We start from the raw sequence: 72,089 nt of genomic DNA on the forward strand, positions 1-72,089 counted from the left end.
ATGAAGCCGAAAACTATTCTTGCGCAATTTGTGCGAAGTTTCCACGACGTATGTGCGAATGTCGTGTGTATCATTGCTAAAGTACAGCATGTTACGTACACGAAGAACACGCGACGGAAATGCGAACAACGAAAAATTTTCAATAATCATGGGAGAAAGTGTACCCAAGGATAGGTGGAAGCTGTCTTGAGTTGAATTTTTTTATTTCCTCTATTTCTTCTTTCTTTTTCTCTCATTTTTCTATTGTGTGCTTGCCTACATTTTTTTCCAGGACGTATCTCCCTAGTAAAGCATATGATCTTTTTTTTTTTCTGCAGTTCCTCCAACACATAATCTCTATACTTCAAATAAAATTGTACATACTTTAGATTAATTTTAACTGTATTCTGCGATTTTTTTTTGTATATCAAATATTTCTTTCTCTTTGCTAGTCTTTAATTTCTTTTGTTACTATAGTTGTTAATAATTGTTTGATGTTTAGGTGTATGCTACGATTTTTATTTGTAGAAAACGTATAGGTCATACATCCCCCAAACGTGCGCTAAACGTTCGCGAGAATGTCTCAAAAGGTACGCGAACAGTTTGCGATTACGTCGTAAAATGATCGGAAAAACTTCGCAGATTTCGCGTAACATACGCGAGACATTCTCCAAAGTTTCGGTGTCTGTTTGGGGTTTCACGAACATTTTGCGAACATCGCGCGTGTCTTGCGAAGGTCTTGCGCATATGACGAGGCTTTAAAGACACTTTCGAGAACAATCCATGAGCAAATCACGACCAAGTATGCGGAAAAGGTTCGCAGAAAATTTCAAACTTTTTTGAAATTCTCGCCGAAGTAAAAACGACATTCGCGAACAATTGACGACGCTTCCGAACCCTCACGTTCGTTTGGCGATCTTTTGCAGACCAAAATGCGAATGCTGGATTTTGCCATTCGCGTCCTTCGCAAATCCTTCGCAAAATGTTCGTGAAACCCCAAACAGACTCCGAAACTTTGGAGAATGTCTCGCGTATGTTACGCGAAATATGCGAAGTTTTTCCGATCATTTTACGACGTAATCGCAAACTGCTCGCGTTCCTTTTGAGACATTCTCGCGAACGTTTAGCGCACGTTTGGGGGATGTATGACTTATACGTTTTCTACAGATAAAAATCGTAGCATACATCTAAACATCAAAGAATTATTAACAACTATAGTAACAAAAGAAATCAAAGACTATAGCAAAGAGAAAGAAATGTTTGATATACAAAAAAAAAATCGCAGAATACACTTAAAACTAATCTTAAGTATGTAAAATTTCATTTGAACTATAGAGATTATGTGTTGGAGGAACTGAAAAAAAATCAAATGCTTTACTAGTGGAGATAGGTATCAGGAAAAAGAATGTAGGCAAGCACACGATAGAGAAATGAGAGAAAACGAAAGGAGAAATAGAGGAAAGAAAAAAAAATCAACTCAAGACAGCTTCCACCTCTCCTTGGGTACATTTTCTCCCATGATTATTGGAAATTTTTCGTTGTTCGCATTTCCGTCGCGTGTTCTTCGTGTACGTAACATGCTGTACTTTAGCAATGATACACACGACATTCGCACAAACGTCGTGGAAACTTCGCACAAATTACGCAACAATAGTTTTCGGCTTCATTGTCGGAACACATTCGGAGAAAACTTTTCCGAATGTTGGATTTTGTCATTCGCGTCCTTCGCAAATCGTTCGCGTGCTCCGTGAAATCCCACCCTTACGATCCAAAGGTTCGGTTCCCGAGTCCCACTGAGCAATGTTGTGCGTACTGAAATGAAAAAAAAACAAAAACAAAAAAAAAAAACAAAAAAAAAAAAACACGCAAGGCTAGTAAATTTTATTTGTATGTAAAAATGATTTTCCACTCTGGGCCACAGGTCGATATCTCTGTGCTACGTGAGTCATCACTTCTTCCAATGAACTGATGATTATTTTGTTTTGTTTTGTTTTGTTTGTTTGTTTGTTTGTTTGTTTGTTTGTTTGTTTCATTTTTCCATCTGATGAGATGGCTGGATAGCCCATCACTAGCTGGTCTTCCGAGGGGTCCAGGTACCTGTCGATGCGAGGCGGGACCACTTCACCGGGTTATACACCCTGCTCTTTGCGATGAATGAATGAAGCGGGATCTCACGTGCTTGAGTTGTCACTCTATCACACTCGGGACCTCCATTTTCATATGTCCTTTCCGAGGGACAGTTATAGAACTATTTTCATTATGTCAGCACTTCTCTTGTCTCGACTATTAATCTTGCTGATAGGTTCGCAGAATGAATAAGTTCGAGTGTACCATGTCAGTGCGTGTTAACTCTGCGCAGATAATTGACCTGATTGAATAGATTATGGGCAGCACACGATAAGATGTACAATACTTTCAGAATATTGTCGACGCAGGTACATTTTAAATCAATTGTACAGTATACACGGTGACTCTTTCTGATGTTTTCTGCTGCTTTCTGAACTATCTGGTATATATTTGATACAAAGAGATGTGAACGTGTTTCATACAAGCCTATTCTTTCTGGGCAATCGAGTGCAACCTTATTATCTACAGTGTATTATAGTTCCAAACAGAATGACGCATTCATCGTTCTTTTATCCGTGTATAGGCAGCACCCACACATTACTAAGTTGCACACATTATTCCCCCGTCGGATAGAGGATGCAGCCTTTTGTGCTACATGAGTATATAAATAAAATATTAAAACCATCCATTCAGTGGATACGTTAGCATCACTCCCATTAATCCCAGCCAGAGTCCTCTTTGGTCGCACTTTGCTCCAAAGCTTGTAAACACTATAATTGCTGGTTCTGACGTGAAAAATAAGCAAACAGGTCTTCGTTGGTGCATATAAATCGTCCTGTTACTTTTGTTGTTGTTTTTTTTTTCTGAACCATACACCGTATAGCTTTATTCTATTTGAACGAGAAGAAAAGCAATCATGCAGCTTTTGAAATCATTGCGTGGTATCTTCAGTGCCATAATTGCGCGGTGATAATCTTTGGTTCTTTCAGATATTTTAATTTGAAGAACGGGTCATAGGTCAAGCGCACTTGTCAGTATCTGCTGGATAGCCGTGAATTTTCATTATCCTAGATAGATAAAGACAGTTACACCTGTTCTTTGCCCTCATAAAAGCCACCATTATGAGGAAAGAGAAGTGTGGGTATCATCACTTTTAACTTTTATCAGTCGAGTCCGGTGCAATCGATAAGGTTGCCCATTCTTATCTGCAGTATCATCCCAATTATCATGCTGTGTCAATTGTACGAACGACACCCACTTATTGACAAAATGAATGAAACAACATCTGTAGTAATAGAGTCGACAAACTATTTAAAATAACGATATTGTAAGTTACATACGGAATGGTATAACGGGTGTTCCTTGGGTTTAGTAACCAACAGCGATAGCATAGCACAGTGGTTTCATTTGCTTCAGTGACAATTGCTCCCATGAAATACGAGCAACACATAAAACCTATAATCACAAACATAACCCTAACCCTTATCCTATCCTCACATCAAACCTAAAATCCTATTACAACCCTAATCCTAAGTCATGGCTAAGTCCTAGGAGAAGGTAAGACCGGAGCATTTGTCGCAGGAGCAAATGTCGTGTCACCAGCATAGTAATAAATAATGTGCATTTACCCAAAGATAGATACGAGATGAGAACAACTTATTGGCATGACATTGGAGAGTATGAGTTCTGCAGACCTGCATGCTCACAGCAACTGGTCATCTAAATACGGAAGAGCTACTATTGAGATGAGAATGATTTCTTGCCTTGTCAACATTTTTTCAGTCCGAGAAGATGAGAGGGCTGAATAGAATTGAGATCTCGTCCCTTTAAGTCTTTGGATCCGAAATGACCGAAATGAAGAAATCGAGATAGGAATTCTCTCCGTCTGGCTTTTTTTGATCCTATCTCGTCTTCTTGATAGCTTGGGTCCAGAAACTCGAGTTGTATGACTCGTATATAGGCTGTATAATTCGTGGGTTGTATGACTCGTGTAGGCTGTATTACTCGTGGGTTGAATGACTCGTAGGCTGTGTAACTCGTGGGCTGTATGACTCGTGGGCTGTGTGACTCGTGGCTGTATGACTCGTAGGCTGTAACTCGTGGGCTGTATGACTCGTAGGCTGTGTAACTCGTGGGCTGTATGACTCGTTGGCTGTGTAACTCGTGGGCTTTATGACTCGTAGGCTGTAACTCGTGGGCTGTATGACTCGTAGGCTGTGTAACTCGTGGGCTGTATGACTCGTGGGTGTCGAGATCGTGACGCGCACCCGCGTAATCTCGACTTCTTGAGGTCTGATAAGGCGAGAACGCGAGAAACGAGATCTTGTCTTGTTTGACTTCCTTGATCTAAGAAGTCGAGGAGATAGATCTAGATCTCATATCTAATCGTTTCTCCTATAGGAGCCAAGATCTCTGATCCTGTGTTCTCGATGAACCCTGTCGTCTTCCATAAACAAGTCTGCGCGAACAGGTCCGATTCAACTCGGAGCTTTAAGGGGACATACACCTCTTTGTAAAAACTTGTTTGAGTGAATATGAGAGAGAAAGGAAATCAATTAAGCATTTGTCTTGAATAGCATCGCATTCGATACGCTTGATACACTCTGAAGAGGATTGTAGCGATACACAGAGCAAAATTATGATCTGATATCCTGCCTATTAATAGGGTAGTGCTCCTGTCTTCATCTTGAATATTTGCCTGAGTTAATCATGTGGCGATTTGAAGAGTTCATGGAGATATACATGTACATACACTTCGATGCGTGTTTTTTTTCTTTTCATCTCGTTTTGTGTATGTTCAGGAGTTTCCGAACGACGAGACATAAAGCAACCAAGTTGACCAATTACCCGTACAGACTTGGCAGACTCATGCGGCCTCGTCGTAGCTTCATCGCAGCCTCATCGCGGACTAGTCACAAAACACATCACAGCTTATCTTATTCATTATACGACATCATCGCAACCTCATCACAGCTTCATCACAGAGTTAGCGCAGTCTTATCGGCATCTGTATACAGCCACATCGCAACAACAACGCACTTAGGACCACTATCTTATAGTGTATTGCCTCTGAAAATGTACCACCTCAGCCGTTTGGGGGTTTCGTTTTGGTATTTAGATACATTGTTTCACGGAAATGGTTCAGCAACAATATGTTATTTGGTTTCTTTTCTTATTGCACATCTTCAATACATTACACGTCTCCTGGTGGTTTGGCTAGACCGTCCTGTAGCTCGTTGTCGAAACGTGTATAGTACATACAGCATGATATATTTTAGATGTGCGCATTTTTACAGAGATAAGAAAAATTCATCCGATCCACATTTATTACACACCTTTTTACACAGTACACAGTGTGGAAAGGTGGATTTTATCATGTACATTAAAGGTAGGGAATCCCATTTGCATGCCTTAAACGAAGAGTTGTATAAATACAGTGGTATGTTGAAAGAGTATCATTTTAGAAACTCCCATAAAGTATTGAAAGTGGAAGGTAACATTTAGTACATTTTTATTAACCGTTAGATTTTAAATTGAATTTTTTTCGGGGCTCACCGTAAATTCCAGTACATTACTAGGCTACCTTTGCAGACCCATGCACTGCATGTGTGTCCATCATGTATATTTTGTGAAGAAAGTTCATCAAAACTTACAAACATTTCTATATACATTCTTGCCACACACTCTATATGTTATTACATCAGCTCTTATACTTTTAGATTTGTGTTTATAGATAAAAAAATACAGAAGACTGCAACAAAAAGGCTTAAGTGTGGCTGACACACAGAACTACTGAGTAGTTGAGTTTTGTGCATTATTCAAATTGTAGATAACTGTTAACTTCAAAATTTCTCAGCAGTGGCCTAAATAAGTCCCCTGAGGTTCATATTTAATGTTTTGCTGCATTTTGGGAGGTCTGTAAAAGGTATCCCCTACCTTTAATAGGCAGACTCAGAAGAGTCAAATAACACAGTTTAGACGACCTTCTATACTGCACTATTATTAACTCTGTGTACTCGAAAACTTATCGCATTAACCTGGATCGCGGTAAGTTTTTATCGTAGAGTTACATAATCTGCGATAAGCGTTACTTTTATTCTGGTTTAAGTTTGTTGAGCTATCTACGACGAACCAGTAAATTAGTACGTTATCATCCATACTTATCAAAATTCCGCAGTATTTTTTTTTAATGGGCATTATCTTTATCAAAATTTGACTGATCTCACTTGAGGTTCAAGAATGAATGTTTGTATCACCACATTTTGTGCCAAAAGACCAAATGAAGCAAAGAATGATTGAATAAGTTGTTATCTTTGTTTTTTTGCATTGCTCTTTTTTTCAGTCAAATTTTTCTGGGGTTATCATTAGGTTTATAATTATGCAATTTGAAGTTGTTCAAGTGGTACTCATTGCTCTCTGGATTTTAGGGGATGGGGTCCTATGGCAGTATCAGTGATTACTGTTCTCTTCTCTCTCTATATATATATATATGTATATATATCTGTCTCATTCTTTCTTGTGTGTGATTGTCTGTCTGTCTGTGTTTGTTTAAAATGCGCTGTGATTTTGTTGTTAGTGTGAATTTGATATGATATTGACAAGATTGAGAAATCACATTTTTTAAAACTTTCTTTTGTACTATGTAATATGCACGTCACATTATTAATGTGACCCTGCATCACAAAACCAACAAAAAGTCGCCAGACATGGAATTTTAGTTAAGGCAGATATTGAAAGAGCAGATTCTAAGCTTTAAAATGATGTATAACTCAATTCAAATGGACTCTCCTAACCTATCTAAATATTGGAAAGAAAGCACACACTCTGGAAAGGAGTGAACTGAGAAAAGAGGCTATCAGGAAGTAAAGGGTCTATTCAAGCGCTTAATCTTTAGAAACATTGCTGGCTGTGGGATGAATGGGACAAAAAAAAAATAGGATGTAAACCACCGTAGCAACAACAATGAAAGGATTATCAGTTTAGGTTGAAATTGAGCATGCTCAATTAACACATTCTGTCCAAAATAAATGCCAACTTTCAAGGTGGTAGCACTATCTATTCAAAAGTTATAAAGAGTTGAAACTGAAGGGTGTGGAAAGGATTTTAAAGAAATGAAAAGGGACCTCTGAAGACATACCTAATCGCACTACTCTACAAAAAAGGGGTTGCAGAAAAACTGTTGAAAACACACTTTACTGTTCGTTTTATGACCCCAAACTTATGAATAATGTAGACAAAGAATAGTTCTTCAGAAGGTATGAAAAACTCAGGATTGACTTGGTTGACCTGTTATAACCCTTCTGATGTCCTCACGCAAAATCAAGGGCTGCGACTTCGTGTTCGTTTTGTGATGCACGGTCACATTTGATTTTACCAAGCTCGCATACAATATGTACACGGTTGTATATTTATATTTTACAAAGTTCGTAATTGACATTCCTCGACCATGTCGACGTGTTATATATAAATGTCATGCTCAGGTTAATGCTATAGACCATCTTTAAATTTTGTGAGATTCATGGTGTTCTCGACCAACCAAACGGTGTCCTTCAGTCACGTGACATGATTATCTTACGTAACCTAACATACCAGGAATTGTATTGGAAGTAAAGAAAGCGACACGTTCATCGTACTGGCTCATGTTCTCTGAGCTCTAAAACTGCCAATTTGCGAATGATAAACGAAACTTGTGATAATATTGTATCATACATTATGTACTCTCTACAGTGGACAATCTCACCCATATCATATGATATTTAGCAGTAATTGGAGCTTGAAAAAAAATAATCATGTATACAATTGTACTGTATATACACCGCATACAACATGATCTGTTCATGTGTATACAGAACACCATAGTCTCTGCATACATCTCTCTCTCTCTCTCTCTAACTACTAATGACACTATGTTTATGTACCATGATGTAATGATACAGTGTGTGTATGTGTGTGAGCATGTGTCTTTGTGTGTTTAGAGAGAGAGAGAGAGAGAGAGAGTGAGGTAGACAGAGCTGGATGTAAGATAGGTAGTTAAAGATCGGTAGATAGACAAATCGTCAGATACAGTAATGTTACCGATAGCGATAGATAAGTGTACTTATAGGTATGTATCAACATGAGGATATTACTTGCTGTGTCATAGATTGTGTGTTATATTTACTGCGGTGGTCTTACCCATCGATGATGCGTATTAACATTCTCATACAACCGTATGCAATGCATCTTTCGACTCTTATTGTCTTTTCCTGAAGCTGTGCAATCGACGAGCCGCGCAATGTATGCTGGTCGTCATTAATCTTTACAGAGTGCCTACTGAATATGAACGATGCAAAAGATTAATGGACAGGAATATCACCTTGAACTGTACTTGTTACTTTGTCTGCTTTTTTTCTTACTCTCAAAAGTGATTCTCTCAACGACATATGGCCTGCAATGTGACTGCACTTTTGCTTAGTACCTACACTCTTAAAACATCCGAGTCAGAACTGACCCGGAACTGGGTCCGTTGGGGTCATACACCGTTCCGGGTCAGAAATGACAAGGAATGGGGTCAGATATGACCCATTCAGAGTCATGAATTGGGTCAGGGTGACTCCATTCGGGGTCTTCGTGACCAAATTCCAAGTCACTTTTGACCCGGAATGGTGTATGACCCCAACGGACCCAGTTCCGGGTCAGTTCTGACTCGGATGTTTTAAGAGTGTAACTGATGTATACCGAATGTATACTGGTACTTTCTGGCATATGTTACAAGTATATGTCACTATTTTGCAAGTCGGTTTTTGTTATTTCGTTGATACCGTGTGGGTTTCCTCCTTTTTTGTCAAATTTAATAGTGGTTTCTCTCTAGAACGGTTACAGTCTAAATGTAAATACACTTTTTCTTTGTGTCTGAACTGCCTTTTCGCGTGAAAGTACAAAATAAGAAGTTGAAGCCTGCAATGATCATGATCATGGCTAGCAAAGCTGTTTTATTAGTGATTATCATGGAACTGATTAGAATCAAGGAGGATCATACTTCAAGATCAAGGCTAAAGAACAAATAAACAAAGTTATGCTTGTGCGTTTATTACTTTTCATTATAAAACGGACCAGTTCGCGCAAAGATGTTACTATGATGCATGGTAAGATTTGGTCTATGTGTGAAATGCGATCGCGAAGTGAAAGTACAATACTGTATACGCACTATTATATGTACTTACCTTTACTATGTAAAGTTCATAGATATTAATAAGACGTTTCTTTTACGTCATCGACATTTGGGGAACTAAATCCATTCAGTATTTCGTGCATCACGAATGAATGTTTTTCGTACACCATCAGCTCCCTTTTTATGATAATGATGCTATAAGCCCTAATGTTGACAGTCTTGTTAAAGATTTTCATGGCCCGTTGCCAGCTATCAACAATTCCACTTGAATGAATATCGAAGAGGAACATCATGTTTGAAGCATCCTGTTGGAGGATGTTAAACATCGGACTGATTTCCAACTCGGGGCCTCTGACAGATCACCTACATAATATATACCACATATTACGTGTACTATATCCAGTGGAAGTAGGCATCACACTGAAGATTACACCGAACATTTCCACGGCGTTGAAGTTGTAAACTGAGATTCTCAGCATAATTATGTATCATGTAAAACGATGTAAACCTCGTTTGCACACCTTGCGAAATTCCGACACGGTAAACTGTGCGAGACTGGAACATTTTTGGTGTTCACCTTGATGACGTTGAATCACACCCTTTAAAACAATAAAACTTGTCCGAAAAACTGTGTGCACTTTCGAAACGTTTTTATTGTGTAACGTTTAAAAAAAAAAAGAAAAAAACCTCTGTGGTCATATGTTTTAACCATGTTGTTGGTTTTTTTGGTTGTACCATGCGCATGTAAAACAATCTTTTCTTTGTGTCAGCACAATGTAGGCCTATAAGAGAAATTCCGACGTAGTGAACTTTGCGTGACCTTGGAACATGTTCGTTGTTCACTCTGACTACATAGTATCAACGCACCGTGTGAAACAGACCACCACCACCAACAACAACAACAACAACATCAGCAATAACAACTAAAACAACAAATCGCGTCCACACACTGTGCGAAATCCCGACGCCGTAAACTTTGTATCAGGAAATGAAGATAAAGTTTGAATTGAATTGAATTGAATGAATTGAATTGAATTTGATTTAATTCAATTTAATTTAATTTAATTCAATTTAATTTAATTAATTTAATGTAATTTAATTTGATTTAATTTAATTAAATTGAATTGAATAGTTATGCAGAGTTTGGTCGCAAAACGGCATAAGTGCCGATTTTAAACAGAAAAAGTAAATCCATCATCAAATTCATCAGAGCAAAATAAAACCTTTCCAGTAATGATGTACCTCTTTTGATATCCACAATGAATATTCTTGAAGTTAGGATTAAGAATATCCATATGATATCTCTATTTTCATTTGTTTTTAGCACTTTGATAGCAAATTTCTCAAAATTCACAAGAGTTTAGATAGATGGACTTTTAGATAGATGTTTTAGACAGATGATATCAATGACTGACTAGACTTCCTTTCTTCCACTGCCTTTCTTTCTCTCATCTCTCATTCTGTGTGCATGTAGGATGGATGTGTGAGTGAGTGTGTGTGTGTGTGTGTGTCTACCAACAAATTTAGGTATATCTTCGTTTTTGGTATCTGATGAATTATGTTTCCATTTGGACTGGTCTTGTGTATGCTACAATCACGTAACTTTCTAATAGATTCTTTCATAAGCGATCTTTTGAAGTTTCAGTTGTTCTGTGGTTCTTTTTCTTCTGATTTATAGTGTTTTGTTTAAGTCAACTTGGACATGAAGAGGATTAGATAGCACTTAAATATTGTTGAGTGATATTTAGTCTTATGCTAAAATTCGAACTAATTATTCATATCTCCATCAAGCAAAGTGGTTGTAACAATTGTATTTTCTCTGGCTGAAGAAATATGAGCCAACCATGCACTAAATGAGTGGGTATAATGAACATCCGTCGGATGAAAAAGACTTGATGATCAGCAAGTTTCAAGTTTCAAGTTTCAAGTTTCAAGTTTATTCAAAGTTTCCACAATACAAAAATTACATAAGAACAATCATATGTAACAAGGAATACATTGTTGAATATATGCGATTAAAACAATTTTGCAGAATATTTGAATATAAATTGACAATGCATGTAGATGCATATAGATGTAAAGTGGAGGGGTCTTAGAAAAGCAAGCTTGTATAATAAGAACCCTGCTGCTGAAAAGGCAAGTTAAGACATGTAATATAACAACTCACTACTATATACAAACATATTAAAGCCATAGAATAATTCTAGTGGAATCCCTCAAGAAGCACAGCAACCACACCCCAGAGACCAAAGAAATTGACACCAAATTTATTGCCCCCCACCCCTCGAGTCAATTTAAAATTTATTTTATCGGCTAGTGATATGACCACAAGAGGGAACAGCAATTTTTTTTTTTCAACTTTGTGGTATGGTCTCAGAACCCTCACTTTAACTTTGTGGTATGGTCTCAGAACCCTCACTTCTCCACAGGTAAGGACCCTATCAAAAGGAGAGTTTCTAATTTTTACCATAAACCAGAATTACACAGTGGCTTTAACATTATACATGGATGGATTCTAAGTGCACACACACACACACACACACACACTACCTATGGAATTTCAAAGCAAAACATAATTGGCATTAGACTATGTTACTCAAATGGAAAGCGATGAGATGAAGTAATGTATCTAGTATTTAAAAGGAGCAGCATCAATGAGACTGAGAATATCGATGAAGCAAATACTTCCGAGCCAACACTTTAAATCTGGAAAAAAGTGGTACTATCTTTAACATCTGAGGGTAACATGTTCCATTCTTTTATGCAAGACACATAAAAAGAATTTAGGGCAATACTGGTAGCTACACGAGGTAGATGCAGAAGGTTTTTTCTGACGTGTATTATGGGAATGAACAACTGAGTTTTTGACAAACAAATCCAAAAATAAGGAGGGAGAACTGGACATGTGAAGCTTGTACATGAATGCCAATGAGTTAAAAGACACTAACTCGTTTAGAGGTAAACAACGCAGCAGTAAGAACTGGGGTCACTTGGCCTAGTAAAGTGTGAGCTTGTTATTAGCCTGATAGCTCTTTTTTTTACAATAAACAATTTATGAAGATGGCTGTTATAAGTATTACCCCAGGCTGTCAGCGTTTATTTTTTCTCGATGCCCATTTCAATATAAAGAAAACAGTAATTCTTTCACTTCTCGTTTGTTCAGGGTCACACTGTGTAAGATTTCTCCACCGCATACCCCCTCCTCCTCCATCTCTCTCATTTTTTCCATGTTACTTTTCAATTCAACTCAATTTCAGTTCATTTTCATATTTCCCAGTGAAAAACATATCAAATATAACAAAATGAAATTATACATGACGATGATATCCAGCTAGTAAGCACAGTGTAGAATATTGCAAAGGCATACAGTATAATAGAACACGGTGGTCAATCTATGAAAGTTTGAATCTGAGAATAAAACACTAAAGAAATATGATGGAACAAGCTTGTAGAGCATAGGTCCCAGATAGTGCTGTACAGTGTACTTGTTTCCCTACAACTATGTGGGTTGTGGGTTTAGAGAGAATTCAAAGTTAAATTGTGAGTTATGACTACAACTATGTCACAAACTGCATGTCCTTCTTGCCAAGTATAACGGATTCCCGGGATTGTTCCGGTGTTAAAAGGGAACATTCCATTCAGGACTTGGGGGTTATGTTTTGCTTTGTTTCTGTTTTTGTCTCACTGATAGGCCTACTGTAATGCGCAATTAGGGGATGTCTCTCTTGTCACTACGTGTGGTGTTTATACGAATGCCACTCTATCTAGGAATGTGCTAATAGTTTTCTGTGGAAACTTGAAAGTGATTTTTTTTTCCGCTATGGCAAGAAAAGTGTAGATATTTCATTGAAATCGGACATGATCTTAAATTTGTAACTGGGCTTTCATTATGACTTTTGATAAAAATTAGAATACAGGTTATGGCATATTGGTGTTTAAATCGATTATTTTTATCAGGGGGCATTTCTTGAAGCATTTTGTCCGACAAAGTTGTCGGACAAATTTGCTCTCAGCTATAGTCCGATGCAAAGATTTCAGTAGCTTGTAACAGCTTGTCAGAAATTATGTGTTCTATCTATATACGATACTCTCTGATTTGTCTGTTTCCAGCATTTTTTCTATCTTTCGGTTATGTGTTTTTCACAAAGAGAACTCTTGAATGGAATTTGCCTCTATTTACATCATCGGTTTACTTAGCAGGATGAGAGTACATGTATTCTGAAAGAATTAAAAAAAAAACATCAACACAGTCATGAGAGTGACAAGTTATGCAGAAGTTGTTGAATTTGTTAAGTTAACTTTACCAAGTCAGTTATACTAGCTTATTATTGATAACTGGATGTACATATCCCCCTTTATTTTCATCATCATCTTCATTCACATTCCGTGTACAAACAAAACAAACTAAAGGAGGAACTTTACTACTAAAGCGGTCTATACGGTCAGAATGAGAGATGATATAGGACGTGGTGTGAAACTATTTTAATGTCTGACACTTTTATTAATCATTATACATCCCCCCCCCCCAAAAAAAAAAAAACATGTGAAGGTAGAAATATTAAAGATTACAATGTAATCTTACCAGTATACCTATAAATACTACTTGTTGACATGAATTGGGTTTGCTGGTGTAAAATGATCAGGGCAGATCCAGCAGATCCAGGAATCCCTTAAAAAGTGGGGAGCAAAATACTTATTATAGTGCCACGTCAGGATTTAATCACTTGAAAAGCAAAAACAAAAATGAAACCAAAAAACAACAACAACAACAACAAAAACAGTAACTCCTCCCACGCCGTTTCCCGTGCCACTTCCGATTTACATTGGCTGACAAGCAAAGAACAAAACAAAACAAAACAAAACAAAACAAAACAAAACAAACAATCAAAGGCTTCAGCGCAAGTTTAGGATGCCATTACAATTTTGAAGTAAAGAGGGGGCAATTAAGCGCCTCTTTCATTTTCTTTTCTTTTTATTTCTTCTAAAAATAAGGGAGGGGGTGCGCCGATTGCGCCACTGGTGATATCCACAATAGACGAGTTTACGAACTCATCAACTTGTAATCGATACCTGTGAGTTATCAGGGGCGTCACCAGCTTTTTTTCAAGGGGGGTGCGTTTTGACACTAAAATGTAACGAGATTTTTTGGACAGACATTTGGAATATGACAGGAAGCTCTCAATCCCTAGACTTTTACTGTTTTTTGAGGGAAACCAAGCGGGGAAAGGGCACCGGCGTAGCTAGGATTTTATCTTTGGGGGGGGGGGGGGGGGGGGGGGGGGGGGGGGGAGGATGTAGAAGTACCTGTTGTCCCCCCCCCCTCCTCCCACTCTTAGAACTGAAATTGCATTTTGATGTTGTAAATGGTGCAATTTGATGCATGTTTTGCTAGTTTTATCGACTTGAAACAGTCCCACTTGTTTAAGGTAGCAGTAAATTTTGATGTAGATTATTAATGAACAATTTGCCCGTAAAATAGTATCATCCAAATAAACTTCATGTTTTAATATTTACACTGAATATCATGAACGCGGCCAAGCAAGAGCGATAAGAGTGAGCGAGTGGGAGGATGTGGGTGTCCCCCTCCCACGGTGAGCACTTTTTGCATTTTGATGTTGTAAATAGTAAATAATTTGATGCAAGTTTTTTGCATGTTTTATCGACTTGAAACAGTCATTTTTTTTTTTTTTTTTTTTTTGCTTTGGAAATTAAGGGGGGGGGGGCGCACCGGGTGCAACTGCTGGTAATTACTGGCAGCAACATCGGGTGAATGGCATAACAATTAAATGCGAGCGAGCGAAGAGAGCGAGCTTGAAAAGTTTGACATTTTACAGTCCCAAAACTGCCATTTGGAGACATGTTTTTTTTCGCTTTGGAAATAAAGGGGGGCGCACCGGGCGCAACTGCCGGCAATAACTGGCAGCAACATCAGGAGAATGGCATAACAATTAAATGCGAGCGAGCGTAGCGAGCGAGCTGGAAAATTTTGACACATCACAGTAAAAAAAAAACTGCCGTTTTTAGCTATATATTTTCGCTTTGGAATTTAAGGGGGGGGGGCGCATCGACCGCAACTGCTGGCAATTACTGGCAGCAATATCAGGAGAGCATAACGATTATTATGAATGCGAGCGAGCGAGCTTGAAAATCTTACATTTCACAGTCCAAAAACTGCCGTTCTTAGCCATATTTTTTTCGCTTTGGAAATCAAGGGGGGGGCGCACCGGGCGGAACTGCTGGCAATTACTGGCAGCAACATCAGGTGAATTGCATAACGATTAAATGCGAGCGAGCGAAGAGAGCGAGCTTGAAAATTTTGACATTTTACAGTAAAAAAAAAAAATGCCGTTTGTAGCTATATTTTTTCGCTTTGAAAATTAAGGGGGGGGGGGGTGCACCGGGCGCAACTGCTGACAATTACTGCCAGTAACATCAGAAGAATTGCATAAAGATTTTAAATGCGAGCGAGCTCGAAAATTTTGACATTTTACAGTCCAAAAACTGCCGTTTGAAGCTATGTGTTTTTTTGCTTTCGAAATTAAGGGGGGGCGCACCGGGCGCAACTGCTGGCAATTACTGGCAGCAATATCAGGAGAATTTAAATGCGAGAGCGGTAGCGAGCGAGCTTGAAAATTGTGTTATTTTACAGTCCCCAAACTGCCGTTTGTAGTTATATTTTTTTTTGCTTTGGAAATTGAGGGGGGGGGGGGGGGGCGCACCGGGCGCAACTGCCGGCAATTACTGGCAGCAACTTCAATGGCATTATACGACTAAATGCGAGCGAGCGGACAAAAACTGCCATTTGAAGCTATATTTTTTCGCTTTGGAAATTGTGAGGGGGGGGGGGGACGCCCGGTGCACCCCCCCCCCCCCCCCCCCTGGATCCGCCACTGGTAGTCAAGGGTGTCGGTTTATGTTCATGACTGGGGGAAGTATAACCAGCGAGGTGGCGTCGAAGTGACCAAGCGGGGGAAGGATGTCCAAAATCTGCACTTTAGAGCATCCCCTAATTGTGAGTGTTTGTTTGTGTGTGTGTATTATATACATGGAAAAGTTAGGAATTAGCCCATAAAGGTCAAGTCTTTTTATTGGCAATGCAAGACATTTTTATATAGACTATAGTATATATGTAAAGCAACACTGCAAAATCAATGATCTAGCTTTGATATAACGAAGCGTAAGGTACAAAGGTGTAAATTCTACATCACATTGTGCAACATTGTATAGCGACTCTTTTTGCCGTTCGGATATTCTGAGTACACACTGCGCACATACTGCTTTTATGCAGGATGCCAACCAGGGTCCCATTGCATAAAACTTTTTTAGCAACCTTAGAAAATTCAGGTTGGGATTTGCCCAACCTGAATTTTTTAAGGTTGCTAACCTAAGAATGTAAATCCGTTGCATAAAAACTCTGGTTGGGAGCTTCCAACCGGAATTTTGTGATTTCAACCGGAAAAAAAATCTGGTTGGAGTTTTATGCAACGGGCCCCAGGAATCACGCTGAATCACAATCTTTTGTCGGCTCCGGGCTTTTTGAACAATGTTTCACACTATACACCTATTTCATGGTTAAAAGAAATCATAGAAGATTTTCTTACCTTAGATGATTTTCTTACCCCAGAAGTAACCTACATAGACCCTACATACTTGTAAGTAGCACACGTACATGCAAACGTGTACGTGTTCCGTACCGTACGGATGTACAGTACGGTCGATACATAGTAAACACTGTATAGAATACTAGTAGATATGTATAAAATCAGTGCTGCCAGAACTAGGGGTGCGAATTGTTTTTGCCCACGATTTTTTTTTTTAAAATGTCCCTGGTGCAAAATTAAAAACAAATAGAAGAGAATAATTATTTAGCGTCCGGCGTTGAAGTCGCTTGCAGACTGAAGCTTTTTTTTTTTTTTTTTTTGAAGGATCTGAATGGGGGTGCGTTCGCACCCAACGCACCCCCCTGGTGACGCCCATGGTTATTAATGTAAAGATTCCCAACCAGCCTCTAATTACTACAATGCGTGTTTTCCCCAAGAAAAGGGGGGAAAGTGATGAAAACAACCAAGAAAACGATTTGAAGAATAAAGAGACAAAGAGGAGGACGAAGTTGAAGGAGCAAAGAGAAGGAGGAAGTTGAGGAGAAGATATCAAAGCTACTTGTACCTCAATCACGAGGAGAAGCAGCAGGAGCTGACAATCCAAGCACTGTTGACCTTGAGCTAGTGCATTCTGGAGGCCGATGAAAGCAGGGTTGTATGTATCCCAGCCGACTTGCAGACTGTCCGGAGTCTGAGAACATAGCGCGAGCGTTGACGTTTTAGTCCGCACACGCCACAAATTCTGCATCAGTACGCTTATCTTCTGCGCTACACAATCATCCCTTACCCGATTGCGTAATACTAGTACTGTAAAGCATGTGCAGAAGCTGCATGCAGTAAGAGCGCGGGTGCGAAAAAGGTACCGGTGGTTCAAAACAAGAGCGAAATTATGAATGTGCTGAAGAATTGCAGTTCATTTTTCTCCGGGTCAGGAGGCGGCTGTGTCCGACAGCTTTTACATAAAGATTCACCTCTCCAGGCGCTCTTCGTACGTCGTTACCAAGGTGAAGTAACTGTGTCTGATTTATGATTACACATAATCATACACACGCGAAGCAGCCTTCCTTCACATAGGAGCCGAGCGCCCGGGGCGCGGGGTTAACACAGCCCTAGCCTAGCGCCCTGTCGCTGTACACAAGTGAGTGTGGCCGTGCTTTGCTCTGCACGCACGGCGACAAGAGGCCATGCGAAACGACTTTGTACAGCGACAGGGCTGTGTAGCAGTGAGTTTGAAATTAAGCTACACTAGTCAGTAAACCACTTGAAGATGGGAAAATAGGAAACAGAGAGAGAGAGAGAGAGGGAGAGAGAGAGAGAGAGAGGTAAGGCTGTAATTTTGTAAGAAAGAAGAGAGTGAAAATCAGGAAAACTTAGGTAAAGTCTCTGGGCGGGAGGAGAAAGATAAAACTGGAGGGAGAAGTTGGACATTTGGAAAATCATTCATGGAGATCGAGAGAGAGAGAAGTGAAATGAATGTGAAATTCTGGCAGATACTTCACAAAACGAAGGGAGAGAAATTAAGTACGTGTAGGTTAACGATGCTGACAGATGACAATGTAATTATCATGATTATGTATAGAATAGTGGAATCAAAAGTACAAAAGGGACGGGGAAATGAAAGGGGATTAAAATGTGTGAGTCGAAAAACTAGACGATGGTTTAAAGAGAGAGAGAAAAAAAATCCCTTGATGTATGTGGGGATGTTTAATGTATTTGAGGGATTTGTGTGCATAGTGGATGCGTGTTTGGGAAGGATGAGGGAGGGGGATTTGTAGTTCCCCAAATGTTTACTTTTAAGGAATATGGAGTAGCACTCGGTAAACCTTGTGAGTTGTAGAATCATCATAACTCAGTAGGGCTATTTAGAGGAAGAAAGAATAGTTTGTCATTATAGTGCATGGCACTTCGATCTTTCAGTGCTTCTTTACCCATTGAAGATGAGTCCTGAGAATACTCGGGTGTCTAGATGGGAAATGTGTGTTATAGCAAAATCAGTCCATCCTCAACGGGCTACTGCCAATGTCACAATTAACCTGTGCAAATTTCTTTGACCCCAGAGCGGAAGCGGTTCTACAAGAATGTGTCCATCACCCAATCCTCTAGCAAGGCATTTGAAATCAATCTCGACAAGAGGAGACTCCGAACCCCGACCGGCAAGGCATTCGTTCTTCCCACAGAGTCCCTGGCCGTTGCCGTGGCAACAGAATGGGATGCCCAGCAAGAAGTCATCAAGCAGCATTATATGCATTTGGTGAGCATTGCGTAGAACTGCTTTTTTATTTTGTCCACTGCTGTGCAGTTTGTTTTTTTTTAATGCTGGTCTTTCAAATACACATTAATTTCTTGGCTTGATAAGTATGTGTTATCTCATTTGTAGGGGGAGACAAATTAAAGAAACTCAAACCTGAACCTTAACCCCTCTGAATAATATCTTCCTTTCATGTAAGTTTATGTTTGTTTGAATGATAGCATTTTTTGTTGTTGTTTTCTGTTTTGAGTTGGTTGGGACACAAACAGGATCTACTAGTCATAGGAATAGCTGGTCTGTGGTTAATGATATAAGCTTCCTATATGATTCCAAGTATGGATCCTTTCAGAATATACTACCAACACTGTGAAATATCTGGATGCTTGACCACTGAAATCTGTGACACAGTAAAAGTATGTGAATATATCAAGTGGTCAAGACTTGTTACTAGCAGCATAGGCCTACCGCTGTGTTTGTGTTCCTGATTGTCACTTGTTACCAACTACTGTATTCCCATGTGACATTGCCATTATATGAAGTAATACTCATATATGCCAGCATAAATCATACAGTGAAGTTTTTTTTTTTTTCAATCAAAGCTTTAGAAATTCTTCTTACAAGCCCCACACCTGCATGCTGCCTGCATGATTAAGTAGATCAGGCTGTTTCTAGGCAGAAATTTCAAATGTTTTCATTGGTGTGATGTAGCAAAAGTTCTGAGGACAATACACTTTTTTTTTTCAGCATTATCATCATGTACTTGAAACTGGAAACAGGAAAACTTGTGTAGTTGTTCAAAGTTGATAAGTCATCTATCGAAGGAAGTTCCCAATATCGCAGCCTTCAAATGGTCAGAGAAGTTTATCATGTTTATTCTGTAACCCACTGGAAGGGCCTGGACTTGGAGAGCTTGATCATCGCTGACTGTGTTGTCATTGTCAAGTTTGTGTGTTTTGTTTGTTTTGCTCTACAGACGTCCCTGTGCAATACGGCTCTCGACAATCCGACGCACAGAACCAAAGCACAGAAGATCAAAAGCATACTGCACTTCCTTGAGACAGACACGCTCTGGTGAGATCCCCAGACACCAGCATCTGAAGCCCAAAGGGAATTTCCATCCCAATATTATGTTGCTATGGTGACATGACATTTGCTCCTGTGACAGTTGCTCTGGTCTTATTTTCTCCAAGGACTTAGGGTTAGGGTTAGGGTTCTGATATAGGGTTTTAGCTGTAGTTTGATATGAGGATTAGGATTAGGGTTAAGGTTAGGGTAAGGGTTATGTTTGTGGCTAGAATTTATGTTTGAGTAGTGTGCATGGGAGCAATTGCCACGGAACAAATGTCATGGAACTGTTGCTTTACATGAAGACAGAAGATCAGAGAAGTTGATTAGTGGAAATTTTGATTGAGAAATCAGACACACAAAAAGGTTATGAAATGCCCTAAAAGTAGTTTAGCAAAGAAGACAAGTGTCATTTAGGTGTTGAGCTACTTTTCATTCAGTGTGCACGCAAACTAAAAAAGCACTATTTGTTTTTCTCCCAAGTAAGAAACATTTTCTTCAGACCTGTTCCTGGTATATGATGAGGCCAAAGTGTTTGTGTATGTCCTCTTCAGTGGATAAGTTCTGTGTGTGCCCAAATTTTTGAGAAAAATTGAAATTAATGAAATTATGTGTATGAGAAAAAAATAGAGAATAAGATTGGAAGCTGCTCAACACCAAGATCACATGGAGTTGCCAATTTGCTGTACATTCTTAAACATTTACAATTATAACTTTTCATGTGGATCTGATTTTTTTTTCCAAAAAAAATTTTCATTGATTTTCTGGTAATTTTTGATTTTCATACAAATGAACACAATCTCAGGCTGGAGTTTCCCTCCAAACGTTACAGCATGTCATTTCATTTCAGTGTCTTCAAACACGCTGTTCATGACATGCTAGAGTCTGGTACATGATACTGTATATATGACATATATTTACCGAGCGAAATTTGTTGTGAATCTGATCTTGCGAACAATTTTGTGAGTGCTTAAATTTGTGCTTCCATTCACACAGTAGATGCAGCAAGATATATGCCTACACACCTCTTCATGTATGTGTAGAAATTGAATTCTTGTTGGGATCAGAGATAGCATTTTCGTATGTTGTTAAAGTCGCAAAAAGCACTTGACTCCAGAAATGTGCGTAAATGAAAACGGCATGAGGTATGCAGTGTATCCAGCAGTTCACAAAGTTTAAAAAAGTATGATTTTGTGAAAGATTCTGTATCATGTCACTTCTGCCAGCTATCGCCTGGAGGAACCCCCCGAGCTAGTGGCCATGCAGAAGATGAACTGGGACCCCATGCTGGACTGGATCAATGAGCGATACGGGGTCAGCATCACCTCAACGACCTCCATCGCCTTGCCGGAGATCCCGCCAGAGACATACAAGACTCTGGAGCACCATTTAGAGACTCATTCTGACTGGGCGTTGATTGGCAAGTCATCCTCATTGTATCTTCTTCCTGTGTCTACTGATTCTCTAATTTCTAAGTTTGTTTGTCCCGCAGGGGAAAAAAAATATGTTTCTATTCCTAGTTAAAGGTCAGTGCATGCATTACTATTGACAGAAGATTTGTGTCAATGAATCGTTGTTGAAACATTAGATCATTCTGTCATATACATGTAGGCTGTTAAAAATTGTCAATTTCAGACTCAGATTGAGCTTCATATATACGTGTAGTGGTGTGCTCTTTGTGATTAAGACGTAAAAGAAATTCATTTCTGCTCATCATTACTTTTACAATGTGATGATTTATACATGTGTTAAGTATGTCATTTGATAAATATCGATATCAGAGAACAAGCAATATGTAAATGACAGAAAACAGAAAGACAGATGTGAACACATAACTTTGAATACATGCCAAACAAAAAATATGATTAGACTTTGTGCAACACATTGAAATGCACAGAATTTTTGTGTATTATGATGAATTTGATGTCATTCTCTGTAGAACGATTGCTTTCCTTTCCTTTCAGGTTATGAAAATGCTGTGGACTGCTTGAAGTCGGTCATTTTAGGGTTTGCCCTGATGGACCGAGAGATCACTGTGGAAAGAGCGGTATCACTGTCAAGACTAGAATTGGAGTTTCAGGTAAACATACATTACATCTCAGTACGTTTTGGGAAGAGAGCTGCTATTGCTATTCAAAGGAGAGCACTTCTTCCTCGTTCCCATTAGTTTTGATAATACAGGGGAAACTCGGTATAACGAACACTGCTATAACGAGATATCGGTTATAACGAGGAAATTTTCTCGGTCCCAAATGTCCTTCCACAGAAGTCTATGTAAAATGCTACTCTTATAGCGAGATCGGCTATAACGAAATAACTGCTATAACGAGATAAATTTTGTGACTTCCAAACAAAGAAAAACATAGTAAATCAAACCTGCTATAGCGAGGTAAAGCAATATGCCTTCGGTAAAGCTTTACTTCGCCTGTGCTATCATCTTCCGAGATTGTAATGCTTGATGCGCCAAAAACTGTCTTGTACACACATAATCATTTTCTTCAGTGCACTCCAGCTAGCACTGCATGTTGTACGTGTGAAGTGTGTGTGTGCACGCACATACCTGTAGGAAATGTGGTGGGACGGCCATATGTATACATGACATCATCATGACGTTTAGCAGGTGTGAGGCAATCTGATGCTGTGATTGGCCTTCTAGTTAGGGAATTCCCCGTCTTCACACACAATTACACGCATTCATAATGTACATACAGAATGTATCACATATACACACAGCATTATGCAGACCATATTCAAGCTTTCCACACAACACACACCCATACGATAACCACATACCAATCCACAGACGATCTTGATACAATCGCAAGCTACATAAAGTTACAAATTCAAACATCTACAATTAACAAGAAACACATTCTTGATATTGGATTTCCTTGGCGAAAAACATCTTCTTACCCATAAAGGTGAGTAATTCCCTCACACACAATATCAAGTTATCAGTATTGATTGAAATATGATGGGTAGTCCCACATGTGCAAATTAATGTCTTTATTTTATGCCTTCTTTTATGCCTACTGATATAACGAGATATCGGCTATAACGAGGAAAATGACTCGGTCCCGACCATCTCGTTATATCGAGTTTCCACTGTATCAGTTGTAAAACAAACTGAATGAAATTAAATTCATCATAATAGGACCAGAAGACTGTGTCTGTGGAGCAGTGATACTGGTGACAGTAACACATTCAAGATTAAAGAGTAGTAAGCGTAAATATTATGCCATCGCCTCAGAGCTCTTTCTTTTGTTTTGTACATAAGATTGTGAAAATTATTATTATTTGTACAAGATGTAGCAATTACGCAGTTGCAATTCTCAGAGAATTTTGTTTGAAATATATGATTTCTTGAGGTGTGACTTTCCTTCAGTTTGTCTCCCCCTGCAGATTAAATTTGTAAGATCACAACTGTTGATCTGTAATTTTAACAAACATGTCAGAAAAACATGTTTGTTAAATTACAGATCAGCAGTTGTGATCTTACAATTTTCATTTGTAGAGGAACACAAATTAAGAAAAGTGACACTTCAACTTTCACCCCTCTAATATTCTCTTGTTTTCATGTGATTTCTTCTCATAGAATTCACCTTGGAATAAAAAGTTTAAAGATTTAGGTTTCTCTCCATCAATGCACCTTTCTCTTGTCAAGATGAAGACGTCATGTTCCTCTGCCATGTGTTTCTCTTTCATCCTTCAGATTCAGAAGTGGGGGAGCGTCGAGTGGGCCCACGACATGGAGTTTGCCGACAGTAAGGCCAGGGTCGCGGCAGCTGTCCTCTTCACCCACCTTGTCTCTGAGCACACAGAGAAAATCCAGAAGTCCGGGACTCGGTGATCATGGAGGACCCTGTGGAAGATTGTCCTTATACCTCCCTTCGCTTTGGAGATTGAGGGTCGAGATCTGAGAGAGGTTACATCCCTAGGCATAGAGTGCAACATTTTGGCACTCCTTGCGGGGTACAAATGCAGAGGCGGAAAGTGTGCGAAAATTCCATCGTCTGGCAGTGCAAGATTCGTCCATCGCGAGATTGTCGTCCCTCCAACTCTTGAGAGAGCTCAATATGACTAATTGATATTCGTATGGGATACATGACATGGACCCACTGCTGATCTGCAAATAGCCATCTATGCTGCAAATATTTTCCCATCACGACCATCACCAGTGCCCCCCCCCCCATAAGTTGAATTTCTCTATGTTTAAGTTAATGCTCAGACCAAAAATATGAAAACTGAGTGGTACATTGCATTGTGCAAGTCTAATGTATGTCAAAGTGTATTCATCAATCATTGTTGTTTAAGTATACATCTTCAGGAAGTTTTCGCAGAGAAGTTGGAATGCATAATGGTAGGTGAATGAGATTAGGCTTTTCCAAATGCTCTATGAGATAAAGCTTGTTCCACTTGCATGATTCATCCTCCCTGTTGGCATATTGTTTGACTGTGCACAACAAATCAACTGAGATCCGCGTTTCTTAGGTCCTGTCTGAGGTGGAATACTTTTTCTGTATCACCTTTTTAAGAGTACGGTGTATGTGAATAAGATTTTTACTGTGAAATACATTTAAAAAATGAACAGACATCACTTGAAAGAGCTATTTCTTTGTATCATTAAAGATTGGTTTATTATGCTGTATTTATGACATGCAATTACAGAATATATTGCATAGCACATATACACAAACACTTAGTACAGTATCATTTTCTCTTGTTCCTTATTTTACAAGGATATAATACAAGTTATTTACAGATCACTTACAATCTTGCAAGTGTCTTCCTGCAGTTGAATATGGTGAAGGCCATTTATCACAAGGTTTTATTTGTTTTCTCAGTGAAAAAAGGATATATTCACTCTCATATGATAAAACTTGAAAGCACATGGAAGATATACATGTATTTGAAGCAATGTGTAATCTACACGGTATTTCACCCCATTAAAATTAGCATGCAGATAAGTTTCTTTTTTTAGTCTCCACAAACCATGAATCACAGTTAGGCACATTTAATACTTCTCTATTGAGTGCATCTGCATGATTTTTTTTTTTTCAAGACAGATCACAGTATCTATCTTTGGTAGCCTATGAAGTTCTAGAATTTAATTTGCATTTCTGTTCCAAATTTTGGTCATTGAGTACCACAAATGAACACGAAATTACATTAATGACTCAATTACAAGCTAAAAAATATTAAGTGAACGCAAATGTAAGTTCCAGTATCACATCACCAATTATAAAATGGGTTTATGACTGTAGCCAGGTCAGACATGCTAAAATGAGGCACTAGTGCTCTCTTCATGTTTTCCACTAATGCACAGGAGTGTGAAAAGTGCAGCAAGAAAGCCATAACTGCATTGTTCTTGTGTTTTCACCCATATGTCAGATTACTGATCCCTCTGTGCAGCTAGCTGTGCACGCCTGGCACAAACCTAAACAACTGCTTTTATTCAAATGGTTGTCTGCACGGTTGATCAATAACCACCCAATTAATGAGCAGCCCCCAGGGCTATGAAATACACATTTTTACCACTAGATTATTATCATAGACCCATTTTATAATAAATAATAATGCACAAGTTTATTAAAGTTGATGGTGTTAGCAGAGATACAGCTCACTGGGTATTCGCAATTTTTTGCAATATGCACCATTGCAAATACTCGAAGAGTGCTGAGCATCTCCACTAATGCACTCTTTCCTGTGCATTATCTTTATACAAAAGCATGTTTACACAGTGAAGCCACATGCCTCAGGGACAATTTATTGTTTGGCCAGCTGGGCCTGGCAATCTCAAATTCTTATATTAACTCACTGCTTACAGGAACCTGTACAAATGTCTGTTTGGATGTCAGTTCTGGGAGGGAATGGGTTAAAAATGATCTTTGGTTCCATAAATTGGCTGCTAGTGTAACCGTCTGCACATCAAGCGCGATAACCCTCTGCAATTCAATATGTCAGAAGTGATAGAAATATGATGACCATTTTGTTTTCTCGTAACAATGATGTCCACGACAATGAAATGAGTTTTATGCATCATTTGTGGTCATGGCCGGCTTTGAACTTACTACTGTATGCCAGCTCTCCAATAAAGGTGGACAGATCAGCAATAGAAGCTCTCGTTTCTAGCCATCGTCGTATGGGAATGAACAGTACTGGAGAAGGCCATCATTTCTTTAAATGCTATCTCATTTATAGTCTATAAATCATTATGTAAAAAAGCAAGTATATTCACATTAAACGGACAATTATTTTCTTGTGGCAATGATTCACAAAACATCACATTTTCATGCACTTTTCCTTTAAAGTGACCATTCATTTCAACAGAAAAACTTCCCCGAGCCTTGAAAGACTGATGGATTAAAGATACAAGGGAACCTCATTAGAATGAGCTGATAATTATTACAGAAATGTCCTCATTATATCGCATATCTCCTTGTATCAGGGATAACTACAAAGCGACATGTAAGGTAAGGAGCATCCCAACCTTGTTATTATCAGGTTCCACTGTGCGAAAAGAAAAAAGAAGTTATGTATGCATCTGCATGAATTATGAGATGGCAGTGAGTCTACAAAGAAGCCAGAAAAACAATGGCAATGCCCCACTCCTAGTAGTCTGGAATTGGACTTTCTTTTATGATATCTTCATCGGGGTGGGGGGGGGAGGGGGCATGTTATGAAGCATTCTGTCCGACAACTTAGTTGGATGAATTTGCTCTCAGCCAATCAGATGTAAGGATTTCAGGAGCTTCAACAGTTTGTCAGACAAAAATATCTGACAAAATGCCTCATGAAATGCCCCCCAGGACACATGAAGTAGAGTGATGGCACAATCCAGCGAACCGGAAAAAAATAAAAAAGGTGTCCAGACTGATTGCGCCATGCTAATAACATTCCCTCAGAATTTTGAGGGAGTGTACGTGTGAGTTACAAGTGCATGAACTTTTGACCTCTGTTGTCGACTGAGAGCAATCTGTGTGGCCTCTTTTTCTCTGATTCTTGGCATCGTGATGTCACTTCTTGTGATGTGAACAAGTTTAGCAGGTCGAATGAAGATATAAAAAGAGTCAAGACTCTAGATAATACATGTACTCCCAGTTGGAGGCAGATAACAGAAGATTTCTAAAGAAAGTTTAATGCTGCAGTCTCTAAGGTTTATCAAAGCTCCTTGCGATTGGTCTTGCTCCTTCGCTCGCATAATGCATCAATCTGTATTGTTCTACAAGGATCATCATTGTCGTCCATCTCCTGCAAACTCCTTACTGCTCCTTCACATGGCGTTGGGCAGCTCCAGGTTCTCAAGCTCGTCGCGGAGGTGGTCGATGAAGTTGTTGACCTCCTTGACCCGGTCGCGGTTGCGGGCGACCTCCTCTTCATGGTGGATGCGCTCCATGAGGCCGCCCAGCCAGCCGTTGGCCCGCTGGATGATGTCGTCTTCCCGGTTGTCCACCTTCAGCATGTGGACGTCGTGGGAAGCGCTGACCGCATTGGTGATGGTGTCCTTGTCAACAAGGAGCTGGTTTGGGGACAGAGAAAAAATAAGACTTGTCAAAATGTTTGCAAAAGTTTGACACAGTGTGCTCCCGTTATAACACTACAATGATGTAAAAATTTGTGTCCCAAAATTATTAATCTATATATCTTTATATACTTTATTTCTTCATTGCAACTAATAGACAGATTGCCCTACATTGACATAAGTAAGCGCTGAATTGATCAATTTCTTTTCTCATGTGAATTTATTTGTTCGGTTATGATGAAATTGTGTTATAATGAAAGAAAATTGTCAATCCTGAGGACTTCTTTATAACAGGAATCTCCTGGAGTCAAAGGCTTACCATACCACATTTGCTTTCACATATAACATATCTATACAAGTCGGGATATGCTCTGCAGGACACTTGGACCACATTTATAATTCAAGTATTTAAATGGGTCAGGAATTTTCTTTGTGTTTGTCAGGAATTTGTTTGTGTTTTATCAACTGGATGTACATCACACATTCTACTACATCCACAAAATTTGATAGTAAAGATTCTGAACAACATACAATGTACCTTGTATTGTATTATGCTCTTTCCAACACAATGCAGAAAGTGGTGTGAATATTCCAACCCCCAACCCTCTACTCTCCATTTAACTCCTTCTCATAATCCCTCCACCCCCCCCCCCCCCCCCCCCCAAACACACACAAACACACTTTCACAGGCACATCCACATACACTTACACATGTGCAGACCTAGATATGTATTGAATATGCTGGCATCTGATTAAAAAAAAGATAACATTAGAAGCTAAAAAGAAGAAAGAGAGAAAGATTGTAGAAAGAGAGTGGTGTAAAAAAGAATTAGCAGAAGGGGGGGGGGGGGAGGAGAAGGAAAAACCCACCATTCTCAGGTCTTCTGGCAGCTCGTCGTCCAGTTCATTCTTGACATACTTCTCCAGCGTGATGATGGCGATCTCCAGGAGGCGTTCATGGTGGACGTTCTCCAGGTCTCTTGTCTGGGATATCGTGCAGGGAATCCTGGTCAAGGGAAAAGACTCGGCTGCCTTTTAGTCACACAGAATGAATGCTTTGGTGCAGTTTTATTTACCATTTTCACCATTCATAGGGAAAACAGCAACAACAAGACACATCTTCTGTGCCTGAAGATGCTGACTAATAGTACCATATACAATATAAATTGGACTCCCATTATATCAAAGTCCTCAGGTCCGGCAGTTCTGTTTCGGTATATCAAAAATATGTTATAACGTAACAGATAATAATAGAAAAAAAATTAAAGACCTGATACTGCCGCAGTCTGAATTTTTACTTCATTGTAACAGGAATTCGGTTATAATCGTGTTCGTTACAATGGGAGTGCACTGTAAAAATACTGTTTTTCCTTACACTTCAGTGGTCATTTATCACCTGTGCTGGATGTTATTTCTGAAGGCAATAAGATTATTACCTCCCCCCCCCCCCCAAAAAAAAAAAAAAAAAAAAAAAACCAACCAACAAACAAAACAAAACAAAACACAGAATCAACCTCAACCAAAAACCATCATGCATTTCAAGTCTAATATGGGTTGACAAGAGAATGTATTCCATGAATCTTTTATTCTCTTCGTTTAATACCAGAATTAGTTTTGGATGGTCACAGTTTGTGTCATTAAAAAGGATATAATCCCTGGACGTGCTCCACGAATGAAGACACCATGTCAGCCATGTTCCTCTCAAAATCTTTGATGGTATCCTGTAAGATGAGTAAAGCAAAACAATGGAAGCTTTGATTAGTGATATCAATGAAAAAAAAAATCCAGCACATTCAGTGTTCTTGCTCAAGATTCAGAGTAAAACCTGCCAAGTTATTACTCTGCCTGGATAGATACAAAACATAGCAGCATATGAAAACGCGACAGTTCTCAATTTTTGTTACTTGCTCATCTACTGAAATTTCGAAGATATGATTCTAAAATTACAGAGCACAAACTGTATCTTGAAACTTATCTGTCATCCCAGTTTCCATTTGTGTTCAGTATTCTTTAGTGTTCTTGGATAATCAAAATTTATAATGGTATATATTGCTAGGAAAAACTGATAACATGTACAAATTACCTTACATTATCAGGCTACTGTTTTACACTATACTTTACATCAGGTTGCATGCATCTTCAGATTAAAAAAAAAAACACACAACCAGTAATAGAATAGAGAAGAAATCCAGAACTTCATTCGCATACTGAATTTTCATTCACAATCTTATTTTACCAGCTTATAAATTTCACTAGAGGCAGTGATTAAGCTGAGACTACAATTATGATTTTTGATGTTTCTGTTTAAAGGTACTGGTTAAATGAATGGCCTTGAGGGTATATTACTGGTCATGAGCAAGACAGGGCTTATAATAGTCTTGGTTTTTAGACCCTGCCGTGCTAAACCTCAAGACAAATATTCTGATGAATGCGTGTGTGTGTGTGTGTGTGTCCTCACCTCTAGCTGGTCCACCAGCTGTAGCTCAAAGCCCATCAGTGTGTCCCAGAGTTTCTCCACCTCTCCCCTGAACTCGTTCATCTGAGACTCGATGGCCCGCTGGTCACTCATGACCACCAGTTCGCTCATCACCTGCACGAGACATTGGTAGAAGATGGGGGAGGAAGGAATGAATGTTACTCAAAAATGTTTACACAAGGTAGAAAAGTATAATATGACATCATTTTGAGTGAGCTGCCAGCGTTTCTGTAAAGTTGGCTCTAACAGCTGTCCTGTGATATGGGGGGGGGGGGGTGCTGTCATATCCTCTCCACTCTTTTGTCTCTTTAAGAAACAACAAATTTGAAAGATAAGAAGGTCAAGATAACCTATGACTTTCCATGGCTTTCAGAGATTTTTCACCAATAAGGGGGGAGGGGAGGAATATTACCCCTTGATCCCACCACAAGTGTTACCCTGACAAATCCCCCCTCCATGGGCCACAGGCCCCATACGTTCTGTGGCCCCTGATGAGCACAGTCTGTAACGCACACTTGTATGCTACAGAGAACAAAACACTCGCCAAAAAAAAAAGAAAAAAAAAGTGTGGTATGGGAACTATCGTACACTCGTCTTCCCCATCTCACCTTTTTCCTGTACTTGTTGAACTCGGCGATCTTCTGCACTGCCATGTCCTTGTTCTCCTCCTTGGCCTCCTGGACGCAGGAGTAGAACTCCTCCACCTCCTTGCACCGCTTCTCGTGCTCCTGGAGACCAAACTGGAAGACCTGCTGGCAGATGGCCACCATCTTGTCTTTGTAGGTACACTGGAGTCAAGGCTAACATCATTACACCAGGAATTCCGAGAAATCAGACATATTGCAGCTGTACTTTCATGCATAACTACAGTAAACCTTGCCCGAGTCGAATCTATTTGGACTGAAGAAATAGCTTTGACTTAGAGAAAATTTGACTTATTAGGGATTAAAATCAATAGAAAGTAAAAAGAAGAGGACTTGATAAGACCTTCGACTTAGGCAATTATTTGACTTATACAAGGTTGACTTAAGCAAGGTTGACTGTATTGGAGAATATCCCCATCCTTATTGCCACTTCACATATGATTGAGGGAAGGAAGAACATGCATTCTTGATTACTTAAAACACTACATTCTTTAATCATTCAAATTGAACCGTGATGAGCTGAAGTAAAAGGAAAATTTATTCCAAAAACAGGTTACACCAGTAACCAGTGAATACAAGCTTGCTTATGTCTCATATACACGTATGTACATAAATCAAACATATGGAGTTAGCAAGTAACATTTGAATGAATGAATGAATGAATGAATGAATGAATGAATGAATGAATGAATGAATGAATGAATGAATGAATGAATGAATGAATGAATGAATGAATGAATGAATGAATGAATGAATGAATGAATGAATGAATGAATGAATGAATGAATGAATGAATGAATGAATGAATGAATGAATGAATGAATGAATGAATGAATGAATGAATGAATGAATGAACAATACTTTCCTATGGTGTGAAAGCGTAAACAATGCCATACTTCCAGATTTTTCCAAGCACAACATGAGAATCAAGTACCGGTAACTTGAAGCAGGCATGCATATACAATACACTGTGTGAAAGCTTCAATGCAATAAATTGTATGAGGTATTAAAGGATATACAGCGAGAAGTTCGTCGACACCAGGCAGAGCGGCCAGTTTGCTTGCCTCAGGATCATCAGCAAACATGCTATCAAACAGGTGTGGTCCATCCAGGTTCTCCACATAGGCAAGCTGGAAAACATCAAATAAATGCGAAATTTGAGGATAAGATAAATCACAATATAGGGGTTTACAGAATGAAATGCATACTGCAAGTACAATATGCAGATATATAACATGTAAAAAGGTCTAGTTCATCAGAAACAAAGTAACATTGATACAGCTGCTGGCCTTCTATATATAAATATGGTTGTTGAAAATAGTTGTGTACCACCAGTACTGTATTGTGATACAGTGGACTCCCGTTAACGAAGTCCTCGGGACCGGCAGTTTTCCTTTGTTATATCGAAATTTCGTTGTAACCAAACAAATGAACAATAAAAGACAAAGAGCGGATAATAGTGCAGCCTGAATTTTTACTTTGTTGTAACTGGAATTTTGTTATAACAGTGTTCGTTATAAAGGGAGTGCACTGTATATCTATTTTGGATTATGGCATTAAGAACATGATTCATGAAGCAGCTTGAATTTATCTTGGCCGAAGAGGTCTGAGTTCACCTACAGAGGGCAGCATTGAATGACTAATTACCGTCTGCTTCTCAAACTCTTTCTCTTTCAGCTCCTTCTCCAGCCTCTTGTTCTCTGCTGCTGCTTCGTCTGCCATCAGCTCCTCAATCGCATATCTGTACTGCTCTACAGCTGCTGTTTTCTGTTGATGGGACAAGAGACAGAGGAATGAGCAGAACAAATTAAGGAAAGAGTACTTGGGAAAATACTTGCTGGGCAACCTCGTTGAAATAAGAATCTTAAAACAATTACGATTACCTTGTTATATCGGGGTTTTCACTTATATCAGGGTTTAGAAAAGAAATAAAAAGAAACCATTGATTGCCACAAGTGCTCAGCAGACAGTTTTGCAAAACAAAATTTCCTATTTGTCTGACATGATCATTGAATATATTCCACAAAGAAATCTACGATCTTCTAGCCGGAATTTATTAATCATACCAACAACCTAAACATGTTCATATGGAGATCGGGCTTTTCAGTCAGCAGCACGTGTACTCTGGAACAAATTACCAAGTCAACTTAGGGCCATCACATGTACTCACACTTTCCTCAAGTCCTTAAAAACATATTTGTTTTGTTATTAAATGATTATGATAAGTTGTATTTTGTATGTTTAATTATGTTGTTTTGTTAAAATTATGTAAGTTGTAGTTTATGGTATTTTACCCAATTATGTAAAGCGCATAGAGAGTCCAGGAATATTATGTGCTATATAAGCATTTATTATTATCATTACTATTATTACAGCTGTAATCTAAAATATGATTGAAAAAGGACATAATTCATTTTTATATCAGAACTACAAAAGGTAAATGTAGATACAATGTCATCTTCTTCTACAGAATGCCTGCTGGATTCATATAATTGATGTTTGCCTATGATTATGAGAATACTGTAATAAAAAAGAACTAAGAGGAATATGTAAACATGCTCACTGTGTTCTCATCCACCAGCCTGAAGTCAAGATAAGCCAGTGTCGGAATGTGGGCAACGACAAAAAGTTTGTAGTTGGCGTCGTCACAAAATGGATTCCCAGCAAGATTCAGAGTTTGCAAACTCTTGAATCTCCTCAGGTAGATGAGCTGAAATGATGAGTGAACAAAGAATAAGCAGAATATGGTTATTACTTGCACAGTACAGACAAGTTCCATCATGCAATATTGTGAATAAAAAGTCAATTTTGAAAATCAAAACCCTGTTAAGTCGGACATATCAATTACAACTTTCTGCTGCATCTTGTGACGTTATGCAGAATGCTATGCATTATACCAAAGTTAAACCAAATTCAAATCACAATTGACAGATACAGAGACTCCAACCCCAAGCACCTTCTGATCTGGAGATTCTCCCGCCTGAAACCCCTAGCAAACGGGAGACTCCAAGTTAATGTGCGCGAAGCGTACACCACGAGCGCGAAGCACGAAGTTACTTGCGGCTGGGGTCCAAGTCTAGCTCTAGCTCTAGGGTTCTAGATGCTCTCTTGTGCTATCTAAGGCTTATTTTCGAACATACGATTGCAATAAGTAAGACATCATTTCCAACGGGAGACACAGAGCCAGGGTGGGAGAAATTAAATCTCAAGCGAGAGAACAGGAGATTTTGCAAAAATGGGCTTTCGGCGGGAGTTTTCCCATCGAAAGCGGGAGAGTTGGAGTCTCTGCAGATATTGAAAATTATTGGAGAGGTTTGGTAAGATTCAATATTCCTAAATCATTGTTATCATGGCAGCAGCCCTGCAAACACTACATAATTTACATACAGGTTACGGCCGTGGTTCCTGCACTTTTGGCAACTTTCACTTGCTGCAATCCTCTGTACTGAAATGGAATATATGTCTCACATTTTCCAGGGACGAAAGGTTGTTGTTGCCAATGGAAAAGACATGAAGTTTGGTGAGGCTGTCCATGTTCTCCAGGGTCGAGATGCGGTTGTTGTACAGCGTCAAGTCTTCTAGCTTCCCCAGCTTGTCCAATCCTTCGATCACCTCGATGTTGTTGAATGACAAGTCTGTACAGTGAAAAACAGAAGTGACATCATCATGGAAATCTCGAAAACTGAAACATACAGTACCTGCACACCTCTATGAATGTATATGTCATATGACTATGACATATACTTCCTTGGGGGGGGGGGGTCACATGGAAGTCAAACAACTTGCAGAAGTCGGAATCTTATACAGAGTGAAATTCAGTGTGCTTAAATGGCAGGAATTTTTTCACATTTCACGAGAATTTGCACTTGTCACTACAGTGGGTACTGCTGTAACGATCATTGGTGTTGGGCTTATAACTCAATGATGTGCATTTTTAAAAATCATTTCATACTAAAATCACAAACTTGATTATATCTTGTATTGTTTTTGTTCATGTATTTTTGTCACTGGAAAGTAAAGACCCCAGACAGTTGTTGGGACAAATCGGAAAGATACTGACAAAAAAAAATAATAATATTGATATTTTGTAATCAAACTCTAAAAGAATGCATTATAGATCAATAGATGTGAGGTAAATATTATACAAATCAGTGACTCATATATTTGGAAATTTTGTAAATCATAGGAAGCAAAACAAAACATCTTACAAAAAAGACACATAATTTATTCCCAATTACCATTACCCCCTTTATAATTTTTTATGGTACACATTCTTTCAAGACAAAGAGATTCACAAATTAATGCTGTAGTTCGTCCATGTGATAATGTCAGGGGATTAGAATTAATATGCAATGCTATGTTGATTCAGAGCAAATCATTGTCAGTTTTCTCAACACATTTCATAACAAATCACCATGATGAGAATCTGATGAAATAAAGTATTATGTATCTATGTGTGATGATTGGTTTCTTTTCATATGGTAATGCACAAAGACTTACCAAGCCACACAAGATGCACCAGTGTGTCCAAGCCTTCAATCTTCTCAATGATATTGTTGTCCATTTGTAATTTGACCAGGTTGTTAAACTGCCACAGGTTGTCAACTTTGAGAATATCTACAGAAAACAAAATAGTTGTTACTTCTTAATGGCCCATGTACTGTAACTTTGCAACTTGATATCATTTCATTCTTTGATTAAATATGACTGTGCCATCTGATCGACAATACTATTACTTCATTTTCAAAGGAAGATAAAAATGACACTTGCAGAGACTGATTTTCCTGTTGATTGACATAATATTAAGTACAGAACAACTTTTACATCCAAAGGTACAACACATTACTGCAAATATGCTTTTATATCTCCTGGATATGTATCAGTTTAGTATTTCTATGTTGATCATCAAATTCCTTTGCAGATACTGATTGCACAATATTTGCTCACTGCTCTTGTAACGAATGGTATACTAGTCCAAAGAACAAAGGGCACTTCAAAGCAACAAGTCATGAACATTTTCTTTCGGTTTCAGTTTTATACACATATATCACAAGAAAAAAAATACATAGTAAAATAGTTAGTGCAGAGTATAGACATTACAAATTAGATCAATGCCCAGTATTCAAACGCCAGCACAATCCACATTTCAATGAATTATATGGAACATAAGGAGTTGATGTTTTCTTGTACGATTCCCCCCCCCCCCACAACAGATTGGGATACTTACTTTTAAAGTCCAGTCTGAGCTGTGTGACATCTGTGAAGTCAATGCCCTCTGCCTTTGCTATGCGGCCGGCTTCTTCCTTGGGACCCTGCTCTTCCACTGCTTTCTGCAGCATGATTTCGTCGATCACCGACGGTTCCACGGTGTCGTACAGACGACTCATCTCTACTCCTTCTCCTTCTTCTCACCCTTCAACCTACAGAACTGTGGAATCACATGAAGTGAAACCTAGTTTGCATTAAAAATATCGCCAATGCCAAGGCACTTGCCAATTAATGGCAATGGCAATGATAAGAACATTGACGAAGGAACAACCATAAAAATGACTGACTTTTAGTTTGTATCAGTTTTGTGTGTTTGCCATTGTGTCCAAACGGCAAAGTCCTTTATCATTAATAACAATTTAAGATCTAGAAAAAAATAGTGTTCTAACAAGAAAGCGGCTTTATTTTGTTCCTGCAGTGCAGGATTGCAACTTGGCAAAAGGGTGGCAATGAAAGTTAGCATAGATTACAAATAAATGAACATGTGGGACTGCCGATGAGAGCTCCCACTTTATCCGATAACATTTTGACTAGTTCAGCACTAGAGGACACAACATTCAACACAAAGTGTCAGAAAATGCTGGAACCCAAGTATTTAACCAAGTATGAGGGGCTTATACGATAGGAATGGGAAACATACCGATCTAAAGCTTATCAATCCAGGTCGGGGTGAAATTGACGTCCGCGTCAATTGTTGTCATGGAGCTCCTCAACACGTATAATGGCACCTGCTAAATACATCGGTTGTACGTACGTGCGTACAAACTGCTTGTGGCACGTCGTTGATGCTAAAACTTACCCGAGCGCTAATTACACCCTCGGCACTGACCAAAGAGATTACAGACGTAACGACGACGGATTGCTGACAAATATGCCTTTGAAAGTGTGGTAATGCTGGGTTGTTGTTGTTGGTTTTCTTGCGGGGGGGGGGGGGATAGGTCCTACATGTGTCAGAAATAAAGATATGTGGTACCGAGAAGCTCTTAAAGAAAGAGAGAAAAACCAAGAAAATAAAAAGAGATAAAATAGGATTAAACCCTTGAAACCCATCTGCCCGCAGTCCCCAACATCTCCCATTAAACAAACAAACAAACAAACAAATGACCAACCAAACAAAAAAATACCAAAAAACAAACAAACAAACAAACAGTTCCACTGCTCCATTGGGTGTAAAAAACACGTACGAATATTGCACTTAAGAAATTCTGTTTGGACTATAGCCGCACGACTCAGGTATCTTAAATGTGTTATAAAAAAAAAAAAAATTACTTGAAATCAAACGATCCAGTTGCGTTTTGCTTTGATCGCCTATCACTTATTTTTCATAGTGCATGAGGTATATGTTTTCCATCTAACTGGACAAAATAAGTCTGCAAGAATCTTCAGCCTCTGAGTGAAGGAGGCAGACTTAAAAGAAGAATAAGAAGAAGAAGAAGAAGAAGAAGAAGAAGAAGAAGAAGATAAGGAGCAATAAAAAATTACGTGATGGGAGCATGTATGTGTGAGTGTGTGTGCATTTTATATGGTGTATACAGGGGAAGGGGTACGTATTATTATAAAATAATGTATTATCCATAAAGATACTACCATGAAAAAAAAAGCAAGTAGGTCAAAAATTTATGTGTTTGTAAGAGAGTGTGGTTTCATTTTTTCTCTTGGCTCTTCGAACAAAACAAAAAAAACCCGGAAAAATTCATTTGATAATAAAGAAAATTATATAAGATATATCACAAAATGCATGACTCCCGAAAAGACTCTATCCAGAGACATTTCTTTTTTCATCGAAGCGGAGGGGGATCTATATGCAGGCCGCGACCCCTATTCGTGGTAGAATATTATTTCTGTCGTTGCAACGGCAACAACAGGGAGAAATGTTGCCATGCTGGTGTCGAGTTGTCACCGTGATGAGTGGCGACTTATTTTAAGGTCGAGTACGTACGGTACGTACGCGTATTCGCTGTAGAACTACACTCTACCCAATTTCGTTGAGTACTAGTATGCAATGTGTGATATGATAACGACAAACCAACCGACTTCCCTTCCAGCTACAACTGAAAAATGCCAGGAGTTGTAGACGTGTACCCCCCTCCACCGCAAAACTGCTGTCAGCCAGGAGTTGCGCGATCCCTGCTTTACAGTGGATCTCGTTTTCAAGGACATCAGAAGAGTAAAGGCAATCGTTATGATGTAGAAGTGGAGTTGCAGGTGAGTGTTCTGTTCCATTGCATTCACATAGATATGAGACACTGAGACAGTGCAGTCGCCAGCATGCATTTCAACGTGTGGGCCGACGTTATTACCCCGGGGCGCTAACCTCACAGTAACACTAACGTTACGTAAATTTACTACAGCCCGACACGAACGTGTTGGCCATTCATTGAACGTGCTCATGCTTCTAATCTCTGCCTTTATAATGTGTTGAGTGCAGTGCACTTTTTTGATTGATTAGCTACTCCAGCTCCAGGCCAGCTCCATAGTCGACCATACACAATAAATTTACATGGCATGGGGCCATGGCATGAGCAGTGATGAGCTGAGTGAGTCTCTGACTCTGATCTCTCAAACTCTTTTTTTCGCAAATATAATTTATTCTATTGAATTCGAAACTTATTTTCATAATCGTACTTAAATTAATTCACCTGAATTTGCACCACAGTTATCGTGGTTATTGGGGAACGTTGATGTTGATGTTAACTTTCAGTTCCAATCATGTCACATCACACTTTCACAGACTCTAGGATAAACCCCAAGCTAAGCACCTTCTGATCTGGAGATTCTCCCACCTGAAGCCCCTAGCAAAAGCGCACATCACGAGCACGAAGCATGAAGTTTCTTGTGGCCGGGGTCAAGGACCCTGGAAGCTCTAGGGTTCCAGATGCTCTCTTGTGCTATCTCAGGCTTATTTTTCGACATACGATGACACTAAGAGATCATTTCAAGTGGGCAACACAGAGCCAGGGCGGGAGAAATTGCATCTCAGACTCGAGCGGGAGAACGGGATATTTTGCAAAAATGGGCTTTCGGTGGGAGATCTCCCGTAGAAAGCGGGAGAGTTGGAATCTGTTATGTTGTCGCTCAAAGCAACTCACTCTTCAGCCGTTCGGGAAGCTCTAACGTTAATTTGCAATTATGGCTTACCTTGCCTAGCCCTGAACGATGCAGGCCAGAAGGTCTAGTGATACTGAAGTTTGCCATCTGATATTTTGTGATATGGCTTTCAAGTGTTTTTCACTGGGGGCTTATACAAATTCTTGGAATACAATGAGAAAGTTGATAATGACTAGTTGAAAGGAGTTAGTAATGTCGGTTCAGCAATGTGTGTATGTGTGTGTCTGCCTCAGTCTGTGTGTGTTCATGTGCCCTGCTATGGACAGATAATGTTTCTGGCAAAATCTTGGTTTGTAGGCGTATCCAAGTATAAATCTGAAGAAAAATAGTACAATGTAGAAACATAAAAAAAAATACATCCTTGCGTATTGGGATATTCATTTGGCCACTAGAGTAAGTGATGGTGAGAGGTTGTCATGAATCAATACAAGTCAATTTGTATGCATTTGTGTTGCATAGACATTTTTCTTTTGTTTTAAAGCGACATTAATTTGGTTGCTTTTTAAAATCCTTTCTACCTGCAAAATGTATGCAGCATGTGGATGAGGAGAACAGCTACCTTTGTGGTTATCTGAAGATCAAAGGATTGACGGAGGAGTTTCCCGTGCTGGTGACATTCTTCGAGGGAGAGATTATCAGCGAGAAGTACCCCTTCCTCACCAGGAAGTGGGATGCTGATGAGGAGGTGGACAAGAAACACTGGGTAAGGGTCACTCTCAAAGTCAGACCACTCTCATCCACCCATTGATAGATTCTCAACTGATATGCGAGCACTTTTTCTGCTTGTTTGATTTTTTAAAAATGCAGTCAAAAAGGCAGCATCAGTTATCAGAACTATTATGATAAATATGTTGCTGCCTGGCAGCAATATTACAGACAGGAATTGTAACTCCATTTTGTAAACAATTCATAGTAATTTCATTTGTCAATTTTCTTTCTACTCCCCCCCCCCCCCCCCCCCCCCGCAAGGTTGAACTTGAGTTCGCATGTGATAGATACACTTGAAATTGGTGGTGTAGCAAATAGTATGTTCCTATTGCCAAATGATTTTGCTGCTTGCTGTTTCTGTGAGATTTGTCCAAAGTGATTCACTATACATATAGAGCTTCTCAGGCATGTCAAACTAGGGGAATGAAACGATTGGCAGATAGATGACAGTGTACATGTTGTATGAAAGAGTTTGTCATAAACAGACTGAATGTGTCAAAGGGTAATTTGATTACGTTTTCATTTACACATTCATTGCAGTTGACTGTATTCTTGAGATGGCATTATTAAAACCATGCAGTAAGAACTGTGTGTGGGATGTGCCTGGCTAAGCAAATGCTATTATATCATACACAATGTATGCTTCTTTCTTCAGGGCCAGTTCTTGTCATTTTGCCAGTACTCCAAGACATTCAACCAAGACAACTTTGACTATGATGCGCTGAAGAACACAGATTATGTATTCATGAGATGGAAGGTAATGGAATTAAAGAAGATTTTGTCACAAGTTTGTCTTTCATCAGAGGTTACAGTTTTTAAAGCCAAGTAGACAACTTTCATGCCTCTTTACCACCAAATTGTAATTACACGTACCAGCATAGGCGCCGGAAGTGGGGGGGCAGGGGGGGCGGCCGCCCCCCCCAATCCAAAAAGTGGGGGGGCAAAATGCATTTTTGCCCCCCCAAAAAGCCCCCCCCCCAAAAAAAAAAAAAAAAATAATAATAATAATGATAATAATAAAAATAAATGAATAAATAAAGAAAATAAAATAAATATGTATATTTATATGAATAAAAGGGAAAAAGTATGGCTACAAACGGCAGCTTTTGGACTGTAAAATGTCAAAATTTTCAAGCTCGCTCGCTTCCCTCGCTCGCATCCAGCAGTTGAGCCCGGTGCGCATCCCCCTTAATTTCTAAAGCGAAAAACATAGCTACGACGGCAGTTGTTGGACTCTAGAATGTCAAAATTTTCAAGCTCACTCGCTTCACTCGCTCGCATTGAATCGTTATGCCATTCTCCTAATGTTGCTGACAGTAATTGCCAGTAGTTGCGCCCGATGCCCCCACCCCTTAATTTCCAAAGCGAAAGATAAATATAGCTACAAACGGGAGTTTTGGGACTGTAAAATGTCAAAATTTTCAAGCTCGCTCGCTTCGCTCGCTCGTATTGAATCGTTATGCCACTCTCCTAATGTTGTTGCCAGTAATTGCCAGCAGTTGCGCCCGATGCCCCCCCCCCATTAATTTCCAAAGCGAAAGATATAGCTACAAACGGGAGTTTTGGGACTGTAACATGTCAAAATTTTCAAGCTCGCTCGCTTCGCTCGCTCGCATTGAATCGTTATGCAACTCTCCTAACGTTACTGCCAGTAATTGCCAGCAGTTGCGCCCGATGCCCCCCCCCCCTTAATTTCCAAAGCGAAAGATATAGCTACAAACGGGAGTTTGGGGACTGTAACATGTCAAAATTCTCAAGCTCGCTCGCTTTGCTCGCTCGCATTGAATCCTTATGCCATTCTCCTAATGTTGCTGCCAGTAATTGCCAGCAGTTGCGCCCGATGCACCGCCCCATCAATTTCCAAAGTGAAAGATATAGCTACAAACCCCAGTTTTGAGACTGTAGAATGTCAACATTTTCAAGCTTGCTCGCTTCGCTCGCTCGTATTGAATCGTTATGCCATTCTCCTAATGTTGCTGCAAATAATTGCCAGCAGTTGCACCCGATGCGCCCCCATTTATTTCCAAAGCGAAATATATAGCTACAATTAAAACTCCAGTTTTGGAACTGTAGAATATCAAATTTTCAAGCTCGCTCGCTTCGCTCGCTCGCATTTTATTGTTATGCCATTCACCTTATGTTGCTGACAGTATATAATTTGTCGATCGTTTCACACCGTCAGTCCATAATCCACGTAAGGAAAACTTACAATGTTCCTCAATGACTGCGTTGTTGAATGTATCACATTCCGTAATGTATTGTAGTCCCATTATTGCTCACGCACACACGCACAAGCATACAGACCGTCAAAATTACTTGATGGTTCCCCCCATGTTTCGACCCACCGTACGCCACTTTACATATATATACATATATACATATATATATATATATATATATATATATATATATATATATATATATATATATATATATATATATAATAGATGTGTGTGCATGTGTGTGTGTGTGTGTGTGTGTGTGTATGTGTATATTGTGTAACATATGCATGGTCTAATCTTGAGCCCCCTCCAGTGTTTGCCCCCCCAATCCAAAACTGCTTCCGGCGCGCCTGCGTACCAGTAAATGTTCAAGGGGTGTAAGAGAACAGAAGAGTACATATCTGACACACAGTCACCACTAGAGTAGCTGTACTACGTGTATGCAAACGTGTGACAAAAGTTTGTACAGAGTCAAAGTAGTAGTATTGTGGTGGTAAGATGATCATAAATTCTCAATCATTAAGCAATTCATCATCATGAATAGAAACAAGATGTTATCACAAATAGGCATCAAAAGCTTATTAAAGAAAGAAAAGATGTTTGGATATGTTCCATTGCTGTTCATTTACACATTTTTCCTTTCTTTTTTCTTATTGGTTACAAGCATTCTGCTTGTGTAATGCTTGTCCATTGTGTCCCTTGCCTCTTTGTAGATATCTGTTTTCCTTCATGGCTTTTACATTGATCATCATATTCACTGTTCTGCAATAGATGTGAAGGATATTTCAGAGGTGTTGTAGGAGAGACACAAATTCTGCCACTAGATATTTTTTGATAAATGTCTACATGTGATGATATTTCCATTGCCTTTCTCATACCTGGGGACTGCAGGAGCATTTCTTGGTACCTGACCACAAGGTCAAAGACATCAATGGCGCCTCCTTTGCTGGCTTCTACTACATCTGCTTCCAGAAGTCCACTGCATCGATAGAGGGCTACTACTACCACAGAAACTCAGAATGGTCAGTACTACTAATATGTGTTGTAGCTGTTGTTAGGGAGGTGGGGGGGGGGGGGGGGGGGCTAACTTGCACCCAAGTGGTGGATGAGTAGCTTGAAGGAATGGAATTAAGATTCTATGCTGCAAAGGTGTGTGTTTGTTGAGACAGTCCAAAAGTCTTGTTTTATTTTCGCAGTGAAAAAAATCAATTCCATGGATATAGTAACATAAATGTTTTACATATAAAGGTCAGTATATATGTATATATATATATATATATATATATATATATATATATATATATATATAATATACATGTATGTTTACTACATAATTGTTGATAGGTTTGCAGCATGTCATGTCAAGACATAACAGGGAAAAGAAAAATTTGGAAAGGAGTTCTGTTCTGTTCAAATTGAAGGTACAAGCGGGACAAGAGGAAAGTTGCCATAAGTCAGTAGATATCTTATTATAAGCTGCAAGGTTGCGTGTTTGTTGACCCAGTGAAATATGAACTTGGTCATCTACAGTATAATCAGGAAGTGATAGACAATGCTGAAGGCACAGTCTCAAAGTTCATCGTGTTCTTTTATTGTTTTTTTTCTCCTGCAGGTACCAGAGTCTTAATCTCACCCATGTGGCGGATCACAGTGTACCCATCTACCTGTTTCGGTAGGACTCTGTGGTGGGGAAAGAAAAAAGCTCATGGATATTTATAATTTGTGCCACTCATGCCGTGAACGTTCTTGTGAAGAACTGAACTATAATCTGCAATGCTTGTGGTGATGCTGCTCATCTCCCATCTTCATGCATTACATACGCTGCTGCAAGCTGCATACGGTTGTAGAGCCGTAAACATCTGACGCTTTGCCCACCGTGGGTATTTTGACTCTATTCAAGTGTAACGTAATCTGCGCATGGAGATGAGTTGTAGAGACGTCTAGTGCTCCGAACGCCTGGTGATATTAGTTCAGTTTGATATTGCATTCACTTTGACATCACCCCTTCTTTCTCTGGCTCATCAAGATACAGCATATGACTAGACTATCCATCTGTAGCTATGCCTCATCATCAATTATATTGTATGAGACAGAGTCAGTGGCAGATCCAGGCAGGTGTGCACCGGGCACGCGCCCCCCTTTATTTTTTTGTTAAAACAAAAGAAATCAAAAGAAAAGTTGAGGGTGGGTTGGTTGAGCCCCCCCCCCCCCCCCCCCCTTTAATTTTGTAAAGGTGCCCCCTCTTTACGGAATTCCTGGATCCACCCCTCAGGAGTTGTGAATAAGTTGACATGTAACAGCATGCAAATCTTATCATAGGTTAGATAATATTTGATCCTTTTTTGCAATATATTGAGAAAATGGGGCTACATCATTTGAAAAAACAAAAACAAAAACACCCATATATGTGCATACAAAAACAGAATTAGAAATAAACTTCATGCTTTGTAATCTTTGAAGCAGCACACCAAGTAGTTCCTTTTGGTGATCACACTGGCTGTTGTCAGGAATTCAACATTTCATCTCATATCTGAGGTGTGACAAGCTACTCAGTAGCATTTGTGTTAGGGGATGGCTACATATCCCTGCTCTCTACTCCCCAAACTCCTGCAGATGTGCTTTACCTGCGCATATTACATTGTATGGAAAACACTTTTTTAGCACTGTAAACAAGCACTGCAAAACACTGCGTTGTTAGCGTAGCTTGTATGTAGGGCCCCATTTCATGAGGGTATAGGTGTTGGTCCAACATGGTGGACGACAGAGTGTCGGGCTGTATGTATAATTTGCAATAATATCATGGAAAAGAGGATTACAGGTATACGAAATATGTCCCAATAATAGCAATATCCCACTCATTTTTTTTTTTGTTCTTTGTTTAATCACATTTCAGTACCATATATAGAAATGTACCGAATTGAGGTTTGAATGAATCCACTCAAGCAGAAAAAAAAAAAGAGAGAAAATGGAAATGGGCAGGATCAATTTGCCAAATCTCTCGAGGAATGCATTTCTTAGCTATATCCATTACAGGGGAACCATAATGAGATGCTTGGGACTACAGAGATTCCCTTGTCATATCAGATTATCTAGTTATTTGATTACGCAGAGACTCCAACTCTCCCATTTTCGACGGGAGATCTCCCGCCGAAAACCCATTTTTGCAAAATCTCCCGTTCTCCCGCTTGAGATTTAATTTCTCCCTCCCTGGCTCTGTGTCTCCCGTTGGAAAGGATTTCTTACTTATTGCTATCGTATGTTGAAAAAAATAAGCCTTAGATAGGACCAGAGAGCATCTAGAACCCTATGAACTTCACGCTTCGCACACATCAACTTGAAGTCTCCCATTTGCTAGGGTTTCAGGGGGGAGAATCTCCAGATCAGAAGGTGCTTTGGGTTGGAGTCTCTGGATTATGTGGAATAAAAATAGAAGAATCAAGTGGAATGGGATAGCCCTGCAAAATTACCCTATTATATCCGAGGATCTTGCTTTATCCGACCTCGTTGTTATGAGGTTCCCTTACACCTGCATTATCATCTGGCACAGAGCTGAGTATGCACACAAGGTATGTGGAGATAGAACCTCTTACCAGTGTATGACAAGCCCTCATCAAACATTATATCAAGATATAAAATGTATATGCACTGTGTCTGTAGTCCCATTTAATGCATGTCGGATTTTATCATCTTGTCATTTGTAGGGTGCCTCGGGTAAGACTCAAGAGCTTGTTCATGGGCTCTCCCCAAGATTTCATCGAGAAATATGAAAAATGAAATTGAAATTGAAAATAAGCATCCATAAATTGTGATAATTGTGAATGAATATGTTCATCTATGTTTGTAGAGGTATGGCCTGTTGTTGAACTAATGAACAATGTTTGTAGGATGATGTGATGACGTTTGTACTCAAACTGACTTACTTTAATTGCAGAAGAAATGAAGTCAACTCTAGCCAAATTGAATTTGCAATGTAACTATATGTGCGTATATAAGTTTTATGCACATGGAAAGTATACAAATGTCTTGCTATTTATATCAATAAGCAGAGACAGAATGGTACAGCCATTATTGAGTCATCATTAAAACAAAATGATATGCAATTCTTTATTGGTCTTCATTTTTGTCATGTCTGTGAAGGTACAATGCAATATCCTGTGGGTCAGAGCCCAGCAGTAACCCATCTACGTATTAACCCGTTGGGGACGAGTCCCGAGTATACTCGTGCAGGTGTCTATGGGAAATGTGTGTTGTAGCAAAATCAACCCGTCCTCAACGGGTTAATACATCATACAAATGAGTTAATTAGTACTGGCAGTTGAGAAATTCTGACTTATAGTTTGGATCATAGAAGTCAATTTCATACTACTGTATATTCTATGTTTGACCAAGGAGGTTCAAGAGAATGGAGTCACAACTGTCTTATTTCCTTTGCTAGATGTTCGATGCCGCCGCTCAGAAATATTTGAAGCATGTGCCAAACAGGATCTGCCGCACTGATACGAAGACAATTGACTCGTGTCTCATTGCATAATCACCAGCCACTTTCTAAGGAAGATATGTCTTTGTGATGGTAATTACTTTTCGCTATCCCTTCTTATACAAGGTAGGTGGTACAGACACGAGGATGTGCGAATAGAAATTGCTCAAAAAATGCTGAAATAAAGATGAAAATTACTCGACTGGGCATACCTGGGCACTAATCTGATATATCTATCAATAAAGAATTATATTTGAAGATTATTCCAGGTCAGTTTTATTTGTCGGAATTAAGCGGAAAAGTGATAAAACCGGCTTTCCAGGATGGTACAGTTTTAAACATTTTCACATGATACAGCTCTGATTTACACTTTTGCACAAATTTCTGCACGGGATTGATTTTTGTTTTACATGCTTTATCATTAAGTGAAATTTCATTTCATTTAATAAATATGGCCAATATTATGTTAATGTTCAAAATGAGTCTTCAGATTGCTCAGCAAGACGACGGCTTCGAACATCAATCATCAAAGGCACAAGTGCACCTGTGAAATTCTTTTGTACATCAATAGAAATCTGACAACTGTTTGAATAATTACAGCCAGTTGGAACTCCAACTCTTAAACCTCCTTGGTTTGACTGCACTTTGCTGAGTCGTGTTTCTTGTGCAAAATTCTGTAGGTCATGCAGTAGTTATTTTTTTTTTTTTTAAAGATAGAAAAGATGTTTGTTTATGTCAAGACATGGAGGGTTTTCCAGAACAGACTGTTGAAAGTTTGCCATCTGAGCTACACATTTTAAGTATGAAGAAAATATTGCAGAGTCCCCTAAATGTAAGAGAATGGATAGGATTCTAAATACTGTAGCATCATTGACGACACAGTTGTGTGTTTTTTGTGCAATTCTCAGTCACACAGTGAAATGAAGTGATTGATAATGAACATACATTGTATATGATACAACATGAAGGGCTGTCCAGAACACGCTGTTTTCAATAGCCGTCATTTTCAACAACAACAACAACAAAAATGTTACAGAATGATAGAGAATGGATATGATTCTTTGATACACTGTGGCATCATTGATACAGTCATTATGTTCAATACTTTTGTTCTACCATAATCTCTTAAGCACGACTCATTTGGAAGCATTGCTTTACTATCTCATCTTTTATGCTCTTCCTCCCCCTCCCCCCTCCCCCCCCCCCCCCCCCCGCAAAAAAAAAAATAAATAAATAAAAGCAGATATATTGTTTGGTCATTTATCACCTTTCAATTAAATACCTTTTTACATTATTAGTATTCAGCCCTTTCATCCTACACTTCTAGCACAGGAAAACAGCCTTCTATCCTAGAATCGGGTGCTGTTCGTTATTCCAAAGGTTCAATATTCGGAAGGTTCGTTATTCCGAAGGTTCGTTAATCCGAAACACACAAATTCCCTATACCTAGAGGTTCGTTAATCCGAAAATGAAAAAGGGTTCGTTAATCCGAACATTTGTGGCGATATTCCGAAGATTTGTTAATCCAAAAATGAAATTCGGAAAAACGAACCTTCGGAATTACGAATCTTCGGACAGAAGAGCCTTTGGAATAACGAACCTTCGGAATAACGAGCTGTAACCCCTAGAATCACTCCTCTAACCTCATTAATATGTACATACACTACAGTCAACCTTTCCTAAGTCAAATCTATTCGGACTAAAGAAATATCTAGCATTGACTTGGTGAAAATTCGTCTTATGAGGGATTAAAGTCAATAGATTATTAAAGAAAAGAGGACTTGAAAAGACCTTCGACTTAGGCAATGATTCGACTTATGCGAGGTTGACTTTAGAAAGGTTGACTGTAGTATGCTGTATACTGTACAGCATCACCACGTCAGCAGACAGCTGGAACAGAGCTGCCATTATTAAAAGTCTGGAGATCTAGATCAAACTCTTTCCAAGTCTGCTGTGGATAATTGATATACATGTAGAAGACACTCAAGAGAATAACTTGATGGTTATTTGGAGCTTAGATGAACCTTCTTTTTGAAACTTAATTTTCTTGTGCGGTAATGATACCAAACTGTTATAGCATTAATTACTTGTTGAGATACAGTGAACATCACTCTAATCTCTGTGTGTTTGTTTGTTTGTTTTTGTTTTTTATGGCTGGTTTGTTTACTTTGTGCATACATGCTAAGTCCAACCACAACTGCAACTCCAATTTCTTACATGGGACCCATTTATTTACTGTACCAGGGTAAAGGGGAATGCTTGGGTACAGTGCCTTACTTGAATCCCAAAGAGAAAGAGAGAAAAAGAGAGAGAGAAAGAGAAGAAGGGGGGGGGGGGGTTGTTGTCGTGAGAGAGATGGAGAGATAGAGAATGGAATATGAAGTAGAACTAAAAGAAGCAGAATCCTAGAATGGTTCTGAAAGGAGGCATTTTACACTCATAGGCCCGAATTCATGAAGGTGGTACAAATGAAACCATGGTTTAAACCATCGACAAAAACCATGGAGCGCCAAGTGTCGCACGGAATATTTCGTTACGAAATTGGTCATTTCGTCGACAAATTGACCGTTTCGTAAACGAAATTGTCATTTCGTGGACGAAATGTTCATTTATACAAAATATTGTCATTTCGTTACAAAATCATTTCATCAACGAAATGACTGATTTCGTAACGAAATATTCCATGCGATACTTGGCGCTCCATGGTTTTTGTCCATGGTTTAAACCATGGTTTCCTTTGTACCACCTTCGTGAATTCGGGCCATACTGTCTATATTTTTACAACTGAAATCAGAGTAGACATGCCACATATCGTAATATTATTTGTAGAGCTGCTACCGGGAGACCATGTGCATACATTTTCCTAATCAAAATGACATCTCTTTGAATCAAGATTTGACATTTGAAATGTCATGTGAATAATGCTGTTTCATTCTGAATAATAAGAATATTGATTGTTTATTTACTAAAAGTTCTTTTTGCCTATGAGGGAATATTTATTTCATGTCTGTTTCCAGCTGATATAAATAGGAAGTTATATATTTGAAATACTGAAACATATTCTCTCACATAATGACAGTACGTGTGTCCTTGTGCCTGCTGTTCCTGTATTTATGTATATGTCAACTTCTTTGGTCATAAACAGGCTGTGCAGTTTTCTGTTGCAATTGTGAGGGTTTTGATTACATTGTTGTATCATATGTTCCCTTACTCATGTGTTGCTGTTTTTGTTTTTTGCTTTTGTTTTTGTTTTGTTTTTTGAAGAAAAAAGATATGCTCAGCTAAAGTAAGATTTACCTTTGTATATTTTGTGGTTTGTTGATGCTTGTTTTCCCTTCACTTGCTATATTTCTTTTCTCATAGACTTACCAGTGTGTACCCTTACTGGTCAGCTCTCATCAACTGCTTCTTTTGGCTTTATTTCTCTCTCTTTTTAAAGTTTATGCATAACTTGCACGTGAAACTCATGTCTTGTCGATTTCAAAATGTAAATATATTCAGGACTTTATGCAACATGCATAGTTCAAGCATAAGAGAGAGAAAAATACATTATACATACACGTTCCATTTATAATAAAGCCTATCATTATTGGTGTTTTTACAGGGACAATGTTACTGGAGTTCAGACAAGCCAATACTCACGTGTTCAACACAGACATGCACTCGCATGTGCACATGCGTACATTTTTTTTGGGGGGGGGGGGGGGAGGGGAGAAGTTGTTTTCTCTGTGAAAGCACATTGTGAGAAAATAAAATGTTGATTTTACATGATGTACACATTGAAATATCCTTCAAGTGTACTGTCTAGTTGTTCTCAAAGTAGTTTGTGTGTGATTGAGGGTGGGCGCGTGTCAAGATGCGTATGTGCGTGCTTGTACGTACTACATGTACAACCTGTACTATGAATGACGTCCCGTAGCCTGTCTGAAATTCAGTTTGCTTATTTCCAACAACGGTGTGAAGTATTATCAACATTTATATAAAAGCAAAGATCAGAATATGTAAGTAAAAAGCCATACAGTGGCATATATTTTGTCATATCAAGTTAATGTTTTGAAATCCATCCATGAATCGTGTTAACGTTCGATGCTAAGTACATAAATTATTTTAAACCGTCGAACGAAATGAAGACAAAATGAAACCGAAAAGCAAAACCAACTCTAGGGCCCCTCCCCCGGGCCGGAGCGTCCCCACCGTCCTAAAAAAAAAAAAAACCAACAACAACAACAACAACAAACAAACAAACAAACAAACGTTCTGCGGTACCTGTTTCATAGAGCTGAGTTTGGCTGTTACGTGTCATATATTTCATTAATTTGTGAAAGATATTAATTCATTGATTGATGGAATAATGTCCAGAGGTATTTCTGTGAGCAAGGATTTGCATTTGGTGATTGTTCTTAGTGATATTTAAAAGACAACTGCAAGTGTACTATCTGTAAGAAAAAATTAAGTAGATAAGCGGTGACCTGAGCTATCAAATCGCATGTCATGCATGTACGCCAAGGTGATAGCGAGAGAGATCCATAATAAACATACAGATGTACAACCATTTTCTTTCATAAAGCCTTTGTTTTTACAGACATTTTGCGAGGCAATTATTGTACAAGGTTTATAGTGTAGCCATAGCTTTACAATGTGTATGGTAAGCCAACCGCTACTAAATTTCGTCTTGTAATGTTACGTTTACACCATGTTCCCGGCGGCCACTGCCGTCACATATCAGGCCAACGGGGACAAAACGGGATGGACGCGATATAATACGGGGGGGGGGGGGGGGGGGGGGGGGGATGGACAAACTGACAAGACGTGATTGCCGAGGACCCCGTGTCAGATTTTTAGACCGTCAAAAATTTGCTACGGCAGTCACGGTGCTATTGAGAAACATTGTAGGCCCGGAGTAAAACAGGGTGAACGCAACAAAACGTGACAGCACATAATAGGAACTAACAAAACTCGGAGGCGGTCCGTAGTGGGACGCGACGGGAAATTGATTATGTAGTCTAGCCTGACCAGACGCCATGAGAACGGCGTCTAATAGCTGCATGATCACTGGAGCGAGGACTGGAACGATAAAGTCTAGAATACGGAGGGGGGAGATTATCTCAAAATACCCACGGCTCACTACGTTTCGGGCAAACGGGGCTGCCGTGATCGCCGGGAACATGGTGTAAACGTATAGCATAATAACCACACTACTGGGCTACTGATGTCACGGCTTCCTTTGCATTGCATAATAATTATGGTAGGCCAAATGCCCCGAAGTACAATTACTTAATGATACCTCACGCATGTACATACCACAGTACGCTGCGAGATAACGCACGCCGATTAAGCGTGCATGTAGTATGAATAATCTTCCACCAGTTTACACAGGATAACAAATTGATTGTGAATAAGTACCTACATGCATAACTGCGAACAGCAAAGTAATTTAAGACTCCCTTTTCGCTATCATTTATTTTGATTTACCATCATTACTATCAATACACTATAACAGTGTTAGTAAATACATTTATTAACAGTTTTAAAAATCAAATTGTGGAAATGTGTATCTGTCTGGCAAACAAAACTGGAGAATTAATTCCGACCACATATCAATAAACTTCCCCGTTTTAAAGGCACGATGCGGGTCTCCTTGCAATTGCATTTTTTTTTTCTCAATCTTGCCATCGTTAGATAAAAATATACCTGACTATGGGAAGTAAGAGGAGTCAGTAGTAATATTCATATTTCATAACTTATTTTATAATAATTAATAAACAGAAGATATCATGGTGTACTACACAGCGCTCCTATTATCCTATCATTGCTCGGAATACATTGCATTTCTTTTATCCTAACTACATTGTAAGACGATTGCAGTACTGGCCTCTACTTATACGCAGTTATATAACATACCACAAAGAATAGGACAAGGACACTCTAAAAGGTATATACATAGATAAAACAAAACAAGCACGACGTTCATTCTACTTCCATCCCATAATCACACCATTCAGCAATCTGTTGCAATATCTAACCACGCCCCTTTATTTTTCCCTCTTGAGAAGTTCAGCTCGTTATCAAGTTTTCAATAGTTTCATCTGCTCAAAATCATCCTCTGTTACCCAACGAAGACAGACAATATATGATACTACCTGGAAAATCTGAAAAGCGGTTTCCCCGTCATTTTATGATCAATACAGGATCGTACGATCTGACTACACAAAACAAAACAAAACAAACATACAAACAAACAAACAAGAAATAGACAAACTAGCTATTCATGCCAAGGCGAGTAATCACAAAGAACCAAACTAAAGTTGCCATTGACCACGACCCTGTCCCATGTTGAATACCTACAGCTAACCAAACAGCAAGACTAATGAACGCTTACTAATTTGCTTTGCGCCAACATGATGATTATTGTTACTTGTGTTTTAGAGACCAAATATAAAGACAAGTTCGACCAATCTCCTTTTTTAAAAGTCAATCATGTGACGTGACGTCCAGCTGGACAGTTTCCCATGTCCCCGAATACTTCTCAAAGAACATCCATTATAAAGGGCTCCCTTCCCCTGCCATAGATAGTTTCTGCGCTTCGGCCTCACGCGGGCTTGGCTCCTAGCAAGACGAGAAGAATTCGGGAGCGAATGGTTTCGGGTAACCAGAGTCCGGTGACGTCCGGCCACTGGTCAGTCTGAACACCTTGCGATTCTTCACAAAGAACATGTTGCCTGCGAACAGCGAGGATAATGACGTCAGACGTTGGTATTATGTTATGCAATAATATATCACTCAAAATATTCGTACTTCATTCAAAAGTACAAGGCAGCAATTTTTCAAATGATACGGAAACATATTTATGAAATACATAGACAACTCTGGAATTACAGAGTGAGAGAGATAGGTAAGTAAGTAAGATAGATAAGTAAATGAATACGAATAGCAAAAATATACATATAGAGAGAAAGATATATATTATCTAGATAGATGGATAGAAATAGATACATGTATACATACATACATACATACACGCATACATAGATAGATAGATAGATAGGTAGATAGATAGATAGGTAGATAGATAGATAGATAGATAGACAGATAGGTAGATAAATAGACAGATAGATAGATAAGTAGATAGATAGACAGACAGATAGATAGATATATAGATAGATAGATAGGTAGATAGACAGACAGATAGATAGATAGATAGATAGATAGATAGGTAGATAGACAGCTGAATATCTATATGTAATGAATTACGCGAGAGAGATTTAGGGTTTAGGAGTTATGGATTTAGAGGCTCTTTGAAGCAAAAATCCATGGATCGAATCTCGATGGCAGTCCCAAACATACTTGAACAAGATGTCCAGAATACCCACCATACCCCGTGGTATAGGTGTTATGATTGGGTATCTGGCAATGCATTATTCTCTTTACCTGCCGCATCGGAAAAAACGAAGTTTGGTTTGTTCAGCCGCTCGTCGAACTCTTCCTCAATGCTCTTGGGGTATCCGCTGTCCACCGACTTGGATCCTTCGTCGTAGCGCCACACCTGCGGCCCCTTGAACAGGTAGGTCTTGCCTGAAGATAAGAATCAATAGTAATAATCATAATTATCATACCAACTCCGAATCAACTAAACGTTAAGTTGACGTAACTGGTATTGTTTCCTTTCATGAAAAGATAGCGCAGATAATAAATTTCATAACCGCACAGTGGTTTGGTGGTGGAGAGGTGGGTAATAAGCCCCATCATGGAAAAGGTGAAGTTTCCACTTATCATATCGTCGGCTGAGAATGATAAGGGCGTTAAGTTGCCACTAAACCCATAGTGTTCACGACCACTAAACGCCCTTCTCATTCTCAACAGACGATATTGGGTTGCACGAGTACGGAATGCATTCTAAGACAATCGCAAGCCCTGCAGGCTTCATTCATTCATTCATTCATTCATTCATTCATTCATTCATTCATTCATTCATTCATTCATTCATTCATTCATTCATTCATACATTCATTTTATTAATCACGTGCAGTGCACAACGTGCATGGTCGAAATGAGCGTCTGCAACACGGACTATATCATAACCAGTTATTTGATAATGAACGTGGAATCCTTCTGATTACTATACCGATATGCACTAACTTGCATGATTATTTCAGTTAAACACTTGCAAAGATGAAATGATGAATGATAGCTTGTGCTACCATACTTACTCTGAACCTGGTTTTAAAATACGATTTTTTACAGGGAGGTATTGCCGCTACTGGTCAAAACGCCGTGCTTACGGCGTTAAATTGATTTACACTCGTAAGAAGAATGATAATCGAATCACGTGCGAAAAGCTGAACATTTCATTTACCGATGAATGTCTTCTGAAATGTTCATTAGGTGACGCCCCGTGTCCTCAGTTTTACTTTTTTTTTTCTTTCAATAGCTGCAGCTACCCACTCGATTATTGGAGACGTCGGTGACATTCTGATAATATTCCTAATATTATTAGGAGCATCTTGCAGACCCTAATATGATCATAGTCGCGCCAAAACGTCAAATGAAACTCTACACGGACGCGTTTGTATATTAAGCTTGATTCGATTGAAAACAACAACAGACAAACAAACAATTCATTGAAATGATAACATGCGCAAAATATTATATATATATATAAATTATATATATATATATATATATATATATATATATATATATATATATATATATATAATATTATATTATGGACTTTGATGAACCATTGTAAACCATTACGATGATATTTTATACCTGTTGCTCTATTGTGTGCGGCTCCCTGGATCACGCTGTCTGCCTGTTCGTTGATCATAATCGGATGACCGTCGATTCGTTTCCGTCCGTTGAAAACAAACATCTTGCGATCTGTGGAGATCGAAGAAAATACAATGTAGGAATATTCTTTCTAGTCGTGAGTGGGTGTTTGTCTGGAGCTTAATTGCTCGAGTGTGTGTGTTTGGGGGGGGGGGGAGTGGGGGTGGGGTGATATTTCAACGTGTTCAAATTCGTGGATTATTTTTCCAGAGGGCTAAGTTTCTTCGTATTATACCCGCAAAGGAATGTGTCGCGTAAGCCTTCTGAAAACCATGGTCTCATATGCTGAAATATGATAGCAATTCGTACAAAAATCAATACAATCAAATACAATATGAAAATTGCAACTTCTTGTGGCAACAGCAAATAACTAAGCAGGATTCTTTTCATTGCCATGACACTTGCCACTGTAGCACTGCATGGGAGTTGTTATTATGGCAGCATGAAATAGGCCTATGTTGTAAGGTAAGTTTGGTTGACATGGGCTTTAATAAAAATTATGTTCCAACGACACAATGATTTTGAATAATAGTTTCCTATAGATTTTGCTCTTGCTCATTTTTTCTTCATTCAAATGTATGTTGATATATTTTGTATTACAATTGAGTTGTTGGAATCATCATATTTATGAGAATTTGAGATATTGAAAATGATTGAAAATAAAATTTGATTTGAATTGAGTTGAAATGTGAATGATGGCAATCATAAACTATAAAAACAGTCTCCTATGATTGTGTTGATTTATACATAGACGAAATGTCGTATTCTTTTGAATAAAACATCATGGATAACACATAAAGCAAGTTGCTTCAGGCTTACTTTAGTCCAAATTATATAGAAATGAGAAAATAAAAAAAATACAGTATTAGATATGCATCTGAGTTGTCACAAAAGAAGAAGAAATATATCAGGAGCATCGAAGAAGAATATAAAAGATTGAGTATGAGTGTTAATGAAGACCAAAATATTGATGATTTAGACAAGATTAATTGTTTAAAACATGAGATAGATAGATGGTATGAATATCAATGTAAAGGTGCATATGTTAGATCAAGGGCAAGGTGGCTTGAGTCAGGAGAGAAGTCATCTCGATATTTTTTTCAGCTTGAAAAAGCAAAGGGTAAAAAAAAAGAAATAAATAGTATTGAAATAGATGGTAAGATTTTCAGAGAAGATGAAGAGATTTTGAAAAAAATACATGATTTTTATAGCAGTTTTTACGGAAAAGATGATTCCAAGTCTGATATCAAAGACTACACTCGTAATTTAGACTTTAATGTATTAAGTGAGGAAGATGCAAACATCTGCGAGGGGAAGCTCACAGAAAATGAATGCTGGTTTGCACTCAAATCTATGCATTTGAATAAGTCACCTGGCAGTGACGGTCTTAGTGTAGAATTTTATAGATGTTTCTGGGAAGACCTGAAACAGATGGTAATAGACAGCTTGAATCAGGGATATGATAAAAAAGAATTGTCTGTTTCTCAAAGTCAAGCCATTTTAACACTCTTGTATAAGAAAGGTAATAAGAACATATTAGATAATTGGCGACCAATTTCGTTGCTTAATATAGATTATAAGTTGGCGGCTCGTGTTCTGACAATCCGATTGAAAAAAATAATTCATTGTATTATATCCGAGGACCAATATGGTTTTATGAAAAATCGTTCTGCATCAGAGTGTATACGGACAGTTCAGGATGTAATTGATTACTGTCAATGTACTGAAACACCCGCTATTATTATGTCATTGGATTTCAAGAAAGGTTTTGATACTATTAATCATGATTTTTTGTTTGGTTTGTTGAAGGAACTAAGATTCAAAGAATCTTTCATTAGATGGATCAAAACGTTGTATAGTAATGCTAATGGTAGAGTAATGAATTATGGTTGGATATCTGAAGAATTTTTTATTAAAAGAGGTGTGCGGCAAGGATGTCCGTTATCAGCTCTTTTGTTTATCATTGTTGCAGAAATTTTAGCAGCAAAGATAAAACAGAATGTTCAAATAAAAGGTATTTTAGTACCTAATATTGAATCGGAAAATGAGTATAACGATATTCGAATTATTCAATTTGCTGACGATACCACAATTTTAGTTGATTCTGTTGATTCCTTCACAGAAGTAATGAAAGAAATAGAATTTTTTGGTGAAAATGCTGGCCCAAAAATTAATTGGTCAAAATCTCAGTTTATGAGACTGAACTTAGATATTGAAACTATTGGAGAATTAAATCTCACAGAAGACGCCATAAAATGTCTCGGTATATATGTTGGGAAATGCTATAAAGAAGTTGAAGACCTTAACTGGGAAGGCAAAATAGGGAAAATAAAAAATACACTAGATTTATGGAGAATGAGAAATTTGACATTGTATGGAAAGGTGACCATTATCAAACAATTAGTTACATCTCAGTTAGTATACACAGCTACAGCAGTACCTGTGCCCTTAAAGATCATTAGGTCAGTAAATAGATTACTGTATTCTTTTTTATGGAATTCCAAACGGGAAAAGGTAAAACGCACCGTATGCTGCAACCCAGAAACAGGAGGAGGACTTAAAATGGTCGATTTGCTTTCAAAATGTTTATCTCTCCGTTTATCATGGTTTAAGAAGTATTTTTCTGAGGAACAAATGTCATGGAAGATTTTATTTCAATATTGGACCCAGAAAATTGGCGGAATGCCTTTGTGTTGGAAATTTAATTGCAAGAAAAATGATATATTAAGAATATGCAGAAGGAGAAAAATACCTGAGTTTTACATTGACCTTTTCTGTTCATGGTCTGAGTTAAAGTACATAGACATGTTTAATGTTAATGATATAAAAAAAGAAGTTGTTTGGAATAACAGTCATATTAGATATGACAACGAAATGTTATGTTTCCAGAGCTGGATAAAGGAAAATGTTATCACAGTGAAACAGATTATAGAAGATGGGGAGTGGAAAGACGTTACATCCATAAATGAAACCTTCCGAGACAGGCAGCTGCTCGCCTCATTTGAATTGTCTAAGTTAAAAAAAGCATTCCCCAGGTTTTGGTTAGACAAGTTACGTAATAATATACAGACTCCTGTAGTGCTGCACACAGAAGAATTTGATGCTATTGAGTTGTCAACAGGTGATAAAATCAGTGTACAGAAAACGTCAGCTAAACATTATTATAGATTATTTTTGCATAAGAAAAAACAAGAACCTTCATGTTTATACCTCTGGCAAGGTTATTTGAATTTACCCTGTGATTTTGATTGGAAAAAGGTATTGCAATATAAGTTTCATCAGATTAATGATAACAGAATAAAGCAATTTAATTTTAAGCTTTTTCATCGAATACTGCCCAGTAAAGACAATTTGTTTAAATGGGAAATTTTGAATGATAATTTGTGTACTGTATGTAATTGTAAAGAAACCACTTGTCATTTTTTGCTGAAATGCCAAAAAATCAAAATGTATTGGAGAGTGGTTTCGGTTTTAATTCGAAATATTTTCGATCTTGTGATAGATATCAATGAAAAAGTCATTATTCTCGGATATGATATAGGTAACAAAAAGATGAAATTAGTAAACCTTTTTTTGAATTATGCCCAATTCATTGTCTACAGGAATTATGTCAGAGAACGCAATGAAAGAAACAAATGTTTGTTCAATGTACATCATTTAATAGAAGATTTGAAAGCGGAATTAAGATTTTATATCAGTTTGAAGTGCAACCAAACGAGATTCGATGATATTGGATTAAGAAGAATACGCAATTACTTTGGTTGGTACCATTGATGTACCCTTCAATTATTTTTTTCCTGTCATAATGATTATGTTGAATGCCTTTTGGATACTTGCAGATAATGTGATTGTAAATATGCGAAGATATGTGGAAAAATAAAGTACCTCAGATGAGGAAAATAGAAAAAAAAATATAGAAATGAGTACTTGATGACAAATTTTCATTCTTTTAATATTGCACCATCTGCAACATTTTTTTTTTTGTCGCTACTAACGCACACCTGAGCAACTTTAAAGGTCTTGTCTCATATCTTAAGTTTCTTAAGAAACTCTTAAGGTGTAATTTAGCTGAGATATTAATATAGGAGTCATAACTGGCTTTAGGATAGATCCACTCGTCATACGATTATCCCCTCCACCCTTCGGCGGCTGCTACCGGAGACATTCTGGCTAACTCACTTCTGAGGAACACGACGTTGCCGTCCGACCGCTGGTATACTGCTGAGATGTCGTTCGGGAGTTTGATGAACCGGTCCGCCGCGTTCTCCCCATCAGCCGGGGAAAGAAGTTCACCAGTGGAAGAAACCCGCCACAGTTTACCACCCTGAAGATTGAAATATCATTACAGTAACGTCCATATAGAAAGATCAGGGGAAAATTACCATTATTATGTCGATGAATAGTACATGGATAAAAAGATAGCTAAACAGGCAGATTATCATTATTATTATTAGTAGTAGTAGTAGTATTGTTATTATCATTATCATTATTAGTATTATTATTATTATTATTATTATCATCATTATCACTATTATTATTATCATTGTCATCATATTTATTATTATTGTCGTCATTATACGGACTAACAATCTTGCGATCTCTATGCATTAGACAATAAACCTTATCAGGTGTTAAAGGAAACCAAACCCAAAGAGCAATGTGGATTGAGTGAAAGCAGCAACATTAGTAGAACACATCAGTGAAAGTTTGAGGAAAATTGGACAATCGATGCAAACGTCATTAATTTTTTAAGTTTTGGTGTTGGATAAGGAGACTACTAGAGCTCATGACGTCATGTGTGGACAACAATATACAGAAAATATAAAGAGAATTCCACAAAAATGCATTTTTCGTGAAAATTACATATTCCATCAACTTGATGCTGACATATGTTAAGGGTATTCCCCCTACTTTCTAAAAGCAGTTAGTCAAGTGCTCTTTCACTACGCTAGAAAAGTGAAAGCATACTGAATTTTCTTTATATTTTCTGGATTGTTGTCCACACATGATGTCATAAACTCAAGTAGTCTCCTTATCCAGTGGTTCCAACACCAAAACTTTAAAAATTCATAACTTTTGGATCGATTGTCCCATTTTCCTTAAACTTTCACTGATGTGTTCTACTAAATTGCCGCTTTCACTCAATCCACATTTCTCTTTGAGTTTTGGTTTCCTTTAATCATAACATCCGAACGTAAGTAGTAAGTCTTCACGTGTTTATTCAATGTATCTCAGTCATGTATAGCTTTTCAATTTGGTAAGCAATTTCATGAATCTCAGTATTTCTCTTTTTTTCTGGGTAGTTCTCGCTAATACGTATAGGTTGAAGGAGTAAACCATGAACTACAGAAAGAAAATGGCACGAAGGTATGTAACGTTTGACGAGTGCCTAAAGGCATCGGCATGTAAAGGTCTTGGAAACATTTACAAAACTCGTGTTTCACAATGCAAACTACGGTGAACTCCGTGCTCTGCGAGTGTACTTAACCTGATTTCAGCAAATCAGTCTCGTGAACTTATGTCCTGTCTTGATGTTCTTCACTTTTGCGATTACATTAAGATGTAATCATGTCACCAAGTCAACTGTTACATCGTTCAGTGTTCTCGAAGAGCACGACCCTATGTCTGTCTCTATTTACCTATCTGCTTATAATTCTATCTGACTATCTTCCTTTCTCCCCCCCCCCCCCCCCTCCATCCTTTTTATATCGATCTCTTTCTCCTTAGCATCTTCATGCAATTAATGTTGGCCTTGACTGATTGTTTGGAGACCTGGAAACCTGAAAACCTGGAATTCGAAATGAGGTTGCTACTGCGTCCTCTGAGAAGTTCGATAACGTTCACCCGTTTAGCGCTCCTTGTATAGTCTGGTGGCAGAATGTAATAACTTTTCTCCCGTCGATTTGTATCAAGAATGGAGTGTATATCTAGCACTGGGTCCAGCAACGGTGTAAAGGTGGGGTTGGGCACCGTTCAAGGACGACGATCTTGTTCTTCTTGAATAGGCCAACATTTTCTAGTTCAAATGTTATTCATGACATCAATTCCAGTGAGATGTCTCCGTCTGCACAATGAACATTATACATTTAATGCACACGGTAGGAATCAGCCAGTGAAAGTGATTTTACAGGCAACATCGTGTGATTAACGTTCTCATTCTGTAAACCGTTAATGTTATTTTGTTTGGAAATTTGGTTTGATTGTTTTTATTAGATCATCTAACGTCATTGACATGGCTGCCACATGAGGGTTAACAGGGCATAGAGGGAGGGTGCATATTATAATGAACGGAAAGAAAAAAATCGGTAAAACGGTCTGTGATGGTATGGTGGTGTTGAAGAGTCAATCCTGTATGGAGGACAGAAAGTGGGGATGAAGGAAGTGAACTATACCAAGTAGAACTGTTATAGATAGAAATAGCAAGAGTAATAACTGTTGTATATGAAACTAATGATGATACAAAAAATATGCATTTGAATACCTACATTGGTGTACATAAATGCATAGATTGGCATCGATAGATAAATATATATATATATATATATATATATATATATATATATAGAGAGAGAGAGAGAGAGAGAGAGAGAGAGAGAGTGAGAGATAGATAGATAGAGAATGGGATAAGATGGATATATAGATAAATAATGTCTTCAAATGTTCACTAACATGGAATAGGTAGAGTTCGTTGTCGATGTAGGTCGCGGCCGTGAACTGCTGGGTGCAGACGTCGCCGGTAACTGATGCGGACCCTCCCTGGGACTTATCGCTCCCTCCGTTACCGCCGCTGCCACGGCCACCGCTACCACCGCTACCACCGCTACCACCGCTACCACCACTGCTGCCAGATCCTCTTGACTGTGAAGGGTCTTAACAGGAGTGAAGTATGAGGAGGGACGGAAATACTCAGATGATAGACATGCATACAAACAAAATACTAGTCAAGCTGTCGAAACTCTCACGGAAATGAAAACTCAATGATTGTTTACACAGTCACCTTTGAAAGGGAAAACAAAAACGGGCATGTTACAAAATAATAAAACTTGAGATTTCATGGACCTTTTTATATGTAAGTGTGTTACTTGAAAGGCAGAGGGTAATGAACAAAATGTCTCCTTTTAGAACCATTCTTTAAAAGAGTCAACCGAAAAGACGCACCAGTGATTGTAATATCGCTTCGTAAAATTAACTGCACAATGTCATTATTGCGCCCCTTGTATACTCCAAGACAGTTTCAGATCGTCTCCTGGACATTGCCACTAACATTCCTTTTTTGTAAATGATGTGTTAACACAATCATCTGTACACTCCTTTGTCTTAAAATCCTGATGTTTGTTACGTCATTGTTTGATTAACAGAAGGAGCATTCTTCAAGTAATAATCAGTATTCTGATTAAAGATCTCTAGAATACTTACCACATTGGAAATCTGGATTTGGGGCATCTGCATAAATCAATAAAAGACAAAAATTTTCAAGTAAGTCGTATTGCTTTCTCTCCAACTGGAATCGAAATTAATTTCTCTCCATAAACACTTCGCTTGCTTTGAACAGCACACTGTGCACAGACCAGACGAGCGATTCAGATTCGAATTGCTTATACCACACGATTAAAAAATGTGTGCTGAAGCATCATGCTTTCAGGAACATTCTTCTGACAATTGTTGTTCTCAAGAAAATTTGCATCTATTGTACTAAGTATTTAACGATGATTTCATTATTGTCATCATTAGCATCGCCATCAAAATAAGTATAAAAAATTTCTTCTTTCTCATCATATTGCTAATTTCTTCGAGTTTCGTTTTATTCGTAAATACTTATTACTTGCGATAATTATCAATCCCCTAGCTGACACACACACAAACACACACACACACATACACACACACACACACACACACACACACACACACACACACACACACACACACACACACACACAGATATGTAATATATATATACGACATATCGACATCGCACCATTTATCACGTCTTCTCGTCAGTCGTTCAGCATTACAATAAATATCCTCTTCTTCCTCCTTATCTTCCCCATCATCCTCTATTTCCATTACTATTCTTTCCATAACTATGTATATAAAATTATGTGAAAATGAGTTTTGTCTACTTACTGCACTCTCCGCACATCAGTGGACACCCCTCGGGAACTTCGGGGCCGAGCGAGCAGGCGTCCGCGTTGGGCCAACCCGGGTTAGCTCCGCACATAGCATGTGTGTCTTCGCAAATGCCTGTGGGTTTTTTTTTTTTTTTTTGGGGGGGGGGGGGAGGTGGGGTGGGGGGAGGGGTTGTTTTCATAGTGAATCAATATAGATACAAACTTTATTTGTATCACATGTCTTCATTTTTTTTTCGCTGAAAGAATGAGTCAATGCTACAATCGTCTGCCCTATGCATGTACAATTACTATAGACTCAACGCGTTGTAGTAGGTTCTGATGTTATTCTTTGAGACGTTAAACGTTAATTTCACATTTTTGAGTATTTGTTTACAATAGATAGGCCATCATTCAATATCTGGGCTTTTTTTTGCAAGATAAAGATTTATTTACTTTAGTTTATGGACATTTACTGTCTTTTACAAGCATGGTTGATTGTGTATTTATTTTAAATACATTTCATATTTCAAATGAGCGTTGCTAGAAATGCAAAAGTAAACAAATACAAACAGATCACATGAGAACATTTGCTTGCATGCTGTGTTTTTATCTGTTTATTCATCGGTTGCAATGTTCTATGCAGGATGAATTGACATCGTGCTTCATATAGTTGGGGGGGGGGGGGGGGGAGGCATGTCATGGACACCGCCTTTTATTCAAAGCTGCTTTCCATGCTACCTGAAGAGTCAATAAATTTTAGTTCTCCTTTCCGTAAATCACCTGAGCAGTCGGCGCCTCGGTAGCCATCGGCACAGTTACAGGTGCACGAATCTTGGACCAGCTCGCCGCAGTTCTGGCATTCGAGCCGACAGACTTTGGGGAAAAGGGAAAGGAAAGGCGAGACCGCGTGAGGTACATGGCATTGTTTATGCTGAAGTCTTCTGTGTCTGAAATACGAAGGGAACTTGCTCATATTATATAGTGTGGACGCGTATGACAATGACAATGCAGATCCAATTAAACTCCTGGTGAGTTTCAACATATGAAGATGATGACTGGCGGGGGAGGGAACATACCGAATGTTCCACCCGAAGGGTTTGAAATGCTATTGAGGGAGGTTATAAGTCCCGAGATGAAGTCGAGGGACTTATAGCCCCCCGAAATAGCATTTCAAACTCCGAGGGTGGAACGTTTTGTACATGTTCCCAACAACAAAAGTCATCATCTGTTATAAAGTATATGGGTTAGTCAAATACGTCAATACGTCAACGTCAACCACCAGCACAACGCACTCGATCGCTCGCTCGCGAAGAGCCAAATTTACTGTGCGCGCGCGGTCCTAACTAGGCATTCTGTCATTTGTTACGTGAAAATGTTTTCCCATGGGAGAACATTACAAAAATGTTCGCCCATGGGCGAACATAACGAATGTGCCTCCATCACGTGACTGTGTTTAGCCAATTACTAACCGGTATTTGACTAACCCATTTAATATTACACGATGACATCATATCGATTCGACATCAGTTACCACGTATCAGTTTTATCAATTACTGGTGGTCATGCGTCCACGAAGAAAAGTCATACATAGAAATATGCAGGAAGTGGGCATCCACTCAATTGTTGATACGTCTGATTTTCAAATACATGAGTGCTGCACAAGAACTTGAAATACAGTACTCTGATATTAGAGTGAAGTACTAGTATTCAAGTAGGCTTACATACTTTTTTCGCTTTAGATGTAATGAAAATTAAAAGTGGTCACGTGTCAATGACGACACATACAGATGATATCAAAGTAAAACAGCTTGAAAAAGTACAGAAAGTATGTATCAATTATTATTGTCCATCTATCTGACAATAATTGTCTCATGTAAAAACAAAATGATTACCACACAAGAACTCAAAATGAAGTGCTCTGGTATCAAAGTAAAGTACATGTATATCTAACGGTGCACTTGTGTTTTGTATAATGTTTCGGTTATATCAGCTCCCTTTAGTTTTAAAGAAACTTACCACACTCCCCACTGTGTTCACTGCATGGACCTGGGACGGAGTGAAATGAGAGAAAAAGCTACTTTTTCAATCTACCATCGACCAATATCAGAGAACTTGATCAAGAGTGCATTCAAGAATGATTCTAAATAAGTATATTATTACAAGATAGATGTACATTCAGTCCTCGTATATTCTGTCAACGAAGGAAATTGTAAACCTTGGTTTCTTTTGGATTTTTGCATAATAATGAAGTATCTTGAAGCGAATGAGTTATATGATAGTATTTAAATATTCACATGTGATGCTCTTCAGTGAGAGCGTGCTGTCCTAATTCGTAATACTTACGACACAACCCGTTATCACACTGGCCACTTCCCGACTTGCACTGGGTACACGGACTGCCCTTCATGAATGGATTCTCCCCCATCATATTACCCCTATAAAGCAAGAAAAACATGTATTCATTATAGGATATGCATCTTGTCATATCATTAAAGAATAATCAAGGTTCACCTCTACATCTCAAAATGGAATATTCTGACGTCTAATGCGTTATACGCGAGTAAGTAACATAAACATGAAGACACTGTCATCAGTGACCATGCATGCACTCCAATTTGTCTTTGATTTCTTTCGACATCATTGCGAAACCATGTAATTTCTAAGGATGATACGAGGAGAGCATGTCTACTGCGACCCCTCCATTCCTTCACCATCTTTTTAATTGCTCATCCAAGTCAGACAAGTTATTTTTGTAACGGTTTAAATCTAATGAGAACGTTAATAAAAATATCGTTTCACTTTTCCACTCATCACAATTCGCACGACATTATACTCACGCGGGCCCGTAGTTGCAGGCCATGTACCAAGCATCGCCGAAGCCCGCTTGGGCGAGGGAGGGGCAGTAGGCACGCCCGCAACCGATCCGAGTACTCTCGGCCCACACAACCTGCGAATGTCGACGAGACAAGCAGTGATGTTAAAAAAACTAAACAACAACAACAACAACAACTATACTACTACTACTACTACTACTACTACAACTACTACTACTACTTCTACTACTACTACTACTACTGCTGCTACGACTACTACTACTACTTCTAAAACTACTACTACACTGTAAAAACATCGGTGTTAGATTTAACACCACGGGTGTTAAATCTAACACCGATCAAACTTCAATAAAGGACCACACCCACAGGTGTTGAAAATACACTGTGATGGTGTTGAAAAGTGTTCACCTGACACTTCGTGGTGTTAATTTGACACCGTACCTGGTGTTATTTTGACACTGTACTGGTGTTAATTAAAAAATGACACCACATGGTGTTGATTTGATATTTGTTGGTGTTAATATCAATGGTTTAACACCCGTCCAGCTTCAATAAGAGACCACACCAGCTGGTGTTACTTTGGTGTAAATTTATTTTCACATTTTTTCAAAAATCTAGTATTTTAATGTAAAATTCTTGATCGTCTTGTTTAAATTAAAAATCAACAAAAAGTGCAGTTACTAAGAAACTCTTAAAAAAAAACAGTTTAAAATTTGGAATTGACACCCGGAGGTGTTAATTTAACACCATAAATGAGCACCGAAAATTTAACACCAGCTCGGTGTTCACTATTTAACACCGGACTTTTTGCAGTGTACTACTACTACTACGACTACTACTTCTACTACTACTACTACTACTACTACTACGACTACTACTACTACTACTACTGGCAAAGAAGTCATTCTACGTTCTTATATTACTCACAAAGCCGGATACTGATATTAACTATCCCCCTCTCTTTCTCTTAGTATTTTCCAACTCATTTGTTTCCATACTGATGACCTCCGAATTAATTGTGTAGATTTTAATTATTTACTTTTTATTCTTAATTTTTTTTAGTACCTGCTATCCTAATTGTTTGCAGATAATGGTATAATCATCTGCAATACCTAAACCCCGCGTTATAAAGAGATGTAAACCTTGACTTTGGTAGAGACCCTAACAAGGCCAGAACATTTTTACCAAAATATTTTTTCCGTTTGAAATCTGTCTCACATCCAGACGCCAATGAACATTGGAGCAAAAGTGCCCCTCGTCGCGTCTGCAGAGTGGCTGCCAATACTGTGCGATGGTTATTCAATAGGAGACATGTGAGATGCACTCCAATATTTGACCCATCCGTTGAACCAACGCTGTACCACTGTTAACCCTCTTGCTACGGGAACCCGGTGACCTCTGTATTAAGTCTATGGGGATTTCAGAATTCAGTATAGAACGGGTCAACTCTGACCATGCTGGGCAAGGAGATAATGACCTCTTTGCTCTGAGCGTGCTGCCCAGTGGCGAGGCGCCCGCCATTGCACTGATGTTGAGGCGAATCTCTTATGTAGAGTGAACTACAACTGTCCTCGGAAGTTTTTCACCCCTCTTTGTTTTTGTTAAAAAGTTTGAATTCTAGTAGTATAGATCAAGAAATTCATTGGTGTTTCCGAAAGGAATTTTCCCTGCTAACTCAGTGGACGTTTAACGAGAAACGAACAACTTACAACTTCCGTCACCCATGAAACAATCAATCGAATCAACCAACCTATCTATCTATCTATCTATCTATCTATCTATCAATCAATCAATCAATCAATCAATCAATCAATCAATCAATCAATCAATCAATCAATCAATCAATCAATCAATCAATCAATCAAATAATGGGGGAGGCCTTGGGGCCCTACCTTGGAAGATAACTAACTTAATTCGAGTCCCGACACCAGTAACGTTTCGTACTGAGTTAATCAGTCTCAGAGCCGTTTTTGTTATTGTTGCTTTGTAATAGTTTTCTATCATTTGGATACGGAAAATGAGTAAAATGAAATGAAAATCTATCAAAAAGGCTCGATAACGAATAGCTCACACCCACCTGTGTGTAGTGGCCGCAGGTGGCAGCAGAACAGGTGAATGTATTGGTGTTGTAGTGCTCGCTCTCCGAATACCAGTCGTTTATGGCGTCGACGCCGCTCTTGACTTCGCTCTCCTCACCGCCCTCGGCGAAGATATTCTGGCCCACCGTCTGAAACTCACCGATCACCACGCCTTCATTGTTGTGATGGAAGACACATGAATCGGCGAGCTGCTGGGCGTGGGCTGCCAGGCCATCGTCCCAATCCTAAATACCGGATCCAACCAACACCAGGGCCCCATTTCATAAAAAGTTGATAATTATGATAACAACTCTTGCTGGACTGGCAATTGTCATAGTAATGACAAAAATCCAGCTTCCTGATTGGCTGTTGCTATTGGAAGTTGTCATTCCAGCAAGAGTTGCCATCCTAACATCATTTATGAAATGGGAACCAGATTACAATTTGAAATGTGAAATTAGCCGATCCTACAGACTTTTATTGCGTGTTTATAAAACATTGTTCAACTTCCGCTCCATGAATCAACGAGGAAAAAATACAATTTACAGCATATACATATTACACTCATATAAGTCCCCAATAGCAAGGAAAATTGTAGAGGTAATTATAGAAGTAGAAGTAAATTGCAGAATTCTGTTTCAACTTCAGTTTAATTTAATTTCTGCATTTTCCATGAAAACCCTTCGTGAACATGCAGTAAATGCATTAGAACAAAGATCTACAAAATGAATCACCAGGAAAATGATCACGATATATTCATCTGTCTTTGGAATACACTGTGATATTACCTAATTTAAAGATATACATACTCTCTATAAAATAAATTACATACTCTCCTATAAACTATGGGCTTTAATATAACTGAATTCATGTTAAAGATATTCAGTGATAAGAAGTTGAAAGAATTTGAAAATTGAAATTTAACATGTTGACTTTGTCTCATTTCAAGAAATACGGACTGCACAAAGCGTCAACTAAAGTGACTTTCGACCAATTTGTTAGCATTTAAGAGTGTTTCGAACTTTTGTGTTTGTGTGTGCGTTTGTCTCTCTAAAATCGTCTCTACTACTCTCTATGTACCACAGTTTGTTTCTACCCCCCCCCCCCCTTGTTTCTCCCTTTCTCTCTCTGTTTGTGTGTATGTTGGTCTGTCTGTCTGTCTGTCTGTCTGTCTATCCCTCCATCTCTCCATCTCCGTGATGTCTTACGATGTAGTTCATGTTGCTGGCCCCTTGCTCCCGCCTCAGCTCGTTGTGTCTATCCACCATCGCTGTCTGTTCGGCGGGGCTGAAGGGTGAAGAGGCCGCGTGGGAGAAAAGTGCGCAGCGCAGCAGCAACAGGAGCAGCTGGGCGAGACCCGAGATCGTCACGGCGGTACGGGACACCATGGTGAGAGCCAACTCGGCGGTCACGGTCAAGGTAGCGAAGAGAGACTCTACTCTAACCAACCCGTGGTGAGAAGCCGCGATGGTGATTAGAAGAGATTGGGAGTGAGTAAGTGAGAGAAAGATAGGGGTGGGAGTGGGGAGGGAGATAGGGAGATATTGGGGAGGGACAGAGATAGGAAGATGCGGATGATATCGAATGAAGAAGCGAAGTGCGGAGAAGTTTTGACGAAAATGAGATACCGAGAGAGAAAATGGGACATGGGGTGGGGGTGGGGGGGAGGGGGGAGGTAAAACGGGGTAGAAAACATCAGATATCGAGTTGCTTGTCATTGCAACTGATTAACAAATTGGCCTTCATCGACTTAAATAAGTGCAAACTATTCAGTGTATCATATGTACATAAGTATACAATGATATGATAATATCATGCGGTCATACTAAATAACAGTAACATACATTGGAGCATAGGTGAAGAAATAGATTAATGCGTTTATTATTCGAAAAATGGATGAATAAATACATAGGCCTACATAAATAAATGAATGAAAATAATGAATTTTGACCCTTCCAAAGTCAAAGTCTATATCTTTCCTTTCTCTTTTCTCACGACTTTTGTTCATAGCGTGTAATGCTGAATGGCGAATTGTTAAGTTCTATGATGCCCCTCTCAGTCCGGTAAGGTCACGAAGTGGCCTATAGATATCGACTTCCGATCCTTCCGATCAACTTCGATCGACTTTCTGATCCCATTGAAGCGGCTTTGTCTAGTTGACAGAAATGTCATAATGTATCTCTTCTATATTAGCATTGATGTCATTTTCTGGATTTTACAGGGGATCTATGTTTGGCACCTCTCTCTAATAGTGCATTTTGAAAAAGTGAATTTCAGCGTAAACAAAACGTAAGCTCAAATTTTACGTAATTAGGCGCACTGCACTTCCTTTATAATACTCCCACGATTATGTCGTCTGTATAAGGTGTGTGCGTGGTTAGTAAAATGAGTACTCCACCACAATGATGAATACCAAATCCTGCGAACAGTGTGGAATAATAATTCAAGCATGAACGAACATGCATTATTCAATTTTTCTATTTTTTCCATTTCATTCTATTTTTTCTATTTTTCCCTTATTTCCAACAATAGCTTTAAGCAGCCAGTGTTATAGTGTAAAGATGTACAATTATGAGCAACAAAATGTTGTGGCCATTTGAATATTGGACATGATGGAGTATGAACACATCGGAAACAAAAAATTGATCAATATCCTCATTTTTTTTTTTTTTTTTGGTTAATGGAGAAAAAAAGTTATTATCATGAATGTGAAGTTCGCTTACATTTCTTTAAAATGTTCAATTGTTTAGATGTTCATCTTTTGTTTAATTTGAATCATAAAACTGTTCACCGCTGAATGAAGAAGTTTGGACGGTATATCAGGGTTTTAGCGTGAGAGTGAGAAGTAAAGGGCTCCCTTTTATGCTGATTCTGCGTCTGTGACGAGAGAAACGCTAACATGTTGTGTTTAGAGAGCATTGTACCTTCCACATCGGGTTGATGTTGAGAACATTCAAGGCTAATAACCGATCGATGTCCCAGGTCAAAACTTCAAACTAGGATTCCCAGGTTTTTTCTTCGGCCCCCTTGCTTTCTTTCTTCAAGGTCAATTTATCTGACATGACTGTCTTACTTTGAAACCGTGATTTGACAGCTACGATATACAAGTACTTTTCTTGTGCGTAGCCTATGTACGTGCACGTGTGTGTGTGTGTGTGTGGGGGGGGGGGGGGGGGGAGAGAAATAGAGAGGGGAGAATGTATATAATCCTAATTATGTGTGCGCTAATGGATGTTTGTTTGTTGAAAGCTGTTTTCTCCAATGTCAGAACTCAAAAGTTATAAACCTAAGTTGCAATTCGCGATAAGAAAGATATTGATTCTCACGGAAAGGTATTCAGAGTCAGTGTGTGTCATTTCCGCTTGCTTTACAAAGGACATCAATAAGACTCGTGGAGATACTGTGTATATCGAGAATGTAAATTTTGTTTCTGTTCCCGTTTTAAACAGATGGGATCGTTCTGGCAGGGGACTGACTGGTAATATGCATGACAAATGCATGTTGACTTGTATTGACTATGTCCTGATCATCATTCATGTGGCAAAACGAATATGCAATGAATTATGGGCCACTATAATCACCATTCTTTTCAAATAGCTTTACTGTACTATTTTTATGCAGATTACTAAGTTCCAAACCAATATTCTGCAATTCAGTGACAGTTTGTCAATCATTGCTAAAGTGCTACTATGATTAACA

At 38.7% G+C, this 72,089-nt stretch overlaps 4 protein-coding genes across 4 annotated transcripts; 2 read left to right on the top strand and 2 right to left on the bottom strand.

Moving 5' to 3' along the window:
• The first annotated feature begins 17,678 nt into the window (after positions 1–17,678).
• LOC139740939 (ATP synthase mitochondrial F1 complex assembly factor 2-like) lies at positions 17,679–23,960 on the top strand. The gene is made up of 6 exons (XM_071651525.1): positions 17,679–17,801; positions 18,855–19,048; positions 20,019–20,116; positions 21,337–21,530; positions 22,075–22,190; positions 23,823–23,960. Exons 1-6 carry the CDS (start codon positions 17,687–17,689, stop codon positions 23,958–23,960), a joined length of 855 nt encoding a protein of 284 aa, XP_071507626.1. The 5' UTR covers positions 17,679–17,686.
• Positions 23,961–27,383: 3,423 nt separating this feature from the next.
• LOC139740925 (dynein regulatory complex subunit 3-like) lies at positions 27,384–36,720 on the bottom strand. Its single transcript, XM_071651513.1, has 12 exons — positions 36,661–36,720; positions 35,980–36,180; positions 35,253–35,369; positions 34,221–34,387; positions 33,316–33,462; positions 32,400–32,519; positions 31,770–31,882; positions 30,717–30,891; positions 30,091–30,222; positions 29,283–29,353; positions 28,503–28,626; positions 27,384–27,629 (listed from the first exon to the last, which is right to left on the bottom strand). Exons 2-12 carry the CDS (start codon positions 36,137–36,139, stop codon positions 27,384–27,386), a joined length of 1,572 nt encoding a protein of 523 aa, XP_071507614.1. The 5' UTR covers positions 36,140–36,180; positions 36,661–36,720.
• A 1,321-nt stretch (positions 36,721–38,041) lies between these two features.
• Positions 38,042–43,916, top strand: LOC139740926 (glucose-induced degradation protein 4 homolog). Its single transcript, XM_071651514.1, has 5 exons — positions 38,042–38,225; positions 39,664–39,831; positions 40,492–40,593; positions 42,950–43,080; positions 43,671–43,916. The coding sequence occupies exons 1-5, from the start codon at positions 38,079–38,081 to the stop codon at positions 43,732–43,734; spliced, it is 612 nt and encodes a 203-aa protein (XP_071507615.1). The 5' UTR covers positions 38,042–38,078; the 3' UTR covers positions 43,735–43,916.
• Positions 43,917–53,141: 9,225 nt separating this feature from the next.
• On the bottom strand, positions 53,142–69,778 carry LOC139740940 (uncharacterized). The gene is made up of 13 exons (XM_071651526.1): positions 69,599–69,778; positions 68,390–68,635; positions 66,316–66,425; positions 65,822–65,913; positions 65,495–65,524; positions 64,259–64,351; positions 63,495–63,611; positions 62,784–62,810; positions 62,037–62,236; positions 59,547–59,691; positions 55,308–55,418; positions 53,964–54,107; positions 53,142–53,254 (listed from the first exon to the last, which is right to left on the bottom strand). Exons 1-13 carry the CDS (start codon positions 69,776–69,778, stop codon positions 53,142–53,144), a joined length of 1,608 nt encoding a protein of 535 aa, XP_071507627.1.
• Between the last annotated feature and the right edge of the window lie 2,311 nt (positions 69,779–72,089).

The sequence above is a fragment of the Diadema antillarum genome, unplaced genomic scaffold (genome assembly GCF_040938485.1).
Source record: "Diadema antillarum isolate AM-2024a unplaced genomic scaffold, OU_Dant_1.0 seq00000891_RagTag, whole genome shotgun sequence".
Classification (NCBI taxonomy): domain Eukaryota; kingdom Metazoa; phylum Echinodermata; class Echinoidea; order Diadematoida; family Diadematidae; genus Diadema; species Diadema antillarum.

Coding starts and splice junctions, on each gene's coding strand:
- LOC139740940 (XM_071651526.1), bottom strand. CDS start 69,778: ATGGTGTCCCGTACCGCCGTGACGATCTCGGGTCTCGCCCAGCTGCTC. Junction 64,352..65,494: donor TGAACACAGTGGGGAGTGTG/GTAAGTTTCTTT, acceptor TTTTCCCCAAAG/TCTGTCGGCTCGAATGCCAG. Junction 63,612..64,258: donor CCGAGGCGCCGACTGCTCAG/GTGATTTACGGA, acceptor AAAAACCCACAG/GCATTTGCGAAGACACACAT.
- LOC139740926 (XM_071651514.1), top strand. CDS start 38,079: ATGCCAGGAGTTGTAGACGTGTACCCCCCTCCACCGCAAAACTGCTGT. Junction 38,226..39,663: donor ATGTAGAAGTGGAGTTGCAG/GTGAGTGTTCTG, acceptor AAATGTATGCAG/CATGTGGATGAGGAGAACAG. Junction 43,081..43,670: donor TACCACAGAAACTCAGAATG/GTCAGTACTACT, acceptor TTTCTCCTGCAG/GTACCAGAGTCTTAATCTCA.
- LOC139740925 (XM_071651513.1), bottom strand. CDS start 36,139: ATGAGTCGTCTGTACGACACCGTGGAACCGTCGGTGATCGACGAAATC. Junction 30,223..30,716: donor TCAACAAGTACAGGAAAAAG/GTGAGATGGGGA, acceptor TGTCTCGTGCAG/GTGATGAGCGAACTGGTGGT. Junction 29,354..30,090: donor AGCTGGTGGACCAGCTAGAG/GTGAGGACACAC, acceptor CTCATCTTACAG/GATACCATCAAAGATTTTGA.
- LOC139740939 (XM_071651525.1), top strand. CDS start 17,687: ATGAATGTGCTGAAGAATTGCAGTTCATTTTTCTCCGGGTCAGGAGGC. Junction 17,802..18,854: donor CTTCGTACGTCGTTACCAAG/GTGAAGTAACTG, acceptor CTTTGACCCCAG/AGCGGAAGCGGTTCTACAAG. Junction 22,191..23,822: donor GACTAGAATTGGAGTTTCAG/GTAAACATACAT, acceptor TTCATCCTTCAG/ATTCAGAAGTGGGGGAGCGT.